This window comes from Neurospora tetrasperma (genome assembly GCF_000213175.1).
Source record: "Neurospora tetrasperma FGSC 2508 unplaced genomic scaffold NEUTE1scaffold_5, whole genome shotgun sequence".
Taxonomy (NCBI): Eukaryota; Fungi; Ascomycota; class Sordariomycetes; order Sordariales; family Sordariaceae; genus Neurospora; species Neurospora tetrasperma.
This window is the reverse complement of record NW_009799103.1, coordinates 2,122,121-2,194,209: the sequence shown is the minus strand read 5'-3', so window position 1 is coordinate 2,194,209 and position 72,089 is coordinate 2,122,121. Positions and strand designations below refer to the sequence as shown.

Sequence of the window (72,089 nt, the reverse complement as noted above, 5' to 3'; positions counted from 1 at the left end):
AGGGATACTTACAAATATAGGGGTTCCAATTCAAAATTTCAAATGTTAGTAGTACTACCGAATATAGAAAGAGATATAATTATTGGGAAGATATGGCTAGCGGAGAACAAAGCCCTACCGGATTGTATAGAGGGTAAATTATTATTTTAAGAAAACGCTACGCTAATACTAGAAACTCCTAATATTAAAGTCGGATATTATAGAAAAAAATCAGCAATCCCTCCTTCGAAGAGGATGTATGCGAAAGAGAAGAGGCTATATAGGAGGAGGATTAGAAAAGGAGAGATAGGCGAATAATTAAAGCGAGAATTTAGGAATTGGAGGCGGCTTTAATAGAATAAGGAATTATATTAGGAAGTAACAAAAATACCGTCGATAAACTTAGCCCCCCCCCGAATCAGCATCCTACGGAGATTGAATAGTCCCGACTAAAGCGATTCTTATTTATATCGACAATAGTTCGATAACTTTATACTATAGAAAGAGTATTATACTTAGATCTAAGAAACTAGCTAGAAAGGATATTTAAAAAGAGAAATAAGGACTCTCCCTTCCTACTACAGGACGAAAAGGGCCCTTATCGACTGGAGAGATAATAGGGATAGACTAAGAGACGGTTTATGGATTTAATAATAGTAAATACAACTACTTTTAACTACTATATCCGAAAAAACAAGGCCTAACCCGAAGTAACTAGTTTATATAAGATTAATGGGATTATTAAATCTATAAAAACTTCAATACTAATTAAAGACGTAGAAGAATATCGAAATTTAGTGTTCAAAATAATTCTAATCGCCTACTACTCTCCCGAGGCACTAGAAGTATTTAGTAAGGTAGAATCCAATACGCTCCCTAAATATACAAGCTAGGATTATAAAATTAAATTGAATAAAGGGGATCGAACGGAGGAATTAAATATTAACCCCCTATACCAGATAACCCTCTTTAAACTCGAAGAATATAGAAAATATATTATTAAGAATGTATAAAAGGGGTTTATGGAATTTAGTTCGGCACTTTGGGCGGTACCCGTCCTCTTTATCCCTAAGGCTAATAGAGGCTTTAAATTTTGTGTAAATTACTAAAAGTTGAATATAATTTCGAAGAAGGACTATTACTTACTATCTTTAATAAAAAAAACCCTAGCCTAAATTAGCTAAATATGAATCTTTACTAAAATCGATATACAATAGGTATTCTACAGAATTCGGATAGCACTAGGGTACGAAGATTTAACAATATTTAAAACGGGATTTAGGGTATATAAATATAACGTCCTACTATTCGGGCTATGTGGCGGTCCCTTATCCTACTAACGTTTAATTAATAAAGTATTTATAGGTTATTAGTATTTTAATAGCGCCTACATTAATAATATTTTGATTTTTTCTAATAATATAGAAGACTATAAAAGATATATGAAGGTAATCCTTAACCAATTAAAGGGAATAGGGTTATAAGTGGATATTCAAAAGTACAAATTCCACATTACAAAGTCTAAATGTTTAGGATTTATTATTAGAATAAAAGGCATTTTAATTAATCTAAAAAAATTGGTAGCGATCGAAGAATAACTATTATTAAAGAATTTAAAAAGAGTCCAAGCTTTTTTAGGATTTTATAATTTCTATAGAAAGTTCGTTCGGAACTTTGGATATATTATTAGACTATCAATAATACTAATACGGAAGGATAAAACCTTTAATTAGTCTCCGGAATATTAGAAGGCGTTTAAATACTTAAAAGATACCTTATTAAAGGCTCCTATTCTAACCTACTACTCCTATGCTCGAGAAATTAAGTTAGAAACGGACGCTTCTAACGGGGTATATACGGGCGTACTATCCCAGAAATAAAATAACGAAGAATGATATTCAGTAGCCTTCTACTCCGAAACTATAGAGGCGGTAGAGTTAAATTACCCCATCTATGATAAGGAATTGTTGGCGGTAATTAAGGCTATGAAAATTTATAGGCCCGAATTAATACGAGGAAGTTAATTTACCGCTATTACTAATTACTAAGTATTAGAATATCTTTTAACTAAGAGGTTATTGAATGCTAGGCAGGCGAACTAGGATGAGTTGCTATCTAATCACAATTTTATTATGTAATATAGGCCGGGAAAGAATAATGTAATTGCTAACATACTATCTAGAAAATTAGAAGATATTAAGACCGTAATAGCGAAAAGGGAAGACTAGCGAACTCTACGAATTTTTAAACTAGAGACTTCCTCGGCGGGCAGTGTCACTTTCCTCTGTGGGCAGTGTTACTGCCTATATAGTTGAATCTTTACCGATATTCCTACGCGGGCAGTATTACGTTAAACCCTAACCCTATGATATTTCTCGTGGTGTTTAACATTCTGGTTAAGATAGTAAGCGTTGTTGAACCTCATGCTCTAGTATAACAAGTAGATATCTTATAAATCGTAGTATTAAGAATAGAAAGTATTTAACTCAATTTCTTCTATTCAATTATAGTATTTCTACCTAAATATATTGCAAGCCACCTCTATTCTTCCCACTTCCTCCTTAATAATTTAATAGTCCGCCCGCTTCTAATTACTACTCAAAGTATTAATAATTATACTATAACACGTTTTTTACGGGTAGGCTGTTCGTTAGAATTTGAATGAGCAAGGGGATCGCTTAATAGTATAATAAATTAAAGATCATTATTTAAAGTAAAAGGATTTAGTAAACTTAGTATTTATACTTCAATAGTAGAATCTATAGCCGAATTACTTTTACCCGTATTAACCTTATTAATTATTTTAAAGTAGAATTATTACCGCTAGAATAATAATTTTAGTATTTAACTACTCTTTGCCCTCTTTTTTACTACCTTCTTTCTTACCTCCCCCTTCCCCTTCCCCTTCGTACTATTAGGGATTTACTAGTTATTCGGTAATTCTACTAAACTATTCTTAGGTCGTCCTTTAATTCTATTAGTAATTTTAGGGTCCTTAATACGGGAATGAGGGTCCCGTTTATTCTAATATAGAATATTAATTGAAGAAAAGAATAAAATAATAATAATATTATATATTAAGGGGGCCCCAATATAATAGTAGTAATAAATATCTTAATAGCTAAATTGATTGCCGATTTTGAATTTTACTAATATTTTATAATAATAAAGTATATTATACTACTTTTGAATTGTATAGTAATACTTCCCTAGATCTCGTACCGGCCTTTTTCTAATATTTAAAAGTATTATAAATTGAGTAATATATAATTAATAATAAATAAAATTAAGATTACAATATGTAATCCGTTAGGGTAGATCTCCTAATACCTCTATTCCTATTCTAGTAAATTTACCCCGTATTTTTATATTTGAATCCGTAACGTTTTTGTATTATTAATTACGCTCTTATTCAACTATAGTATAAATAAATATTATTAGAGTAAAGAAATCCATCTTCCCGTTAATCAAGAATCCCTTTATCCGGTAGTTAATTGATTCGTTAGGGGATATAATTATTAACCTAAAATTGTAGTATTAGTAAATATAATAATAAGCTTATAAGTAGCGGTATAGTATATATATATCTTTTAAATATAGTAATATCTTTTATTTATTATTAAAGCTTATAATTAATTGCTTCTTCCGCTATATAAATATAGTTTCGTTAGGTATAAAGACTACCGTCTTTTAAAGATTAAAAAGATTATAATAAATATAGTCAAATACTTATAATACCCTTAAATTCGTAGCTATTTAGAGGATTACCTTATTACCCTAGCTTAAAGTAATAGGCTCTCTTTTATTAAACTCTAAATTACTACCCCTACTACTAGTCTACTTCTACTTCTTCTTTACTTGTAAAAGGATATTGCAATTAATATAGAATATATAAATTTATTATTAAATATTTAGAAATACCGTTGTAAAAGTTATATTTAACTAATTATTAAAGTCTATAATAATAACTTCGAATTTAGTTGCCCTTACTTTAATACGTAGCTTCTCGAATACGCTAACTAACTAAGTAAAGCCGTTAATCCTCTTATAATTAATTAGACTAAATACGGTAGAGTAGATAGAATTAATATTTATAATATTAGTAACGATAGTAAATAAGTAACTATAGCAATTAATTTTATAAGTATTATATATACCTAAATATTCTAGGTAATTCCGCTATTACTTTAAATAGAATTCCTAAGATTAAGTAATACCTAATAGGTAGTTGGGATTATCTTTAGCCTATTTAATAACGTAAGGGATATTAGAATCGTCGAATAATTTAATAATAGTAGTAATAGCTTTGTAATTATAGTATTATAACTTTTTAATACGCTAGTACTAATTATAAATATTCTTATAGGTATAAATAGTAGTCTTAAACTCGTATTTAATAATAGCTAAAATATTTCGCAATCTAATACCGGGCTAGTAAAATAAGGCAACTACTCTCCTATATACTTTCTTAATCCTTTTATAATATTATAAATGAGTAGAGGCATATAAAGATCCCTTATAATTGTAAATATAGTAATTTAAATTAGTAAATAGCCGATAAATCTATTACTAATTATTTTCTTAAAAGGTAATTACTATTCTAGATTATTAGTAACTATATTTATAGCTTTTCGTCTTTTTAAATTTAGTAATCGAGGGACGAGGTTAATTATAGCGGTTACAATTTAGACGGTAGTACGTTAGTTATTTATTTCGATAGTTCGAAGTTTATATATAATTGAAAATTATATTATAATACCTTCCCTATATATTAAATGCATCCTATATAGCCTTTATAAATAGTAGTAGTTTGGGTGTAATATCTTCCGTTATTAGGTTGGGTATATTATCCCTTTCGGTAAGGGAACTATTATTTAATAATCCCTTATCTTTAAAAGAGTTAGATAAAATGGATTGAATAGAAGTAAAAGTAAATACTACTATAGGGATAGGGGCGGGAATAGAAGAGGTAGGTACGAGTTTATCTCTACTATTTTCGTAGTAGGAGTTGGAAGCGCTACTAAACTCGATAATTACAGATATTCTATAGAAAAAGATTATTGGAATTTGAAAGAGTATATTGTAATGAGTATACTAACGTTAAAATTGTATTAATACAATTAAGTTTAGTAAAGTTATATTAGTAAATATAGTTAGCTTCTCTTAATTTTATATAGTAAAGAAATTGTACAACTTTAAAATCCAGATCTCACGATGGCTGCAAATAACTAAATTCAACGTATTCAAATCTAGATTCATTAGGGTTAGGGATAGCGGTGACACTGCCCGCGTAGGGATTTCAATTAGATTTAACTATATAGGTAGTAACACTGCCCACGGAGGAAAGTGACACTGCCCGCCGAGGGACTCTCTTAAACTAAAGGGTAAAGGCTTTATTTATATAGGGGATAAGGAAAATACCCTATTAATAGTATTAAATATAATATTTATTACGGAACTAAGTAATTTAGAAGAGTGGGAGTCGGGACCCTTCCTAGTAGATCGAGTAATTAAAATTAATTAGGAAAGCGAAACCCTATTTATCTATCGTACAAAAATAAAAGCGTTAAACAACCCCTACTTATTAATACTATAAGGACTATTATTATACAATAAAAAGTTAATAGTAGTAGATAAGGAAAATTTGCGAATGAAAGTAATCTGGGAAAACTATAATATAATATTTACAGCACATTAAGGCTATAATAAAACCCGGAAGTTAATTGCTAGGTAGTATTAGTACTAAGCTAGGGATAACCTTAAACGTCGACTAATATATTAATAACTGTTAGATTTACAAGGCGTCTAAGGCGCCTAGGGATAAAATACTAGTACTATTATATCCATAACCCCTAAAGCCCAATTATTAGGTATAGCAGTCCTTAATAACCGATTTTAAATCGATGCTAGAAAATAAATCTATAGGCTATGATAACTTATTAATTATAATAGATTGCTTTTTAAAATTATTGTAGAATATTCTTTATAAAGATATTGTAACGGTTAAAGATATAGTAAAGATGTACTATAATAGTTCTTATTAGGTCTATAGCTTATTAAGAGACGTGACGAGCGATAGAGGGCCTTAATTCGTATTTGTATTTATATAGGAAATATCGAAATTATTAGATATATAATAGAAATTGAGTTCCTTAGGGCATTTATGGATAGCGGGGTAGGTAGAAGTTATAAATTAATATACCGATTAGCGACTAAGACCTTTCCTTAATTATAATTAAGATAATTAGATAGTTGCGATCCCGGTACTAAATGTAGTATAAGCGACCCTTCTATACAATAGCCTAGACGGACTTACTCTCTAAAAGTAATATTCGGATTCCTAAGAAGCCTCCCTTCGGATCAGAAATATAGAACTTTAGAGGCCTATATTAAGGGGAAGGAGAACTTAATGAGAATTTAAGTAATAGAAATAGTAAGAAAGATTAGGGAGTATTACCAATAGGTAAGGATAACTATTAACTATAATTAATAAAAATAAGCCGAATAAGCTAATAGGTATAGGAGGGCACTTAATTTTAAAGTAGGAGATAGGGTGTTTATTTTTAAAAAAAGGCTAGTTTACCAATAATAATAATAATATTCTTTTACCCTAACTATGTAACTATAGCGCCTTATTGGCATGGGGTCCTTCTCCAGTTCTCTGGAGGGGAAAACCGTACGGCGTTAAGCGCCGCCGGATGAAAACCCCCAGCTCCATCTCGGTCGTGGCTTACCCACGCCGCTCCTACTTTGCTTACAGCTATAACGGTTCTCACCCACCGCCACAGCGAACTGATCTCGTCTCTTCCTTCGCTGCGTCATTCCAACACTAGAACAATAAGAATAATAGGGATGTAGTTAGGGACGTCGCCTTCCTTCGCCGCTTCTCCGTCTCAACCTTCACCGCCCCTTCCTCCGCCTTCCTCCCTAGTTTACCAATAGGAGGAGCGATAAATTCGATTTTTTATTAATAAAAATACTTTACTATATCCTATCTATAAAAGGCGTGTCCTACGAATTGGAACTGCTAGAGTTATAGAAGGGAGCGAGGGTATACTACGCGGACCGCTTGAAGAAGGACCTAAATAACCCGCTACCCGGATCAGCAAATGAAAATCTAGAAGGGGTAATCCTATAAGGAGACGGAGACGAAGTAGAGGAATAGGAGGTAGAGGAAATATTATCGTTTAACATAATTGATACCTAACTATTCTACTAAGTAGAGTAGAAAGACTAAGACCCAAACTTAAAATAGTAGCTAGTAGAAAACTTTAAGAATACCCCTATTAAATTCATAGAATTTTATAATAATAATCTAGAAAAGCCGGGTTTACTAAAAAAATTATAAGTGTGGAAGAGAGTAATGGATAATAGTGCTATTGCGAGGAAGTATCTAGAAGATAATAAGGCGGTCGAAGATTTATTAAATATTAAAATACAACGAGTAAAAAAGAAGGGAAGGATTCAAGTAGAATAAAGGGTAGTAGTAAATAACAGGTATCGGAATAGTATATAGCGTAATAGTGTGGAGTAATAGTTTATAATATTCGTTGTACTAGTTTAAAGTATTTATCCTCTAATTGAAAAGTACCCATTCGAATCCAGTTAGGGGAATTTTTTTTTTTTTTTGAGGATTTACACTTTAAAGGAAGAGTACTAATATTAGATTGAAACTAAAGTTGTAATACTTAGTATAAAGTTCGTTATTGCTTTTAGGGGGCTTTTGTTGTAATACAATAGATTAGACCAATTATTATAAGGAGCCAATCCCTTTTATATGTTTGTCAATAGACTTTTATTTCTTCTTATTCTCTTTTTACTTTTTATTCAATTCTTTTCGGCTCTGGGGCTGAGCCTTATTTCGAAGGGGGGGGGTGATGTTATAGTACGGCTGGATGGGACCCCAGAGTATAGGGCACTGTGGTACATCGGATGGAATGAGGCTTATGTTCTTATCGATAAGATTTCTGGATAAGGAAGGCGGTAACGAGTGGTAGTTTTGATTTATATGTTTAGAACTGCGATGCCCTCGTTTGCTCGCTTCCTTCTCCTCCTTACACTTAATATTACTTTGATTTGTAGCTTCTAGTCTTGTTGTCCTTATCACTCGTAGGATTACGCTTTCACAATAAGTATTAAAGAACCTAGAGGAAGGGGTTATTCTAATTAATATTAGTACTAGACTAATTCCTCCAAAAGATATAAATAGACTTTATTACGGACTTTCTATTAATTAAAGGGAATATTTACCTACTTATTATCAAAGACCGCCTTAGTAAAAACGTTATATTAGAACTAATACTATCAATAAATACCGAAGCTTGTACTAAAAGATTTATCAACTATTTTATACGGTACTGTGGTTAGCTATAGTCTATAATTAGTAACCGGGGCTCTAATTGGACCGGACGGTTTCAAAATAGACTTTATAAACTATTCGGAATTAAATCGCAATTGGACTAGCGAAATACCAGACCAAGTGCTTGAGAGTTGTCGCCGGGGCGTATAAAGCTACGCTGGTACGGAACCTAGAGACGGAAACCTTTTGTTCACCGCTCGACCTCTACCTCAATAAAAGAGTCCGGGCCTTTGAAGAAAGGCTCGCCCGTACGGATCAAGTAAAGTTCGTCCGGGGAACGGTAGTTTGGGTAGCTAGCTGTATTTGGATATAATAGGCTAGAGGTTGGCTATCCGCCAATAAACTAGAGAGTAGTATAATCAAAGCTAGGTAGGTTGAGGTATAGGTACTAACGGAGAAATTGCTAGCGATCGCGGCCGGTCCCCCCTCGGAGTTAGGGACCCCGCTACTACTATTGTAAATCCCGGAACCTATAGTTACTAACCGAGAAGAGTGATTAGAGGATTTAACGAATAGAGAGTAGGTATTATACTATAATTATTACTTAGCGGCGGTAGTAACTAAATTAAATCGATAGTACGAATTTACTATTGCTAACCTTATTCCTAAATTTAGTAGTAAAGTTGTTTAATAATATATAGTCGGTACGAAGAAAGAAAAAAAGAGAAAGAAAATTCGAATGCCGGTGGAAGATAATAATAAATTATACTTATCAATTAATAATATTCTTTTGCCCTTACTATATAACTATAGCGCCTTATTGGCATGGGGTCCTTCCCTAGTTCTTTGGAGGGGAAAACCGTTCAGCGTTAAACGCCGCCGGATGAAAACCCCCAATTTTATCTCAATCGTAGTTTGCCCGTACTACTCCTACTTTATTTATAGTTATAATAGTTCTCACCTACTATTATAGCGAATTAATTTTATTTCTTCCCTTACTATATTATCCCGATACTAGAATAATAAGAATAATAGGAATGTAATTAGGAACGCCGCCCTCCTTCGCCGCCTTTCCGTTTCGACCTCTACTATTTCTTCCTCCGCCTTCCTTCTACTTCTTTATCCTATCTTCCTATCTACATCCCTATTCGTCCGCCTTAGTTCTCCCGTTTATATTTACCTCCGCCCTATCCCTTTACTTCCTACTCTTCGGTTCTACCTCTATTTATAATAGTATAAAGACTTTCTCCTCTATTTATATAATTCTCCTTACGGCGCCCCTTTTTAACTTCCTTCTTCTTTCTTTCTATTATAATATTATTTAAAATAGCTTCATCTAATTATAATTATCCTAGTCCTATTAACTTTATTTCTAACCCGGAGGTTTTTTCCCTCGAATTATTTCCAAGCTCTACGTCTTCCCCTAGTTTTATAGCCCCGGCTTACTTAAAGTTTATAATATTTTCTTATACGCTTTATAGTAATACGGATTTTAATATCCTTCTAAATTAGTATATTTATTTCTTTTATTATTTTTAATCTTTTATTAATCTATTTAGCGCTATCTATAAAATCCCCTACCTCTATTATACTTGTGATTTTATTATAATCCCGAATTCTAATTAGAAATTCGATAGCCCTAAGGCTTTTTATAAAATTATTACTAGTAAAATTTATTTTATCTCGGCTTCCTATAAATTCTGCTTTCCTCTTCTTCTTATTTTCCTTTTCTCATTAATATTTATTCCTAATTACCGACTTTTAAATTATAACCTGTACTTATATTACCGGTAAATATATATTAAACGTCCCTATTAGCCTCTATAATATACGTAACGCTATTGAATCTATAGCCGTTATTATAATAATAAATAATCCGGCCGGATTTCGTTAAAGGCTAGTAAATTCCGCTCGTACCGCCCAATATCTTTCTAAATATATATATATTCGTTCAATATAAAATAACCTCCCATATAATATTGCTAATCTTCTTCGTACTTTATACTATAACGCCGCCACCTTCTAATAGAAGGGATATTATACGTTATACGTAAAGGATATCCTCTATAGTTATACTCCCTCCGGCCCAAGTATTAGTAATATAATAAACCCGGTTTATATTACTTCTAATTCCAATAGTAATATAATTACTCCCGCGCGCATTATATCTAATTTTAATAATAGTAGTACAACTACTCCTACTTGTACGGTCTTTAATTTTAATAATAACAGTACTACCCTTAGTAGCCCTATAATTATTAATACTCCTAGCCGCCGTATTTTAAATAATAATTGGATTCAATAGTATTATAATATTATTGCCAATTAAATTTGTATAATAGAGTTTTTCGAAGAGTTTTTTAAGTGTAATTAGGCGTTAAATAAACGGTACTTTAGGTTTTATTATAACTATAATTTAAGTAGTATTTGTAATTAGTATAATCGTTTCCTCCCTATCCCTTATTCTCTTATTCTAGTATCGTTAATAATTTATTCCCTTTTTAGGAGTATTTTACAATTTCCTTACGCTACTACTCCTCTAATTCGAGTGCTAAATGGTATTCCTTTAATTTATTTAATTTTAACGCTTATAATAGAATCCTTTCGGCTTCAATTCTATTATTTAAGTAATTTTAGAGTTTTTTTTTTGTTAGTAGCTAATTTTTAATATTTAATTAAAAGAAGCCTTCTATATTAAGGTAATTCAAGATAATATAGGCGAAGGTCTCTTTTTTTAGCCTATAAGCGTAGATGGGTATTGTCACGGGGCTGGCGCCCAGAGGTAATACCTGGCTGACTATATAAGACAAGCGTGCCCTCTAATTGGGTGCACGGGCCGGTCGGCTGTCGGCAGCCGTCTTAGCGCCCGATGCACTGCGTACCATTAGGTACATCCCTCGGGGCGCCGCACGGGCCACATTTCTGGCCTTGGCATTTCTAGCACCTTCGATGCCTACGCTTTTCGTGTATTTAGCTGTCGGCTCTGTGCCAGCTATACTGGTATAGAACCTCCTCCTCTTTGTCGATTATTTCAAGCTCTTTTCAAGGCCTACTTGCGTGTATACTTCGTAGATCCCTTATATTATAATCGACCCTCTTTTCAACACTCCAACTCCCCCAGCAGTCTCCAGTATACTCGCCGTACCGGTTCCCTTTAGCGTTCTTACTACTCCGGCCCTCCAGCTGCCCGAAGAATACTCTCTAGCTGTTAACTAACTTTTTTTTCGCTTCTCCGCTATGGCTTCGATTCTTTAGGTTCAAAATACTAGCGAGCGCCAATAGTAGTTCGCTACGGCTATTCAAATTCTTATTAATAAATTGGCTACCTTAAAGGCCTCCGCCGGGAGTTCTAATTCTGCCGAAGGCTCCGGCCAACCCAAGCTAATCCTTCCCTACTTTAATAAATTTATAGGTAATAAGGGTGTGTTCGGCGCACGCGGAAATGGCACCTGGAAATATCTTGGCAGGTGGAAGGTACAAGAGGTCGTCAAAGTGGTCAAAGCGCATTTCCAGAAAGGCATTTCATAAACAAAAAGTTGATGAAATGAGTTTCTGAAATTTGGCCTGCCAAGACCCAGTTTGGACCAACCACAAAGCCCGCATTGAGCCTAGTGGAGTAGGTTGGGTGCCAAGCCATTTCCAGGACCAACGAAGGCCTATAAATCGTGAGAAATCGGTGAGAAATTGTTAGAGGATACAACGATCGAGTGACTTTGGTCAAGAATTAACCCAATTTACTCCCAAGTACCTTACACGGACCACATCCCCCAGATTTCCAGATTTCCATTTCCAAGTCCATTTCCGCGTGCGCCGAACACACACTAAGAAGGAGTTTAATATATAGATCTATATAGCCGAAGCGAAGCTATACGTTGATAGCCGCGCTATTAGCGATTTAGAGGCCTAGTTTTACTACCTATACTCCAGCCTTTCGCCCGCCGTCCGCCGGACTTTATTCGCCTTTGCCTAGTCTTTTCTAGCTAACCGGATACTAGAAAGGTTATTCGAGAAGCTCCGTCTCAATTACGGCGAAGTTAACTAGGATAAGAAAGCCGGCCTCGAATTCTTTATTTTGCAATAGAAATCTCGAGAATTTATTTCCCACTTTCTTATCCGTTTTAAGGAGGTCCTTTATAGAGCCAAAGCTAATACGTAGCTAGATTAAGCTATTATCAATTCGTTGATGTCTTCTTTAAACGATGAATAGTTCGGGCACCTCTGTAAATAGCCGGAAGCTCTAGATTCCTACCTAGAGTTATACGCCTTTTTAAAACGCCTTAATAGTAATATTTTTCTTGGGGGGAGTAGTACGGGGTACTCTAGTACTGTTGTTTATATTGATAAGGGGGAACCGATAGATATTACTACTATTTGGACGTCGGGGAGCTCTAATACTCCAATAGATACTTAGCTGAAGAAGTAGAAGAAGAAGGGTGCTTGTACGGCTTGCGGCTTACCTTCCTATTAGGCTAATATATACCCGAGTAAATAGAAGGTCTAGGTCCGGTATATCCGAGTGTCCGAACCGGTTGGGGGCCCGGAGGAAAACGACGAAATTAATAATAGCAACGAATAGTAGGTATAAATATTAGCCCAGTAAGACCCGAAGGGTAGGCTCCAGAGCTCCGTCAATACTGAGAAAACGTTAGTCCTATTAGTATTAGAGGATGCTAGAGCTACCCGGAAAGGCTGTGCGTACCCTACTTGTGTATTGGTAATAGCGAGTCTTACTAAAAGTATATATATTGAATACCGCTGTAGCCGGTAGTCTAAAGGAGCCTCCTGACTAATAGCGTATAGGTCCTATAATAAAGTCGGTAGGACGGTAATTTTTACGGATAGATAGAACTGAACATTATAGGGCATTGCCGGGGGGGCTCGGGGTGCCCGGCGTAGTAGCTACTACGCAATTCGGGGGTAGTACAGAGCCGGCGCCAATATATACGTAAATAATAGGTATTAAAGTAATAAATAGGACTTTCTTAGGGAGATATACTTAATTACTAGCTCTATCGTTGATTATTTACTTAATTGTTATTCTCTTATATAAACCCGGGTAGCTAGGAGTTCTTAGGAGCGCTCGGGAGTACTAGAGGTTACTAGAGCGCTTGGATTCTTTCTTATATATAGCATTTCTAGCTATTTTTCGAAGGGAGAGGTGGGAAGTAATATCACGGGGCTAGCGCCCAGAGGTAATGCCTAGCTAACTGTATAAACTAGGCGTACCCTCTAATTAGGTGCACGGGCCGGTCGGCTATTGGCAGCCGTCTTAGCGCCCGATGCACTGCGTACCATTGGGTACATCCCTCGGGGCGCCGCACGGGCCACATTTCAGGCCTTGGCATTTCTGGCACCTTCGATGCCTACGCTTTTCGTATATTTAACTGTCGGCTCTGTGCCAGCCATACTGGCACAGAACCTCCTCCTCTTTGTCGGTTATTTCAAGCTCTTTTCAAGGCCTACCTGCGTGTATACCTCGTAGATCCCTTACAACGCCTTAACCTACCTAAATTTAATTGTACTACTCTTTAATTTATCAACGGGTAGCTAATTTCTAATTTATTATATCTAAATATAACTAACTACTTGAATTACCGTTCCCCGGACGAATTTTACTTAGTCCGTACGGGTAAATCTTTCTTTAAAGGCCTAAACTTTTTTATTGAAAAAAAGGTCAAATAGTAAATAAAAGGTTTCTATTTTTAGGTTTTATATTAGTATAATTTTATATGCTCTAATAATAATTTTCAAACATTTAGTCTAATATTTCACTAGCCTAATTACAATCCTTTGTAATTTCCTATAAACTTTAGTTAGTTACTAGAATATTAAGGCTCTATATATCATAGCGCTATAAATATATTTAGTATATTTTTCCCTTACCCGAATAAAGGAATAACCTTAGGTTTTTATTATTAATTTTATTAGTACACATATTTAAAATTTTATTTTTTATTTTACTACTTCCGTATAAGCCCGGTAGTTAAATTTATAGTCTAGTTAAGCCCTTAGGAATTCATTAATTCTATTAGTTAAAGTACTATAACCCTAAATTAGAGAGTTTCTATCCTTAGTACCCTTATCCGCGTAAAATATATTAATTCCGTTTTATTCGCTTCGAACTCTATACTTCACGCCCTAACCTATTCCAAATATATCTCTTATACTACTAATAAGGTCTAAGAGTTCTTTCTAGTAGTATAGGCTACTATAACAATATTAATATTATTTATAAAGCCGATTATAAATATATTCGGGATTATTACTAACTTCTAATATAATAAAGTAATAAAGAGGATAAATAGGACAAGTAAGAGGGGGGAGCCTTAAAGTACGCTTACTATAATAGTATAGGGGTAAAATATTTTATTATTAAAAAAGAGAGCGCCTCTCCTATCTATAACGAAGTTCGCTACCTATTTAATAATCTACGTTAAGAATTATATTTTTTATTAAATTTATAAAAGCTACCTATAATTAACCCTATTAAATACACCCTTTAGATCGAGGAGTATAAGGGATATTACAATCCCGAGTTTCTATACTATATAAACTGTATTATTAATTACCCGGACTATAAATTCCGTTAAACAGCTTACTTAATTACCTATCTAGCCTTCCGGCAGAAAATTGAATTCTTTAATTACCTATATAAATCTCTTAACTACAAAAGCTTTAAGGATCTTTCTAATATTACTAAATAACAATATAGGTTTCTATATACCTATTAATTTTTACTAAATAGCGCTGTTTCCAAGCTTCTTAAGGACAACTACTTTTATATCCTTAAACTACTACGGGAAATACCCGAGCCGGAGGCTAGCGGTTATTGAGTATATTATGGCCTACCGGAATAATTGTCTATACAATTCTAAAAATCTATTTAAATATTAATCGACGCCCAGGACTTTATTAAGCGTTATTTAGGAGAAAATATCCTAAACATCCCCTTTAATAACTAATTCGCTATTAATTATTAAATTAATACTATTTATTAATTTAATCCTGTCCGGTAAATACTCTATTAGAATATTTACTCTAAGGAAGAAACGATTAGTAAAAATTTCAGCCTTACTATTGTAATTTTTAATTTCTATTACCCCTTCGCTAGTTCGGAGGGTTAATAATTTAGGTAAATCTATTAAGTAATAACTTTAGGTCCGGGCCTATTTCTCTAAAGGTTAGAGTTAATTCGGGTTCTTTAAAGCTTCGGCAACGCTTTCGTACTACGTAGCCTACTATACTTTCAAAATAATCCTCTTCCTTTGAATTATTGTTTCAACAAACTCCCTCTAATTTAATAAGAAAAAGCCTACGTGCACCCACCCCAAACCTTCCCATACCCAGTTTTACCCAATATTAGCTATTATATAAATTATCGAGTTTTAGCGGTATTTCTGACCGTTTTACATGTGTCACAACATCTGGATTACCCCCCCCCCCCCATATGAATCACCATAATCTGACCAACTCCCCATAACTCAAATCTCGTAATATCTGTATAGTATTAAACTTATTACATTCTACTATCTAAATACTAACATTTAACAATTTAGAAAGCTCATTACATAAGGTAGTTAATAATAACTCCATAGCCTCCTCCCTACTAACCTCCTCTCACCGCTATACCTCCCGTTCCCTCTCTTCCTAATATCGACCCAACTCTTTATCCTCGTCCTTATTATTATTAACTATAATACAACTACAAACTTCACTCTAAATATTACAATTATCCATCTCTTCAATATTATCCCCTAACTCGTATTATAAATAATTATAACGTACTAAAGCTCGTATAGGAGCTGTATGTTTAAATTTACCTCGGGGGGCTATAGATTTAACCTTCCTACCCTAGGTTATTCGGGCGGCTACTTAAGCGGGTAACCCACCGGGTAGAATAGCTTCGTCGCTAAATAGACCGCCCTACTTAGGAGGTCGACCCTTTAGCATACCCTAGGCAACTAGACGAAATTGTAAATACTTATCTATTACATCCTAGTATAGTAATTAATATAGGGAAGGACCGGGAGGGTTAGTATAGTTACTTATATATCGTTGAGTAAAATACTAAATTGGGTAATAATCGGCTTTAATAACTAAGACCAACTTACCTTCTTCCTTTTTAGCCTCTATTTTATAGGTATAGGGTAATCTATATTAGAATCTAAACTACCTTATATAAGGTTTATAATTAATATTAGGAAGCTTCGTACTCGGTTAATCAGTTTAAAGCTAGTAATATTAATAATTAAATAATTTATATACCTAAGTAATAATATTAAAGGGGGTATTATCTACCTAAGGACGCCCATTCTAATCTATACATACTCGTAAAAACGAAGAGGCAATAATCTCTTCAAAATAGATATAACGGCGGTTAATATATTAAGTATATACCTAGTGCAAATTTATTAAACCGCTACGAACGGATAAACTATATAATTTAAACGAACTATTATTAAATCTATTCGGTAATATAATTCTTTACGTACAATTAAAGTAATTTTTGATATAGTACTCCGCCTACTCTATTTTATAAAGGAGTAAATCGGTTATAATCTCTTTAATAATAATTTCCTATACTTCCTTAAATTAATAATATAGGAACAATAAAGTACCTTTAAACTCCAATATCGATAGGGTATAGATTATATACTACTATATATAAAAGAACCCTACCCTAATATTAATAACCCTCTTAGGAAGTGGACTTAAATTAGCCTATATTCTAGTAATTATCTTAACCTTCTTATACATACGGCGGATTCGATCAATATTATCTTTATTATATTAATCTATAGCCTTTTAGTATAATTATTATACCGCTACTTAATTACTAGTAGAACTAATCAAAAACTTAAAAGAATCTTTATTACTATTTTACTCCTCCTCGAATTACCTAACAAAATTATTACTATTTTGTACTATATATTCCCAATCGTCTTTAAAGTATTTAACAATATAACAATTAATATATTATATATATTATTAATATTAAGTAATTAGGAGTATTCGATTAATAATTCTAATAAATTAGGCGTTACCGTTGGTAATAATTATAATTAGTACGGGGATATTAAACTCGTCGGTAATCTTTTTAATATACTCAATCAACCAGCTAAACCCTTCGTCTCTCTTATTATTAAATACGGCTTAAAAGACTTATATTAACGATTTTATAGAAGTAAGTATAATATCCTATACAATTAGTATATAATACCAATTAATCTTATTTATAGTATTAAATAATAAATCATATAAATATCGCTTCTATAATCTCTATTACTTCCTTATAAATTAGAAGCTATAGCGTAATACACTAGGTTCTTCATCCTCATTATTCTCCCTATCGCTATCTCCCTCATTATAATAATCGAACTCTATATACTTAATTACAATAAGCTCGTAGGTTTCAAATAAACGAATAAATACCTAAGTATTTTAATACCCCCCTCTTTCTTTCCTATATAACCGTTATTAAGTATTATTTAGGTCTTTATATATAAGGTAATAGTATAGAAGTTTAGCTTTAACCATCGTATAAATAGTATATATAATCAACTCCTATTATATAAGAAGACCATTAATATAGCCTACCTCCTCGTCGGTTAACAACCTAGTACAAAATATTAAATAGCCGCCCAAGTAGCGCAATAGAGGATAACCTTTATATATATAGTCCTTCGCTCATATAGTATAATTATAATTATATCTTTTAAAAGATTAAACGATAATACGGAAGGAATAATTAGGCGCGAACTTCTTAGTTATTATACATCGTTTCTTATAAGGATTCGAAGGCGCTTATTTCGATAGCTAAATATAATTACAATAGAATACTATACGCTAGGGAATCCTTATACCTACTTACTATACTTTGAAAATCTTAGGGAAATAATTAATATATTTTATCAAAATACTAAAGCGGTAGCAACGGTATATATTAATAATAGTATAATATATATTATTAAAGGAGTTTTAAGGAAGGAGGGCGAGGATTGGGTCGTTAGCCGGCACAGCACATTCAGTATCGCAATTAAATAAAGCATCGCTTACAAAGGTAACAAACAAAGTAATTAAATCGCAACAGCAAAGTTATACAAATAGAGGAGCATCGGTAGAAGATATATATATCGATTATTATTAAATACAATTAAAGGGGATTACAAACAATTGAAATTAATTAATTTAAACGAAATTACGTACGTTGAAGGTATTATATTATATTATAGCGTAATTACAATATATAATAATTTACGGTATAAAATAAGTGTAAATAACTATATAAAAAAGCGTAAAAGAAATAACCAAGTTAGAGTCGATGTTGTGTGTATTAGAAAGACGAAATTTTACAGGTAAAAACGAGGATTTCAATATCAGGTGTCATCTCGCTATCAGATCCACTTTTTTAGGGAAACTGGGTATAGGAAGGTTTGGGGTGGGTGCACGTAGGCTTTCTCTTTAATAATATCTAATATTTAAATTATATTTAATACTTCTACTATACTTCTCTTATAACTATCTTATATTCTAATATCCACTAATTTACTCTCCTCCCTCGACCTTTCTTCTAATGTAGGACGAATTCTTCCGTAATACTAGTAAATTCTCAATCGAACCTACGAAATCCTTATTCGAAATTTTCTATTATATTAATCCTTTCTGGGACCGAAATCCGTTTTTCTACTACCTCCTTTACTTTTACTATATTTATAAAATTCTAACTATAGCCTCCTTCTTTGTTTATCCTCCTATTCTTTCTTTTTATTTAGATTTAAATTTCTTAAGGGTAATAGTCCAAACCGGTTTATTCGTACCGCTATACTCCCTAATATTCGACCTTAAGCCTAAGTAATAGTTATATATAATCGATTATTTTATTTCTCTCTCCTTATATTATATTACTAAACTTTATTAACTTACTACAATGGGGAAGTAAATTAAACTTCTAGCATTATATTTATATAAAGAAGTATATAACCCCTATACTAATCCTATTCTCTAAATCCCAATTAAGATAATAAAAATTAAAGTCCTTAATAGTAATAATTTAATTGCCTATTAGGGGCCTAATTTTAAAGAATTCGAAGAGTAAAAACCCCTACTAATATTCTAGTATTCTTAATATTAGGATAGGGGAATAAATAGAATAAACGATCGTTAAATCCCTTAAATGTTTAAATATTATTATAAACTAATTCCTTCCGGCTTAAAAATTAGAGTTCCTTAAATTCTACTACTTATTTATGTATATTATTACCCTTCCCTTTTTTTAAATAATCGACCCCGAAATACCTCCCGCCCTTAGGACGGTAAATATCCCTGTTAAAATTTCTACCTAGCTCTTAAATTACTATAATATTATAAATCTCCTCTTACTCGAATAGAAACTTCCGTCTCTTATACAACTTCCCTATATTCTAATAGAGTATTTTTAATTAAACTATTAATTACCCTAAAATGGGGTTCCTACTAGTCCCTTAGCGGAGGATAAAGGTATTATCACAGGGCTAGCCTATGTGCCTTGTGCTTGGTGCCAGCGTATAGTAGCTTCTAAGACTGCTGTCGCTGTTATTGTTGCCGGCGCATTGCCGGCAACTAACTGGCCGGAGCGCTGCCTGCCGCGGGTTCGTAGACCCGCTGGCGGCCGCCCTTATAAGGCTAGTCTTCCGGGTACCCGGCTGCACTTCTCTTCCTTTCTCCTTTGTACAATTACATATAATTATATCTACTATCTACCCTTTGCCCGTAATAGTTAATTGCACTTTTTAATTATTATATTTATAGCGCAAACCTATTTCTTTTATTGCGCGATTGATTATTAGTCTGCGCGCGTGTAGGAATCGCCTCGCTCGCCGAGCCGCCGAGTCCAGTACCCCGAATATTGATAATTATAGTTATAATAATTATAGTTACAATCTCGCTCCCTTTATTTAGTAAATAAGGGCAGGTACTCTTTATTTAGAGGATAAAAGACCGCTTTGCACAATTACTTTTCTTATATTTTATAACGAGAGTAGTAATTATACGTCCTTCTCTTCTATTAGTAGTATTAACAATTTTATTAACTTCGGTGCTCCTCCTAGGAGTATGCTGTTTAATTTAAACAATATTTATAAGGTATTTAACGAAGTTGTTAATATTACCGACGTTGCTATTTATTAAGCCGTGTTCGTTGAACTTCTTCTTTTATTAATAATTAATGATTTTTTTATCGGTATTAGTAATAACGAGGAGAAGAAAGTTGTCCCTCGCATTTATTTTAATGTAATTAATATTCTTGTTTAAGACCTTGCCTTCTATTCGATTATTGTTCCGCTCGGTCGCCTTCGCTATAACGATTTCATTTATTATAAGAATATTGCCATCGACTTTGAGCGTAGCGAGGATGAACTAAAAATTGTTTGCGAAGTAGTTACTAAAGCTTAAGATAATTTCGATTAGAAGAATTTTGACTATTTTAATTTGAAGGTTATAGCGACCTTTAGAAGAAATATGATAATTTTAATATAAATTACACCGCCCTTAAGCTTTATCGTATTGATATTTAGTCCTTATTTGATAGTTTCAATAAAATAACTAGTATTAGTACTAGTAAAATGTTGTTTTTGAGGTAGATTGTAGAGAATCCGCCGATTTTTACCAGTAAAGAGAATTTTAATACTACTCGTAAATATGAAATTTTTAAAGTATAGTATTTCTACATTTTGTCCTAATAGAAGTACGACCCCCTCTTTTATATCAATGAGGATATTAAAATTATTTGTACTACTATATTATTAGGTCCCGAAATTTTAGTCGGTATTTAGAATAATTTAGATATTCTTTAGAATGGAGGAGATATAGATTTTTAGTATTAGAAGATTAGTATTGAATTTATAAAGTATTTGGTTATTTGTTTCTAGAATGTTAATTTGAAAATGGATGCCGGCCGTTGTTTCGAGGAGTTTTTTATAAAGAATATGTTTTTCGTAGAGTTTGAATTGGATTTTATTAATTTAATAAATTTCTACAGCCTTAATTATTCTATAACGGTTTACTATTTGCGTAATGAAATTAATAAATACCTCTATAATGCTTTTACGTATTGCGACCTTCCTGAAGCTAACGATTTTAAGAAGTGGTTTGCAATTTACTATATTATCACTAGTAATTTGGAGGATACCGATTATTGCTATAAGATGAATATTTATTTTTTTGGTAATAGCGCCCCCGCTGCCGGTAGAAATTCTAGTAATATTAATATTAATATAGGTAGTGCCTTTAATTCCTATAATACTAATAATGTCTTAGTTAGTTAGGGTAGTAATAAGATAGACTTTAATACTATTAATTTTATTATTTTTATTTATAAAAATGTTTTTGCTTGGTATACTTGTAATAGTAAGTATTACTAGTGTAATAGTAATAGTAATATTATTTATAATTATTTTACTTCTATTAATTATAATACTTCAGGGTTTTAATATAATAAGGGTAAGAGGAATAAGGGTAAGGGTAGAGGTAAGGGTCATTGTAGGGAGGAAATTTACATTGCTAAAGCTACGCCCGCTATTATTACCGCCGCTCTTATTATAGCCCCCGCCGTTACCGCTACTAATAGCGAATATTATAACGAATTGGAAAATACTTAGCCTTTGTGCTTAATTGTGTATAAAAGCCTTTTCTATTATTATTATAGAAATGAGTTTTGAATGCCCCGGAGTTAAAGGGTTTAGAGGAGGTTAGGATATAATTATTAAATAGTTCTACTTTCCTAAATTTAATACTCTTATCCTCTTATATTGTAATTAGATTGTGTAAAGATTATTGTATTTCTTTTATTAATACTAGCTATTTTATATTTACCTTTATTAATTATTCTTTTATTATTAAATATAATTTTCTTTATTTTTACTTCCGCTAAATAAAGAAAGGATTTTATACTTACTAATAGAATTATTAAAAGTATTATTTCCGAGGCAGTAATAGCGAAGCTCTATATTGGGTACTATGATAAAACGATTACTTTTTTTAGTCTATAATATTTTAAAGAACTATTTAACTATTCTAAGTTTTTTGTAGATATAATATTACAAATACGAAATCGATTACAATTAATACGGAATATATTTTATTAATTCCGTTCATAAGGGCCGCTATTTACTTACTAACTTCTTTAGAAATTAATTAATAGCCCTAAAAGCCCTTATTAACCGAATTTCGGTTGTGGCTATCTATAGTAGGGCTGCCCTAATTCCTTTACTGACCCTAGCTCTTAAATTACTTTTGAGGAATAAAGTTACTGCCTCTGCTAAAGTAGCCCTAGCGCCGCCGGAATTAATATTGGTTAACGAAATTATTAGCCCTATTTAAATAGTACTAGTACTACCGATTCTTGCGCTAGGAATTCTTAAGGCCGGCTATCGACCTATTTTTACTTCCGTTAAAGTATTAATAATTAGTAGGGCCGGGTCTAAGATCGGTATTACGGGTATAGCCGTACTTTTCTTTGGAATTAAGAGCCTAGTACCCTACGACCCCTATATCCGCTTTAATAGTTAATGTATTTCTGTAGGTATAAAGCGCCTTTAAGCCCGCCGTTATTATAATTTCGATAGTACTACTTCTATTAAATCTAATGATATTAGAGAGTTTAATACGGCTATTTTTAATTTTATTTACGAATCCTAATAATTATAGTTGTACGTTATAAATTATATTGAAATTAAGAGGTTAGTTACTATAGCGGAAATCTAGGATATAAATTTGACCGAAGAGATGGTTGCTAATATAATGGAGGGTGACGGATAGTAATTTAAGGAAAGTCTTCCCCTATTCTTCTATAATTTTATTAATAATTTGGCCGGTACTTATTTGTCTAAGGAATTTAGGGAGGCTATAATCCTCGTTAAAGCGATTTACTTTATTGGAAACTTCGATAAAGACGCCCTATTCTATAAGGAAACGATCTAGTGCGTATACTTAATTAAGATTTTTGATGAAGATGCGAAGAAATTTCTTAATAAGGCCGATTATTTAGTTAAAATAAAGGACGACATTATTGCTATTTTAAAGGAATTGGAGGGACGATAATATATTAACGAGGTAGTAGCCTTCTTCCTGTTATTAGTTAAGGAGGTCCTGCCAAATTATTTATATAATTATAAAATCGAGTTCTAATTGGGAGCGACCCCTTTTAATGCGTGATTGCGTTGTCTGTTCCTGATTGAAGCCGTTGTTGTTAAGAAGTGGATCGATAAGAATTTGAAAAAGAATTTTATCTACTTATTATAATTTGCGGCTGCGTTCCCTATCTTTTTAGTAAAGAAGCCCAGCGGCGGTATCCGTATTTATATTAATTATTATAGTATTGATAATATAACGTTAAAAATGCGTTACCTACTCCAATTGAGTAAGGAGACTTTCGATATTATTTACTAAATAAGAATTTTATTAAATTCGATATAATTGCCGCCTTTAATAGAATTCGGGTAAAGGAGAGATATAAATGGTTTACTGCCTTTATTACCCGTTTCCGCCTTTACGAGTCTATTATTTACCTATTTAGTTTATAGGGCGCCCTAGGAACTTTTTAAAACTATATTAATAATATACTATACAATATCTTCGATATATACGCTACTACCTATTTTAATAACGTTTTAGTTTATTCGGATAATAAGGATAACTACGAAGGCTACGTTAGGGAGGTTTTATAGCGGATAATTCGAGTAGGGCTTTAGATCAATATCGATAAGTACGAGTTCTACGTTATACGGACGAAATACTTAGGCCTAATTATTACCTTGACAGGCTTCGAAATAGATCCTAATAAGGTGGCCGCCGTTATAATTTGGGAGGCCCTAAAAATTAAGAGGGTATTGTAGCGTTTCCTGGGTTTTGCTAATTTCTACCAATGATTTATTAAGTACTCTTCGATTATTACTGGCCCGTTGTACGAGTTAACGAAGAAGTCGGCGGAATAGTAGTAGATTAACCGCTATTAAAAATTGTTTGAAGCTTTTAAGAAGGCTTTTAGTAGTAGTCTAATACTCCGGATTTATAATTAGTTAAAATAGACCGTTGTTGAAACGGATGCCTCGAATTAGGTTTAGACGTCGGAGGTTAATATTATATTAAAGTCTATAGCGGAGCCTGCCTAACTAACAATAGCCTCTCCAGCAAATATAGAGGCGCTAAAAGTACCAGTAGTAGTAATATTAGAATCGGTTTTATAGTAGGAATTAGAATTTCTATTGCGCTAATCCTTATCCTCCAAAATCTTCGTAAAATTACAAACGAAGATCAACTACTTATTATACTTATTATTTGCAAATTAAGGGTTTTAATAAGTAATAGCAATACGGATATAGTCCAAAATATTCTAGCGTAAATAATAAATCTTTATACTGTTATTAAAATTATAGTAATTAATTAAGCGGCTAAAATTATCCTCAAACTCCTACTATTTTATACCTTTAATTATCTTCAACTCCTCGAATTCGTAACGAAAATAGACGATATTATCTATATTATCGTACTTCGAAGTAAGTTCTACTAAGGGGGCCTCCGCTATAAACTATTTAGTAAGGAACTCGACTAGGATTTTAATAAATTTAAATTTAATAATTTCGAAGAGGGCGCCTTCGATAGAACGGGCAATAAGCCAGAATTTCTTACGCTCAATATTAAAAAACTAAGGGTCGTCCAACCAAACAAACTAAATACAGAGGCGCCAAATACGAAACTTAGTAGAACGCTCAATAGTAATACCTTTACTATTAAATACTAATATTATAATAATATGTAATACTAACCTATAGCTACTACTATCGTCCGTAAAAACTATAGTATCGGGCTCCAGTTCTTCATTACTAGAATCGTCTCCCAGAAGTATAATATTCAAAATTTAAATAGTAATAAAATACTAACGCAAATCGTTAATTATCTTTTAATATTTTTCTTTCTACTTCTAATAAATAGCTCTAGGATTAGCTCTTAAAATAAAAATTTCTAATTTTAGGGCAGCAATATCTATTCGAAATAAACCGACCTCAACCGAGTAAATATTACAAATAGCCCTAATTATAACTTTATAATTTTGAATAACCTTTTATATTTAAAAGAAAGCTTTTATTCAAATTATAGCAATATTACTATTAAATTATTTAACCTCCTACTAAGCTAATACCAATTAGGACTTAAAAACTTCGAATAATTCCTCCGCCTCGTATACCTCTATTCTAATTCCAACGACGTCTTTGTAAATTAATCGGTTAAAAACTATAAATATAGTACAAAAAATAAAGAAGATAGCGAGGCCAAAGGTATTGTGAATTAAACTATTGCTAATAATAACCATTTAATTATTAAAGGTCTCGAACGCTTATAAAATATTTAAATAGTAATTATAATTAGTTAAATCGGTTATTATAAGAGCGCTAATTACTATAATTGCCAAAAAATTATTAATTACTAGGGGGTTGGATATTGATCGCTAAATTAATACACCGGTAAGTATAAGGGAGAAAAAGAGAGGGCGAACTATCTAATTACAATACTCGGCTTAATAATTACCTAATTCAAATTCTAGAATCGCAATAAAAGTCTTAATTTAATCGTACGGATACAAATCTTAATTAATTAATTAATATAATTATAATGAATCTTCCTCTTTACTAAATAATAAGTATATATAACGTAATAATTTAATATAATAAATTATTATAGGGCGAGAGGGCACCGTTAGGGGTAAGGTAGGATATGCGTTATTATACGAGGAAAGAGAAGGGAAGTGTATATAAAGGACTGGCTATATGGGCGAGAGCCTAGTCTGGGCCAGTCCGTGCGCGTGCACACACGTGGGACTGCACGTGACCAGAGCCGTCAATGGCTCTGTACTGGAGACGTGCAGTGTGACCACATCACAGGCTAACATTATAATATATTCGCAATCTACTATAAGTATAGGCTCCTACGGATAATTTACTATTATTCTAATATAGCCCCCCTATTATTATAATATTCTTATACCGCTATTTCAATATTTCTTCGTAGGGCCAGGCCTAATTTTATTAAATTCTTAGTATAAAAGTCCTAAATATTACTAACATTCTCCTAAAAGTCCTCTACCGGCTTCCAATCGGGTCTATATAGTTTCAACCACTTTATCCTATATTCTAAAACACTATTCTTATTCTACTTCGAATTTAAAATTTATTCGAAATGCTATTCCTTCTCTCTAAAACTAATTAAGAACGCTACAATACCCTAAGCCTGCCTATCCAAACTTTTATTAAACGTAGTTTACCCCAGGAGGCCGTCCTAATATAATTAGACGAAGGAAATATAGAAAATAGGGAAAGCTTTATAAAATACGTTTTTAGTAAAGGCAACGGCCCTCTTATAAACCTCCTCTACTATAAAGGGGCTAGCCTATTTATCCAATAGCTTAATAAATAGGCGACCCTAGTTCTAATAGCGGGTACTAACCTAAACCTTATTCCTTATAATAAAACGCAAAGCATTATGTTGGTGGGTCCCGGGCATTCACTGGGCTGGGCACAGCCCAGTCCCCACTCTGTGCCCTGCCCAGACCGCACTACATCTAGCCTTCTAGACTCCGCTAGTCTCCCTTTCTCTCTCTCTTCTTCTCCATAGCACACACTCAATCAATCGTATTCAACCGCTTAATCTCGTTGGTGATCTTACAGGTTATAAACCCTTTCTAACCTTCCCTATAATCGTATTCAACGAACGTATCTTCAAGCGCATCGTCAACTTCATTAAGGCGTTGCAGTACCGGGTCTACAAACCATCGCGACCTTCGTTTGTTTAACGATTCGCCAATTCGCCCGCAAGCTAGCCTCGCTATATAAAGATTCTCGCTAATACTTATTATTTAGCAACCCCTCTATTAAATTAATTATCGATTCCTCTATCGAATTAATTACTAGTTCTATTAGATATATCATCGAATTAAGCAATTCTATTATTAAATTAATTAAATTAATTAGTAGTTAGTTTAGTAACTCCTACTCCCCTTCCCTTTTAGATACGCAATACTTTTAATAATTCAATTACCACCAATATATCGAACCTTTCTATACTAACTACAACTACTAATTCGTTACTAATTCTCCTTCTTAGTAACTAAAATATCGCTAATTAATATTAGGGACTTATAGCCGAACTTAATTATTTTTAATTCGCCGAATACATCTTTATAATAATCGAGGAACCTAATAAGGCAATAGAATCCGAGAAGTATAATACTTAATAAATTAAATATATTAACGCTAATGAGATTCTACTTCTTACTTTCAAAAACCCTACTATTATTACTACTTTAATTATTAATAATTGGAATAGAATTAATAGAAACCCTAAAGTTACGTATAATTTTATTTAATTTTATATTGCCCGTATTATTAATAAAGTTCGTAGTAAAGTCTTTACCGAGTATTTGGCTATTAAGCACGCTAATTTTAAATACTATAATTTTTTTCTTTACCCGTTATACCTTACTCCGTAAACGTATTAAAGACGCTAAATTTACAATAAATAAATACTTTGAAATTACTTTCTTTTACAATGCTATAAAGGATACTTATCCTATCGATGCCAGACACTAGGCAGCCGCTTTAGAAGACGGCGATCTTAATACCGGTTCCTTCCTAGCCAAACTCAGTAATACTAGTAACGTAGAGTCCCGTACTAGTATTAACATCAATATTTAAAAGTCAGCTAATAATAGTAATAATGCTAATAAGAATAATAATAATAATAGTAACTCGGTTAATAAGAAGAAGGATAATAAGAGAATCGATTATACTAATTGCAATAAGAAGATCTATATTACCTAGAAGTACGTTTCCTATAGCCACTACGTTAATAAGGCAGTAGATATCTATTGGGTCTATTACCCTGAGAAGCCACCCGATATTTGGAGACCTAAGAAGGAGATATTGGCTAAGAAGGTAGCCGCCGTCAACATTTGTGCTAGTGCCCTCGGTAATAATGCTTCTACTAATTTAACTACTCCCGCGACCACTACTAACTTTACTTTATTATATAGAGGTGGAATATTTATAGGCTTAAGCGGTTTGGGCGGTGGTAGTATAGATTTTTACTAGAGCCCCTAGCCGACGCCGTTGAGTGTGTTAATTGTATTTAGAATAGTCAATTAATCGATTCTTCTTAACTATAACTTTAATATACCTATAGTAATCTCGCTAAAGTTTAATAGGCTCAAAGGTAGTTACTAGATAGTATTAGAGATCTAGTTATTTACAATTTTAGTTATACAAGCAATATCTTCAACCACCTTAAATAGTTTACAAATATATAACTACTCCCTCATCCAATAATCTATACAATTAGTAATGGAACTTCGATTTATACCTACTATATTAGTACCGTCGAATTAACTATAGTTATTTTGAATAACATAACCGTTAAGGTTAGAATTAAAGACTATATTTATAGTCCTTCTACCCCAATAAATCTATTAACTACAAAAGGTCTTTTCGATAACGGTATAGCTTAGAATATAAAGTCCAACTAAATCTTAGTATATAGTAAAATTATAATACAATATAAATAGATCAACGGCCTTCCAATCCTTCTAATATATACCCAGCAAAACTTTCCCCAAAACGTTCGCTACGCTATAATAACCTCAATTAATTATTTAACAATATACTATCGCTTATATATATAAGTAAAGACTAAATTCTCAAAACTTACGAAGCGGCCGGTATTAAACTAAATAATACTTAAGACTAATTCTATAAAGCATACATTAAAGTAAAGGCCTATAATATAATCCCTAAAATCGCTAATAAAATTATAATTCAACTATTAGTATATATCTACATTAATATTTTTTCCTATACTCTCCCCAACTACAAAGGGTATAAATATATAATCCATTTCATTAATTAGATTATTAGCTTTCACTAAGCTAAATTTATAATTAATAAGGGTAATGCCTTTATATAAATTAAAGAGTTTAAAAAGTAGGTAGAGCTTCAAAGCGGTAGGCTCAAAATTAGGGTATTTAATTTTAACGGTAGCCCAAAATTTGGTTTTAGCACTAAAGAATTTCAACGTAGTAAAATCGTTGAATGGGTACGTATAGAAGGCGTAGAGCTCTTAAAGTTAATATCCCATACCCTATGAATATAAGGAAAGGTCGAGAGAGATGGTACTATTATTATACAATATACTAGAGTTTCAATAATAGATTTAGATATCCTAGAATATTTATAGCCATTTATAGCTAACTATATTATTAGAGTACTCAACCTTCTCCCCTCTAGAGCCAACGTTGAAGGTAAGAGTCTATAGGAATTACTCACCAATACAGCCAACTTCCTAAACGAAATTAAATAACTATATTTCAAATATTTAAAGTCTTACTTCTATACGGCTTACTACTTCATTAAGCCAGAAAAGCGACCACACGGCGATAAATTTCGTACCAGAGCACAGAAGGATCATTTCATCGGTTTTAATAATATCTACGGCCGTATTGTATTTATTTAAAATCCCTATACTAGTAAAATCGTCAAAGCCAGCGCAATAACCTTTCTTAAAAAGGACTTAATTAATTATAAGGATCTAGTCCGTAACAATTATAGTAACGTCGTTAAATATTACATTATCTTCTCAAATTAGATAGTAGATAAAACTAATAAGGTTGTAGATAGCGGCTACCAGATCTGGGTCAAAATCGATAGTATAGTTCCATAGCTATATTTATAGAAAATAATCGAATCACCCCAGCAGGAAACTAAAAAGATATAGGAAATAACAATTATACTACCACTCTCGCTAGAAGTTACACTAGCACCCTCAACCGTTCCAACCGCTATAACCGCGCCGGTTACTACGACCGCTCTAATTACTTCGACTATTCCAATAACTATAATAGCTCCCCCGAATATTCTAATTAATATAACGCTAATATCCCTGTTACCAACCCCGACTCCAGCACTAGAATCTTCACTAGCGATAGTCGCGGCACTAAACTTTTTGAGGTATTTATCGCTAAATCCACTCTAGTTTCAACCGTCAAATTCCTCAAACGTCAGGGATACTATCGAACATAATGACGACCTTTTTAATTTTAAAGACTTTAATAAAGAAGACCCTATACCCCGCGATTAACGCGACCGATGCGATTCTAATGAATTAATAGTTTATATTATTCTAAATACCCCGTTGCTTAACAGTCTCTAATAACCTGCTTCAGCCGTACAATTACTACTAATGGGTACGCCGAATCCCTCTCGTACGCAATAATATACCCTATCGTTAGGATTGCGGGTTAGTAAGCTACAACTACAACCGAAGATGAATTCGGAGTAATAAGCCTCAAATTCGGACCCTCCGAACCCGAATTCGGGCTCTACAACAAATTCGTTAGACCCTATAGGCTAACAACCTGCCCAGGCACAGCTAGGACAAGGATCAAGCCAACCCCCTAAATCTAATATACAAGCACCACACATAGAGGTAAGTAAAGGTAGACCTCGTTGTTCTACGGCCAAGCTAATAGATTTTAAATATAGTTTTAGTAGGTAAAAGATAGTAATAGTAATATTGTTTAAGACTCGGTAATACTACCTAATAATTTCTATAGTATAGTAGAGGGACGTTTAGTAAAACGAATAATACCTATATACCACCTTACTACCGCTAAAATCAATTATAATATAGTAATTATCACCGCCGGCAAAGCAAAAAAATTTATCTCTAAAAATTACCGAATCGTACGAAAGTAAAATAATTTCGAATTACACTAGTTGCCGGCTATAAAAAAGTAAATCCAAGTACTCGAAGATAGAGGAATCTATACCTTAGTCCCCAAATCCCTAGATATAGAAATCCTACCTAGAAAATAGGTATATAACGAAAAGTATAATATTAATACTAAAGATTAGAAAATTAGAGCTAGATAGGTAATTTATAGTAATTTCAAATAAGGTAATTAAATAGTATAGGAAATTTACGTAGTAGTAGTATACTCTATTAAAATTAGACTATTCTTAGCTATTATAGCTATAAACGACTATAAATATTACTAATTCAATTTCGACACTACTTTCTTAAATACCTCCATCCCCAATAATACCCAATATTATATTAAATAGCCAATAACACTTAAAAAACCTATACCTAATTACAATAAAAAAGATATAATTTATTAATTTACTAAGGCTCTTTATAGTCTTAAACGTTCCCTACTTTATAAATTTAATACCCTTATACTAATACTCAAAAAAGCTAATTTTATCCTAGTCTCTACAAACTCTTACTTACTTACTAATAAAGTACTAGGAGCGCTACTAATCTTCTATATTAACGACCTTCTTATTACTACGCCAACTATAATTATCGTTAATTAAATTAAAGACTAATTGGCTAACTATTTCAAATTCAAAAAATTAGGATAAATACGTACATTTCTAGGTTATAATATTATAAGGGACTATTAGATTCGTATAGTCTTTATATCCCAATAATAGTATACCAAATTAATTATCGCTAAATATAATAATAGTAAGTTTTATAGCGTTAAAATACTATAGCTACCGGACTATAAGATCTATAGGAGTAACAATATATTACTAAAGGAAATTAAATTTTACCCTAAGAAGACTAACTTACTAAATTGGATTTTAATAAATACTTAGCTAAATATCTCCTTTACTATTAATAAACTATCAAAGGGTATTAAGAAACCAACCGACTATTACCTCATTATTATATAATATATATAGCGATATTTATCCGAATATCCTAATTTGGGTATTAAATTAGGTAATATACTCTCGCCGTCAATAGCCCCATCCTTCTACATATATATAAACGCCTCCTTTACTAATAATATTCCTTTAGGAAAGAATATAGTTAATTATATTGCATTCTTTATTTATAACCCTATTCTTTAAAAGTCTAAATAATAGGATCTTATTACAATTAATACTATAGAAATAGAATTTACCAATTTAATACCTACAATTAAGACTTTCGACTGGGTTAGTAGAATATTGGATAATTTAAACGTAAATCTAAGTCTTTATAAGATCAATAGGATTCTTTATATAGATAGTAATAATATTAAAGACCGGATCCTCAACCCCAACTTACCGGCTAAAAATCGATATATTAATATATAGTATAAATAATTAATCTAAAAGGTGGATAGGAAAGTATTTGCAATAAAGTACTTACCGGGTTATAAAATACTAATTAATAGTCTTACAAAGCCGTTGAAGCCGAACAAATACGCGAAATTTATTAAATTGATCGGTATAGTTCAAAAGAAGGTTCCCTAAACTTAATCAATACTATAAAAGATATTACAATATAAATAGTATAGAGGTTTAGACACTATTTTAGCGGTCTTCCAATCTATAGGGGTATATTGGTAGGTCCCGGGCATTCACTAGGCTGGGCACAGCCCAATCCCTACTCTATACCCTGCCTAGACCGCACCACATCTAGCCTTCCAGACTCCGCCAGTCTCCCTCTCTCTCTCTCTTCTTCTCCATAGTATACACTCAATTAATCGTATTCAACCGCTTGATCTCGTTAGTGATCTCACACATTAGATCTCTTTATATTAATATAATAGTAGTATCTCTCCTAAACTGCTTCTATAGATAGTCGGGCTTACATAATAACCCTATTTACTCTTTCTTCAATATATTATACGTTTAAAACTTCCTAGGATTGTATATTCAATATAGGGGCGCTATAGGGTAGTAACGGTTCCATTCCCATCTTAGGATACTATCTATACTTTATAAGGAAAGGGCTCAAGCCAATAATCTTAGAAATATAATTATTAATAGCGAACTCCGCTAATAAAAGCTACTATAGCTAATCGTCCTAATAGTAGGAATGGAACGCCTTAAAGTATTATTCAATAATAATATTAATAATTTCTATTTAACCCTCGGTTTCGAAATATACTAATAATGATAACCGCTACTAAATATCTAACTACTAATAAAACTCCCTCTAAGAAAAGGCAATAAACTAAACGCCCCTAGCGAAGTTAATAGAATTAAATATACTATAAAGGCGGTAAACCTCCTTTAGGAAGGCTTTAATAGTAATTTAAACAATTAAATTATAAACGGGCACGTATTAGCGCATTTTTATAAACTATCGACGATTACTATAATATATAAATAAATATAGCCATTAACCTTCACTTCCGGAAGGGGACTTATAAAATCTATTAAAGTATTGGCCTAGGATCGAAAGGGGATTAATAATAGTTCGAGGAGGACGGGGGGGGACAATTTCGAATTCTTAATTCGCGTATATCAACAACCCCGGATGAAAATACTCATATTATAAAAGAGGTTAAACTATATATATAATCGCTTAATTAGGTTATAGGTTTTAAAATAGCCGGGGTAACCTCCGGGTACTAAACTATATATACAGTAAATAATTTAGAACTTAGTCTCCGAAAGTACGGGAATAAATATCCGCCTATTAATATAAATACGCTCGTAAAGGATGCTACAATTAACTATAGCTATATTAATAATAATTTTAAAATATTGGAAGAACGCTTTATATTTAGGATTTTAGAAGGCCGTAATAACTATTAGCGCTTCTAAGGACGCCCGGTAAGTAATATTAATATAATTATTAATAGGGGATTCTATATTTAAAATAAAGAGTTGTACTAATAGTTTAATCGGCGGTAGACTCTAATTCTTGGGTAGTAGGAGTATTTATATCCTATTCGTAATACAATCGTCGGTTATATCCCGTTTATCTACCGGTATACTACCGGGTAGGCGGAATAATACATTAAGTATAATAATGTAAAACCTAAGATAATAAATAATTTAAAAACGGAAATCGCTGAGGAATTCGGACTACTAAATTTAATATTAGTTAAATAGCTTCGTAGAAATAAAGTACTAGCAGCCCTTATAATCTATAATAATTTCGACTAGATCCTTAATACTTTATAATTCGGAGCGCTATTCTTTAAATACTTTAATAATAATATAAAATTCTTTATTGTAAATTTTATAATTATATTCAATAAGCAAATACTTTAATAATAGAAAAGTAATAGAATACTACTATCCTTCCTCGTCGATCTAAAATAAAATACCCCCTAACGCCCAATCTTATATATCGACCTCAATAATTATCTTCCTCTTAAAGTAATAGTAGGATAATACTAATATTATTATAAATATATTCTTCAATTATTCAAAGGCTATAACAACGTCCTAGGGTATAGGGGAAACCTATTTATCCTAGGACATTACCGCTATTAAAAGTTAGACTATTTTAAAGAACCCTTTAATAAATTATTAATAGAAATTAATAAACCTAATGAAATACTAAAAATCCTTAAATATTTCGGGAACGCTCTAATTAAGGATGGAATCAACCTTTTCAAAGTTTATACAGAAGCTTTCTTTAGAAATAATAAGGCTTAAATATTTTATTTCGTATTCATTAAATTTATACTTCCGGATATTAATAATAAGGCCCGCTTTCTTAAAATACTAAACTATTCTCTCTAAATATTATTTATAAACCGCCTTCCTTTCGCTCAAGATAAGTATATTATTTGAATAGGTAATAATCAATTTATTTAAAATTCTAAAAAGTATATAGTTAATATAATACTAGAAAGAGGCTAACGTTCTAATTATACCGAAATTAATAATAAAGTATTTAAAAAGGCCGAACTTAGTAATAAAAGCTATTTTCCACTTATTACCCCGGGCGATTCGAGGCTAGTTAAACGCCGCTATAATATCGAATTTACTAAATTATTTCGCTTTTCTAAGAATATTAATTATCTCCCGGATTAACAGAATTAAATACTAATTTTTAACTATAATATTATTTAAACCCCAGTAATCGACGTAAATATAGATACCGCCACCCAGTTGTTCAACTAATAAAACCGGGGCCGCTATAGGGGAGGAACTTAGGCGTATAAATTCATTCACTAAGTAATCGTCCAAATATTTCCGAATAATACGCAATTCCTCTTAGGATATAGAGCGTAGGCAATAATATAGAGAGTTCTAGCCGGGAATCAAATCAATCTTACAATGGAAGGGCCGGTAGAAAGGTATTATTATTGTAGTAAATAAATCAAAAGGGCTCCAAAACGGCTGAAGGTAATTAAATAAAGCGTTGAAAATTTCCTAGCAAATCGGCGGCGGTTTTCTAACGAAATACTTTTAAATATCTTTAATAGAAATCCGCCGGAATTATAGCTTCTCAACGACCTAGTCCCTATAACCCGTGTAACGGGTCTGCGAGAGTATTGCACAGCGAGCAGTCGTGTATAGTTGAAATACTATATTTAACAAGGAGAGCAAAAGAAGAAAGACTGCACCAGAAGGGTACAATCGAAAGAAGGTTTTATAATTAGGCGCACAGGCCAGGCAAACATATAAACCCGACCAATTAGGAGGCTCGCATCCTTATCGATACGGCTGACCCGCCTTAGCAGACTTACAAAACCGAGTCTTTAATCCTAGGCGCTAGCCCTATAACATTACCCCCCTACTCCCCCTTAGGGAGTACGCTCCACTATATTAGAAAATACTCTACTAAATATACGAAGAAATAATTAAAATCCCTTACAATTACTCCCTACTAAATTGCCTAGCTAAATAAGTACGAATAATAATACTAAAAAAGAAAAATCTCTCTATTCAAGCTCCTAAACAAATATTATATAATTCCCTACCCTCTACCCAAATTAGTAATTAGCGTACCCGCTATTACCCTTATAAAGCTATACCCTATAACCGTAGGTATTAAGATTTAATTAGAGGATATTTCTAGACCTTGTTTATCCGGGAACTTCTTCTACTATATTACAAATCTATACCCGGTTAATAATTAGAATTAAAACTATTATTCAATATTTTATATTACTCTACTTCTTTTACTAATAGGAATTATTATATTACTATAACTTTTATAATCCCTTCGCTAAAGGGAAATCTTAATAAATCCTTATATTTATAAAATATAACGTCTACTACCCTCTAACGATTGTACTCTTATAATAAATACCGTTAATATAACTAAGTAGTAAAGGGTACTATATAATAAATTTATTACTTATCTAATTAATAGAAGGTATATTTAATAAATTATTAAAAGTTCCTCTTTTTAAATATAGTAGCGTTCCTTTACCCCTAATATTCTTAAATAACTTTTAGTCCGAGTCTTCTCCCCCTTCGGTATTACTACTATAGTTATTTAAACCCCTACCGGATTGTAACCGGACTATATTTATTTTCGAAATCCGAAGGCACTTCCTAAATTAGTACGATTTACTATTATAATTAATATATTTACCCTCCTTCTTCTATTTATTCTTGTACTTCTAAAATATATTATTATTCCCCTTTATCTTTATCGAAATAGTAAAATTAATAAAGGTATCTATAGAATTACTAGCGTTATCCTTAACTAAGTATTTTAATAATAAGGCGAAGAGAAAAAAATTACTATTAAAATAGCGAAGGTAATTTGATAGTAGGGAGTTTTATTTAGGTATATTGGTTCGGTCGAATAAATATTACTTCTAATCGTTATTTAAGGTAATAGTAAATTAATTTACCTTAACGGTATTAAATTAAAAATCTATACGGGTATAGTATAATACTTCTTTAAAGTAGGTAATAAAGGCCGCTATAGATTCCTTAAAATTGGGTTTCTAATATAGTTAGTATAACTCCTAATTAGCCCTTTTTATTACGTTAGGGTCCCCGTATATTAATCTAAACTTTTCAATAAACTTTTAAGGAGATTGTAGTATAGTAGCGAAAGCAACGAGCGGCTTTTTAATAGCGGGCGATAAATAAGCAAATAAATAGTAAAATTATACTTCTAAATCGCCAATAGCGAGGCTATTTATATAGAATTTAACCTATACGCTTAAAATTTATATTTTAAGTCCTTTTTATTCCTTAAAAATTTATTAAAGGTAGGGAAGACCGGCTTCCAAGTAGTTAATAAGGTTTTAAGGGTAGCGAATTTACTAAGTACAGCTTTAAAGGCGGTACTGAATTATTATAGGCGTTCTTAAGGGTCCTAGGACTAAGGGATTATTGGTGCTATTATTGTGGATGGGGGAGATTCTTCGGGTATACCTACGAGAGGTTGGTAATAGTATTAATTTAAAAAGAGGGTTAAATTTAATATAATGGGTCTATTAGAGTATTGTACAGCGAGCAGTCGTATATAGTTGAGATACTATATTTAACAAGGAGAGTAAGAGAAGAAAGACTACACTAGAAGGGTGCAGTCAAAAGAAGGTTTTATAGTTGGGCACACGAGCCAGGCAAACATGTGGACCCGACCAATCAGGAGGCTCGCATCCTTATCGATACGGCTGACCCGCCTTAGCAGACTTGGTAAAGCCGAGTCTTTAATCCTGGGCGCTAGCCCCATAACAACCCGCAATAGCATTAGGGAGGGGTATCTTAATTAATCTCTTTTTAAGGATAGTCCAAAGCGTATATTATTAAAGTCACGTATTGTTTAATCTAAGTCGGTAGCGGGGTTAATAAATATAGGACAATATACAATTCAAATTCTTCTTTAGAATAATATAATTGCACCGGAGTAAAAGAGTAGACCTCTACGCCGGATTTCTTATACGTAAATAAGAAATTAGGGGTAGAAAATAGACGAATAGTATTATCCTTAGGCTATGAACGGCCGCTAATACATAACCTCTTAGTAAAGGAGGGGGTACAATAGTACTATCTTAAGGGTTTTAATATCGGGCTAGAATAATTGTAAGGTATAAGTTTCGAAGGTTGGGTTAGGTAGTTGGGAGGGAATAATAGTACAATAATATTAATGCGAGGGAGGGGTAGTGGAATTTTAATTACTATAATACTTAATAATTTTAACATTCCTTTAATCTAATTAATCGTAGGGTTATACTTCCGTAGCTACAGTAGGCGGAAGATAATATCGGGGCCGCCGAATGGCCAAATATAGAGCGCTAACCCGTCTATAAAAGACCTAATACTTAGGGAGATAATATAGTATTCGAAAATTTTCCTATCCTCCTAACTATTTACAAACCTTAAAATATAGAAGTAAAGTAATAGTATAATAGGAAGGTTATAGTTTTATGTAAAAGTGGAATCGATAAAGCCTATAAGAAAATACCCAGAATCGATTATAGCCGAATAGGGAATAGGCGCTAGAGAGCCGGTCCCTAAAAAGCTAGAGAATAAAAAATGAGTATTAAAGCCTATAGAATATAAATAAAAATTATTAGGTTCCCTTATTTTCCTCCTCCAATAGCGTTTTTTACTAGAGGTTAAGTTTTTCCCACTTCTACTTTAACTATTGTAGAAACGGCGGCAAAGCCGGCCAACTTTTTTCTCTTTATAATATAGGCTATTATATAATAGCCTACACCGCTACAGTATATATAAAAGTTATTCTTTATCTAACGGTCTTTTTCGGCCTAAGTAAGGGGGCTTTTCTTAGCGGGGGGTATTTAAACTTTACCGAAAACTATAGGGTTACTTATATTATTAGAGTACCCGGACTAGGACGAGGACAGAATAGCACCGCTTTAATCGTAGTACAACCTATCGGAGATATTATTTGTAAGCTCGTATAGGAGCATTACTTCCGTATCGAAATCTATAGGGGCCGGGCGTATAATAATAATAACTAAGGCATCCTAAAATTCCCGGCTAACCTTCGCTTTAAAAGCGTTAACCCTCCGCTATCTATCAAACTCGTAAAAATCTACTAACTTAATAAACTTTATAATAAGATCGGCAAAGATAGAACCGCCCTACTTAAGATAGTCTATTTCCTATACCGCCTCAATATAAATATTAAAGGTAATATAGTAGGGGTTAAACTATTTAAAAAGGTCCTAAAAATCGAAGAGGCTTAAAGGCTAAATAGAGGAATCGAAGGGAACCAACGCAATAATATCGACCTTAGACTGTACTTAGGTATAAATATTACTAAATAATTATTAAGAGATATAAAGATTATAATTAGCCGGGGTAGGGTAAATTATATTATTAAAAGTAAACTTAATATAAACACACAATTTCTAATTAGTATACTCTTATTATCGTTTGATAAGGGAAGTCTCGGCGCCCGAAAAAAACAAAGGGCTCGGCGCCTCGTAGCTAGTAGGATACCACTTAAGTAAACATTATAGTAAGATTATAATAGAATTATTAGGCTTAAGTAACAACCTAAACAACCTAATCCCATACCTATACTATAGCCTTAATAATACATCATTATATTTAAACTTTAATTTCCAAAATCTACTACTAGGTTTATAGGGCTTAATTCCTAACCGCTTTAACCTACTATTAAACTTACAAGGCTTAATTACTAACCGCCTCGGCCTATTACTAAAATTCAAAGATACGCGTATAGGTATTCGAGAACTAGGTCTTAATAGCCCTAAAGTAGAGTTAGAATTAGGAGAACAAATTTAAATCCCGTTCTATTACCGAAGTAAGGCCGGATAGGTTACTCTCAATAGAGAGAATAACCGTATAAATATATAGCCATTCTCCTTTAAGAAAGAGGTCGCGGGCTAGAATATTATATAGGGTTCCTATACTAAAATCTAGTGTGAATATATTAAACGAAGCGCTAGAAGTAGAATCTATAATTAGGGTAATATATAAGGTGGCTAGGTAGTATATAGGGTCTCGGATTAAAGAAAATTCGGAGTCGGCACCGATTCTAAAGTTAGTCGAAAGCAAAACAATAGGGCATCATCGGGCTTAGTAACTATAAAAGAAAAAGTGCAATAATCTATCACGATACCGACTAACAAGGACTTTAGAAAAGACGTATTATTATACAAAGGGGGAAAGATCAAAAGAGAGCAACAAAAACTCTACTCTTAAATTATATATATTATAGGGTAGAGACAAGGGCTAAGGACATAACTCGGATCTATGATACTGCAGCAGGGGAACGCCAAAGCTTCGGTGTCGTAGTTTCTAGTGCTGTAACACTTTACAATATTATAATAGATTTACCAATTGGGCGTAGTATAGGATCAGATGGCGGAGAAAGCCTGTATTTCTAATATATTGCTCTAGTGCTTTTAGGTTGTCCGGGAAAACTAGGATTTTAAAAGCTTCGATACGCTCTTTTATAGTTAATAAATTAAAAGTATTAATATAGAAATTTAATAGTTCAATATTAAGGTAGGCATTTACTCCGCGGGCACCCGGGTCGTCTTACACGGGCACCCAACCTTATACGGGCACCCGAATTAACCATTTATTTCACGTAAATTAGCGCTTACATAGTAAACTCCATAGTATTACATCTACCCTAAAAAATAATAGTAATGTCCAGTAATATGGTTTTGCATAGAGATTTCTATGGTATGTAATGTCTTGAATATAAGGCACTAAAGTTTATAACATTCATTTATATACTTTCTAACTACCTCTACCTACTTCGTTTTTTGGGGTATTGGTAAGCCTAGTTGAGCTCTCTCTCTCTTGTATTTAACTACTTACTTAATTAGGGAGCTCATTGCTAGTACGACTACTTCAATAGAGTTGAGTACTAGTACTGGCTCTTTTAAGGGTATTTCTAGAAACGACTACTATCGATCTAGAGATAACTACGGCTCTAGCTCTAGCGTAGGCTCTAGCGCGGGCTCTAGCGTACGCTCTAGAGAGGGAGTTGGCTCTAGAGAGGGCAAGGATTTAAATTGTAATTCCAATTCTAAAGAGTGACTAAAATTGAATATCAGAGAGAATTTAAAAGGTAGGAGTCTTAAAGGTAGGAATTTTAAAAATAGGAGCTGTATCGATTATGATTCTAATTCTAACTCTAACTCTAATTCTATATCTAATATAGCTACTTAAAAATAATCTAATACTAGTTTTAGCTCTAAGTTACTTTTAAATACTATATCCGATTCGCTACTATAGGTAGAAGTATTAAAGTTGACCGGCTCTTATATACACTTACGTTTAGTAGCCTTACTAGTAGTAGAATTGGGAGCTAGCTCGTCAATATTATTACTCTCCTAATAAGATTTGTAGCGGCGTATGCTCGGTTGTAGACGAGGAAGATTATTAAAATTACTTTACTTAATATATTTAACTTTCTTACTTCCTCTATTACTCTTCAGGATTTTTTGCCTTTACTTTACTATAAGATGGGTATGCTCGTCAGGGATAAATTTAGTAGAATTCTTGGGGCGGCCTCTCTTCGTACGAATAACGCGGGGGTCTCGAAGGCGAAGGTAGAAATCGTTGAGATTCTATTAAAAGAGATAAATTAATTATAATACCTTAATAGATAAAATTAAATAGAAGTAGTTATATACAAGAGGCTCTTTGTAATACTAGTAGTAATGTATATAAGTAAGTTTAAGAGTCTTTTTTACTATTATCCTATTGAATATAGTATATTGATAAAGTAGACTATATTAGGTAGGGATATTGTATTTTTTATTATAGGGCTCTAGAGTAGGCGAGTTATTATATATACTCTTATCCGCTTAAAGGTAATTATTATTAATTAATTCGAGGGTAATATAATTAATTTGTAGCTGTAGTTTGCCTAGATATATACGGTTAATATACTCTTATCGTTGGCGGGTTTGCTGCTTTACTATTTGCTCTTTGAAATTTTGGTATTGATTAGCAGTTATCTCTATAATAGTAATAACTAGTTTATAGATATCATTATTACTATTAAGAAGGTAGCTTTTAACGTTGAGGTTATTCGATTCAACGGGTAATGTGACTCTAATCCTAAAATTGCGGTATTTCTTAATATAATAGTATGCCTATTGATCTCTAATGGGTAGCCAGTTCTTCTAAATATATTGAAGAACTAGTATTTGACCTTCGAATTGCTTCTTTAATTTTTTTTAAGCTGCTTAGAACTCTAGCTCGATATTAGTATATATTATAAGCTTGAATATAGCCACAATACTATAGGGAGTATTTATAATCTTGGTATTTTAACCATAGAAGTAATCGATTTACTAAAAGTACCGCTGGTTTGTATTAATGAGTAGACTATTTAATCGGTTAGATTAAAAGAAACCGGATTCTCCTAATTATCTTTACCCTCCTTATCCTTAGAGTTATTATCTCTATTATCTTTCTACTTCTTCTATTTCTTTTTGGCATTAAATAGAACGTTTTTAATAATATAGAATAAATAGAGTTATTGTTGGGTATTAGGGAATACTCTACCTAATACGTACTTTATTTCTTTATACTTATTTGTAATAATAGTACAGGGAGTTAGTGAATTATATTGCAATTTCAATTTATAGGTAGCCTCGACTAAAAAATTAGAGGCTTCCTTTTTCTCGTCGTTAATAATACTAAAGATATAATTAAATATTGTACTAATAGAAGAGACGCTTGAAACTTAGTAGAAGGGGTAATTAAACCGATTAGTATTATATATATTGTCTATAATTATGACCTTTAGAAATATTTTGGCTATTTCTATATGAGTTTGGAAAATTAAGATAAGACCTAATAAACGTTCTAAATCTTTTAGATCCATCTTTTTGATGTATTCAATATTATTATTATTAAATAACTTTATTAGGGTACTAGTAGGGGTATAGCCATCGAGATTACAACGTCGAATCTTTGCGCGTACATTGTATATATTAGCTCGTATATATATAAATCTAGGAAACTCCTTTCGTACTATAATCATAATCTTTCGAATTTATATAGTATTAAATTTCGAAGTATCATTAATCTTCTTGAAAATATCTAGCTTTATTTTATAGTATTGGGGGTGCGTAGATAGGTACTAGGACTAGCTATAGTTGTAAATTTAGAAGTTTGGATTAAAATGTAAGCGAAAGTACTAAAGACTATCGCCTTTGATATCCTTATTTATAAGTATTTTCTATTTATATTTATACTTACGTAAGGCTATCTTTCGAGTAGTTACTATAGATTCCCGGGGTTTACTCTAACGGTTATAAATCATATAATATTGTATATAGTCTTTAATAGTAGCTCTAGGCTTACCGCAGCCTTATATATAGTTAATTGCAAATCCGTAAGCCTTTACCTATTCGTTAATAGCTTTATAAAGAACTTTTAATTGTAACCGTAGAAAGTATAGTACTAGAGGGTAGATTAATAATCCTATCTCTATAATTAACGAGCTTATTTTCGGGTTTGTTATCGTTGTCAAAGAAGCCTTCCCACTCCTCCTCTTTATTACTGGCTGGATTAGTAATAGTATTATTAGAGGTATCGCCGTCTTCAATGTAGGTGAGGTCGATGGGTGTAGTTGTGGTTGGTTCTCGGATTAACGCTATTTTAGTCTTTGAATAGTTCTAAATCTTTAGGAAGGTCAATAAATACTTCTAGTAATTAATACGATTAAAATCCACGTACGTACGGTCGATTCTAGCCTATTCTGGTGTTTACAGCTAGTCTAGTTATAAAGAGGGAGCAAAAAGAAGGTTCAAAGATCTAGGTATCAAGTATAAGTACAAGTGAATGGGGGTTCTACTAGTTAATTAGGCTGGGCACCGTTTGTATGGAAATGTAGTTGTATGGTTACTGTTTGATGGTATTAAAGGGTTGAAAGAAAAAAATCTACACGTTAAACCCTAACCCGCAGGGTGCTCGTATAAGGTTGGGTGCCCGTGTAAGACGACCCGGGTGCCCGCGGAGTAAACGCCTTAAGGTATTCTAAATATAATATTTTGGGGAATAAGACGATGTTTTTTCAAACGAATAGGGAAAATATAGCGTCTAAATATTTGTAATAATTATCTACCAAATCGGACGCAATCACAATATCGTCAATATAAATATAATAATATTCCCTATAGTCTTATAATAATATATTTATCAAGTATTATATATATATTAAGGTATTTTTAAAGCCTTTTTATATTACTATAAATTATTCGAGGCCTCTATAGGTAATTAATATAAATTAGTCCTGATATTTCTACTATACTCTAAATTAGTAGAAAAAGGACACGGTATTAATAATTATAATAATCACCTTACCCCTTATAAAGGCGATAATCTCTCCCTATAGTAGTAGGGGGTAATTATTCAGGATTATTATACTATTTAGGATTCGTAGATCGATTACTAGACAGCCTTTACGGCTGTTCTTTATTTCGCGCTATATAATAAAGATAGGGTGTGTAAAGGGTATAGCGTATTCTACCCAATCCATTTTACCTTGGTTATATAAAGTATCGAAGATTTTGTCGAATATTACCTGATCCTTTTTATTTACTAGGTATATTTTAGCGGTTACTTTATAGTTCTACTAACTATATACTAATAGCACTTTTATTATATCCTCGTTGAATGAATCCTGCCCTCTTTCTATAGCTTAGAAAATTGAATAGTAAAATATTTCAATACCCCTACCATTTATTCATTACCGACGTAAATATGTACACACTCTTCTATTATAATTTTAGGTACCTTTTTATCCATTGGGATGCTTAGAGTTAACTATTTTTTTAGTATTTTGGGTAGGGGGAATTGGGTTTCGGTAGATACGGGGTCGGGCATTATATCGGTTCGGTTTAGCGTTACGGGTAGTATAGTTATTACGTTAGTAAGAGTAGTAATATCAAAGTTGAGGTCGACGTTTGTTGGGATGTAGTATGCTTGATAGACAGTATTAATTATTTAATCGACTATTAGTCCATTGTTCTCTATAATATTTAAAACCTAGGTAGTTATAGCGGTATAGTAAACGTCGGTTTATATTGTAGCGATAAAGACGTTTACATTATATTCCGTTATCTTGCCGATCTTTTACTTCCGGGGAATAGTAACTATTTTACTAATTATGTTTTTTATTAAAGCGATTATAAGGGAGTAGGTATTGATAATAGCGCTTACAGTAGCAGGGTAAGAAGAATCGAAGAAGCTTCTATCCTTCGGGAGGGTAATATAGTATAGGTAAACCTCCGCACACCCACCCCAAACCTACATACACTCAAAAAGGGGGGATATTAGCTATTATGTAAAATACGTCGTTTTAGCCGTAAAAACCGTGATTTGTGATGTCTTACAACATTCTAACCCAGCAAATCCCATATAGTAAATGTAACAGCGCCAATCTGGTAATACTTTTATAGTATTGAGGGAACTCTACTCTACTCTACTCTAAATACTAATATTTAACAACTCAGATAGCTCGTTAGAGGAGGCTATTGATAATATTTTAATAACCTCCTCTCTCGCCCTCGCTTCCTAATATCTACCTAATTCGTTATCCTCATCCTTATTTTCGTCAGGTACCTTAATATAGCTATATATTTCGTTTTGGGCATTTAGTTACTCAATACTAGGCCCCACCTCGTACTAGGAGTAATTTCGCCGTATTAAAGCCCGTATAGGCTGGGTATTCCTCGATCTACTACGGGGCGCTACCGTACTAGCTTTCTTGCCCTGGGTTACCCGGCTAGATAACCTACTTAGTAGAATAGCTTCATCGCTAAATAGGCTACCCTATTTAGGAGGGCGACCTTTAGGTATACCCTTAGCGGCCAAGCGAAGATATAAATATTTATCTACCATATCCCAACGTAGTAGTTAGTATAGGGATAACCGGGAAGGGGATAGTAGTAATCTTACCCATCGTTGAACCAAATACTAAAATAAATAACAATTATCCTTTGTAACTAAGACCGTCTTACTAGCTTCCCTCTTTACTTCCATCTTATAGACATAAGGGAAGCTATACTAGGCTCTAAACTATTAAATATATAACTTAAGGGGTGTACTAGGGTGATTAGTAGTAGGGAGAATAATTTTCAATTAGTTATACTAGCGAGTGAGTAACTTTATACCTACGCTATTATATTAAGAGAAGTATTGCCTACCTATAGGCGTCCGATCTAGTCTATACGTATGCGTAAGGCTGCCTTTGTAACCTCCTCCTTCAAATAGATATAATAGTGGGTAATATATTTATTATTAGTATAGTATAGATCTCTTAGACTGCTACGAGTAAATAACCTATATAATTTAAAGGAGTTATTATTAGATTTATTTAGCGATATAGTCCGTTACCTACAATTTAAATAGTTCTTCGTGTAATAACTAGCCTACTCCTTCTTATAAAGGAGTAAGTTGGCTGTAATTTATTTAATAATAGTTTCCTGTACTTCCTTAACTTGGCGATATAGAAGTGATAAGGCGGCTTTAAACTCCGGTACTAATAGGGTATAGATTATATATTACTATACGTAAAAGAAGCCTGCCTATAAATTGGTAACCTTCGTAGGGAGCGGGCCTAGTTTAGCCTACGTCCTTATAATTATTTTAATCTTTTTATATATATAGTATAATCGATTAAGATTATTTTAACTATATTAATCTATTACCTCTCGTTATATTTTCCGAGCCGCCGCTTGAGTACTATTGGAATTATTACTACCATCCTCCTCCTTACTAGATTCTTCGCCATCCTTACCCTAATTACTAAACTGCTGCTTATTACTATCTAGCTCTATACGCTCCCAATTATCTTTGAAATATTCAATAATGTTGTAGTTAATTGAGACGCCCATGCTTTCAGAGCTTGCCCGGCCGTTGTCGTGGGCCCGAAAGGTGACATGGAAGATCTATACTAAAGGTCGTGGTCTATAGGCCCACTCCAACGCCGCAAGCGAGGAAGGCGCGGCGTATCTGTCTATAATAGGCCAGAATGCAGAAAATTACCCGTTTTGGCACGTGCTTGGCAGGCCCAAATAGGAAAACTTAGCGCCAAGCAAGACACTGTTTGAATAGCAGAGCGAAAAAGCCACTTTTTCCTTTACAACGGAGATTCCTCTTCTATTATCGCGTACATCAAATTGCATATGGTGTAAAAATAACCAGAAAAGAAAGGCGGTCATTTTGGTACCGGTCGCATTGTAGTGCACGCCCTGGTTGTCGAGAAAAATGCAAAAGAAGTTAAAAATAAGAATTTTGGTTGCGACCGTAGCTTGGAAATGACCAAGTTCCAAAAATGACCAAGTCCCAAAAATAACCAAATCCCAGACTAGACCTTTGACCCTGAAGATTCGGAGGAGGGGTTAGGGTTAGGGTTAAAAATTGGAAATTCTGGAAAAGAGAAAAAAAAGTAAAAAAAAATTTAAAATTTTGCCTTCGAGTTTTTATTTTAATTTTTTTTTTTAATTTTATTTTTTTAAAGGAGTAATATGGGGGAGGAAATCCAACTACTTATTTAAGAAACTCTTTACGCTTCATAGCTCAATGGTTATTATTAGGGTTACCTTTTGTAAAGGTTATCTGTTCAGTTCAGCTTTGACCTTTTTTTTTTTTTTTTCTTTTTGAGAAAAAGCAAGTTCCAGGGCGTCTCTCTGTCTCCCCTGGACTTTGGCTCTGCCCAGAGGAACTGTATTTTATACTATATACAATGCTAATGTTGAATATTTGTGAAGATTTGGTTAATAGCTTTAATAAGCTAGTTATTACCATTAGTAATAATAACCGTTGGTTTAAAACCGATAAATTATCTATAGTCTTCTTAATATACTTAATTAGCTAGTTAAACCCCTTATCCTTCTCGTTGTTAATAGCTACTTGTAAGACTAGTATTAATAACCATTTAGGGGTAATTATAATACTGTATATTATTAGTATATAGTACTGATTTATTTTATACGTAGCGTCGAGGAGTAGAGTATATAGATATTGCCTCTATATTTTTCTTTACTTAATTGTATACTAAAGATTATAGCGGAGTATAGTAGGCTCCTCTTCCTATTAATTTTTATTATTACAATAGTAATTAAATTAATGGTATTTAAGCGCAATAACCTTCTCGTTCTCGACGGTACGTATAAATACTTGTGTATTAGTGTAACCCCTATTATCTTACCAGCGTAACCTTTAGCATATATTATCAAAGTCTTTATACATAAGAAGTAGTTTAGGGTATTACTTCTTAATTATTATATATATATTACGTACGGTTAACTCCTATTAACGAAGGAAACCCGTAATATAATTATAGCTTTCTATATCGAGGGACTATTGTTGGAAAATTAAATAATAAGATAAATCTCGGGATAGGAGGTAGCCTTAGTATATATAATCGATCGCTTATATCGAATACTTATAACCGTTCTTCTTTAAGCACTAGACTACAATACAGAAGGAATACTTATTAGCGATCTTTTTAGTACTTGTACGACGTTTCTTATAGGGATTCGCATCTACGTTAGCCGTAGCTTCGGCATAGTTATAGCGATAGATTGTACAATAAAGTTCGCCCTTATATAGTCCTATTATAAAGTAGTCAGTATGAAGTATAAATACCCTGAGTCTATAGCGGCGGCATATTTCGATAACCTTTCGTATAGCAGTATTTAAATCGGTAGGCGGGAGAATAAAAGTACTATTGTCGGGTAGGATAGCCTATTTAGTATTGCTATCGAAGGAGGTATAATTATTTGCAAATATAAATAACGAGGTAGTTGAATTGCAACAACGGCGAGGCTGCTGTGCAGAAGAAGGTGATATCTATTAACTGTTAGTGATTATACGCAATTAAGAGCATTTATAGACGATTAAAGTCAATTAATTTGAGTAAGATTACGTACGTTGAGAGTATAAACAATATATATAAAGTACTAGTGTGGATACGTATAAAGTGCTGGTAGAAATACGTGCAAAGTGCTGGTGTAAATGCGTGCAACTGGCCGTGTGAAAAAGAGCGAAAGAAATAACCAAGTTAGAGGGGATGTTGCGTACATTTGAAGGACGAAATTTTGCGGGTAAAAACGGGATTTACAATGTCAGGTGTCATCAGCTGCACGGTCCCACATTTCCCTAGTTTTTGGGTGTATGTAGGTTTGGGGTGGGTGTGCGGAGGTTTACCCTATAGTATACTAGCACTATACGCTCCTCTCTAGGCCGTAGTACTATCTTCTTTATTGTAATAACCTTCCTCATATAGTAATTCGGTAATTTTAGTACTTTATATACCGTTCTAAAGTTATTTTGTAGAAAACGAACTTCGAGTATATAGTAATTAATGTCTACCTATTGCGGGTCGAGAAAAGAATTGGCTAGTAATGGATTGGGTTCGAGATTATTAATTACTTAGCCCGTTGTTGTAGTTTTTAAAAGGGTTAGGTACCCCTTAGCGTTCGTATTGGGTAGATAGAATATAAATATAGCCTATTCTGTTAATTTTATAGGCTTGCCTCCTACTCCCTTTACCTTAGTTGATTATTCGGTAGATACTTTGTACTCGAGGGTATTAAGAAAGGTACGGCTAATAATCGTCTTACTTATACCCGGATCTATATATACTTTTACTAAATTCGTTTCGGGGGTAGTTTATATAAATACGCGAAGGTAGGTAAATTTAGATAGTAGTCCTCGTCGAGAGTGCTCGTTTATTTAAGGGATAGCGTTCTAAATGGGGAGGATAGTAATAAAGTATACTGTATCTTCGTCCTTGGGAGCTATAGCTTCGTATAAGTTAATATAATTGAATAGCTAATTTTGGGAGGGAAAGTCTTACTTATACTTTCGATACTTATAGAAGTTTAAGTTAAGGATAGCGGCAAGATTCCTATCGATATTAGTGCTAGTAGTAATACAGTATTAATTTATATATTATTATTTCAAAATTACTAAATGGAACTCTTTCAAGTACTTGGAATAAATTAATTGGCTATTGTATACGTAGTAAACCCAATTATCCGAGCTATATCCTTCTGAGTCGTCTGCGAAATTGGCGAGGTCCGAGTCCGAATTGTTATAAATATAGTTAGTACAAATTCTACTAGTGTTGTAGCTACGGTTACGGCTTCTATTGCGCTCGGGGGTACAGTCCCTAGTAGTATAATTAGTATTACTACGGCCGGGCTAATTGCAATTACGGCTATTGGCCCGATTGTAATTATAATTATTAGTATATTTATAGTTATAGTTATAGTTATTGCCGTAGTTGCGGCTACGGTTGCGGTTATAACTATATTTGTAATTGCAATAGTGTTCGCAGTTCCGCTTATAATTAGTCGTTTATTTAAAAATTTTATTGAAACGGTTTTATTAGTTACTATAAGTAGTATACTTATTCCTTACAATAATAAGTAGTATAGATTTAGTCTTTTCAATATCTTCGAGGTAGTCCTTAATTTGGCTGAACAATAGGGGGGTACGTAGTACCGTCTTAATGTTGACGCTTATACTATTCTAGATTTAAATTATTATGCTATGCTAGTTGTTACCGCTCTTAGAGAGGATGCCTATAGTTCGGCCGAGGCGGAGCTGTTTTAAGATACATATTAATATAGCGTTTTCGTTTTTGTAGATATTATATAGCGATAGCCTCCCTTCGTTGAACTTCCTAGTTACAATTGCCGAATCGGGGGTGAACCATTTAACTAAGGCTATAGTCAGATCCCCTAGGGATTTACGAAAGTACTACCGTCTAGCGGGGTCGAACTAATTATACTATTATATATGGGCGGCTCCCTACAGATAGGTCGGCTATATACGGATAAACTATTTCTCTGTGGAACTAGTAAAATTATCCTCTAAGAGGGTATTAAAACGATCGGTAAATATAATATAAAGAAACAGAAATAGAATGATCGATTATATATAGGGATTATCCGGGGTTAAGGTAGAGTATTAGGGAGTATAGCGGTATAAGTAAATAGGTTCGGACTATTACCCTTAGGAAATTTGGGTCTAAGTAGGAAGGAAAAATAGGAAGGTAGAAAAGTAAGGAGGTTATAGTTGGCGTTTTATAAATATAATAAAGGTGAAAGAGGCAGCAGAAAAATGGATTCCGGTCCCGGAGAGGATTAATATAATAGAAGATTTCGAGTAAGGTTTTCGTAGGTTCGATAGAGAATTTATTAGTATTATAAAGGAATTCGTCCTATATTGGAAGAAAAGTCGAGGGAGGAAAGTGGATTAGTAGATATTAGAATGTAAAACGGTTATAAAAGAAGCGTAGTGGAAGTATTGGACGTAATTTAAATGCCGAATGCTATTGAATTAGAAGGAATTCGTTGAAATAATAATGAGAAAGAAGATGATTATTTTAGAAGTATAGCGGGCTATATAGTGCGAAGGCGTTGTTAAAGTTTTGGAAAATCTAAATTAATTTTAGCTTCTAGAGAGATAGGCCCGGACTTAAAGTTATTGCCCGGTAGATTTACCCAAATTATTAGCCTTCCGAACTAACGAGGGGGTAGTAGAAATTGAAGACTATAGTAGTAAGGTTGAAATTTTTACCAACCGCTTTTTCCTAAGAGTAGATATTCTGATAGAATATCAACCGGATTAAATTGAATCAATAGGTAGTATTAACCCAATAGTTATTAGCGAACTAGTTACTAAAGAGGATGTTCAGGACGTTCTTTCCCGAATAGCGCTTAGTAAGGCCCCGGGCGTTGATTAGTATTTGAATAGATTTTTAAAGTTATGCAGGTAACCGTTCTAAGAAGTGATAATATATTTAATAACCGCTAGCCTCCGGCTCGGATATTTCCTATAACGGTTTAAGGATGCGAAAATAGTTATCCTTAAGAAGCCTAGGAAAAGCGCTATTTAATCAAAGTTGGTAGGCGTATAGAGGCTTATATTACTACTCAATAATATTAGAAAAATCTTCGAAGCCTTTATAGTTAAGAGATTTATATAAGTAGTTAATAAGTTTAATTTCTTGCCGGAGGGTTAGATAGGTAATTAGGTAAATTATTTAATAGAATTTATAGTCCGGGTAGTTACCGATATAGTCTATTCAGCTTAGAAATTTGGAGTTGTAATATCCCTTATATTCTTCAATTTGAGGAGCGCATTCAATGAGGTTGATTATAAATAGTTTCTATATACCTTATAGGAAATATAGCTCCCGATGTAGATTATTAAATAGGTAGCGAACTTTGTTATAAATGGAAGAGGCTCTTTCTTTTTTAATAATAAAACGTTTTACCCCTATACTATTATAGTAAGTATACTTTAGGGTTCCCCCTTTTCCTCTATCCTTTTTATTCTCTTTATGACTCTTATATCGGAAGCTAGTAATAATCTTAAACATAATTATAATCGGTTTTGCGGATAATACTAATATTATTACAGTAGCCCGTACTACTAAAAAGAATTGCTGGACCTTGTAGGTAATAATAATAATCTTATTCCCTTACTATATAACTATAGTGCCTTTTTGGCATAGGGTCCTTCTCTAGTTCTCTGGAGGAGAAAACCGTACAGCGTTAAGCGCCGCCGGATGAAAACCTCCAGCTTTATTTCGGTCGTAGTCTACTTATACTACTCCTACTTTACTTATAACTATAATAGTTCTTACCTACTACTATAGTACAGTAATCCTGTCTTTTCCTTTATTATGTTATTTTAATATTAGAATAATAAAAATAATAAGAATAGGGCTAGGAATGCTGCCCTTCTTCACCGCCTCTCTATTTTATCCCCTATTATTCCTTCCTCCTCTTTCCTCTAGTCTCATTCACTCAGCCTGCCCACTTCTGCCGAAGGCAGTCTGAGCCTAACTTGGAGAAAAGTGGGGATTGTGCGTAATTACTGCAACTACCTTTTGTTTCCTTACCTTTTTATTAAAAGAACCTTTCAACTTATTGTAAAATATTGATTATAGGTACCATTAGAATGGCCTCAACGAGACGATCCTCATGGTACTTTTAGTTTTTTCATACGATCGTGAATGGCTGAGATGCAACCAAAAACGTCCTACTTTTTTTCCTTTTCTATAGAAATTATTACCTTTCTAATTGCATCTCAGCCATCTTCCATCATATAAAAGAAACTAAGAGTACCATAAGGATCGTCTCGTCGAGACCATTCTGCTGATGTGTTTTTTTGGTCTGTAACGTTATATATAAGGGTTGATATCAAAGGAAAGGAATAGGAAAAAAGCTAATGCACACTTCCAATTCACCCCTTCAAGGTTATTTTTCTATAAAAGAATCATCCGATAAAAATAAGAAGAGTACCTTTAGAATCGTCTCTTTCAGGCCATCTTCATCGTTATCTTCGTTTTTTTATATCTTTATCATTGAGCGTATAAAAATCGAGTGAATTTGAGAATTTTGGGAAATTCTGCGCACATTGGGCACTTTCGTTCAAGCTGGGTACAGACGTGATCCTAATATTACACCATTTGGGCCTGTGGGTCCAAAACGACTGCGCTACGGCGTGGCGGGGAAGTGGATGGAGGTTAACTAAGGTTGAACGTCTATTGTAAGAGATTACTTTCCTCCTACTTCTCTATCCTATCTTCCTATTTATATTCCTACTCTACTGCCCTATTACTCCGATTTATATTTACCTCCGCCTCGTCCCTTTACTTCCTATTCCTCGGCTCTACTTCTATTTATAGTAATATAAGGGCCTTCTCCTTTATTTATATAATCCTCCCTATAACCCCACTTCCCAATTTCCTTCTTTCTTCTTCCCTATTATAACGTTATTTAAAATTATTTCCTCTAGTTATAACTATCCCAACCCAATCGATTCTACCTCCGACCTTAAAGTCTCCTCCCTTAAACTATTATTAGGCCTTACGTCCTCCCCGGGTTTCGCGGCCCTAATATATTTAGAGCCCGCAAAAGTTTCCCACATTCTTTATAGTAATTCGGATTTTAAGATCCTTCTAAACTAATATATTTATCCCTTCTATAATTCTTAATCCTTATATTAATTAATTTAGTACTATCCGTAAAATCCCTTACCTCTATTATACTTTGAATTTTATTGTAGTCCCGAAATTCGATTTGAAGCCCGCTAACTCCAATACTTTTCATAAGATTATTATTAGTAAAACTTTTAATATTTCGGCTTCCTATAAATTTTATACCCTTTTTATCCCTTTTTTCTAATTAATATTCGTTTTCAATTACCGACTTCGAAACTACAATCTATATCTATACTACCGGTAAATATATATTGGACGTTCCTATTAGCCTTTGTAATACCCGCAACGCTATTTAATCTATAGTTATTATTATAATATTAAGTAGTTAGGCCGGATATTATTAGAAATTAGAAGCCTTCGTTTGTATTGTTTAGTAGTTTATAAAGTATATATACGGTAATGTAGCGTATAAACATCTCCCGAATAATATTATTAATCTTCTTTATACTTTACATCATAACGCTATAACCTTTTAATAGAAGGGATACTCAATATTGTACGTAAAGGATATCTTTTATAGTCGTACTCCTTTTAGTTTTAATATTAGTAGTATAATAAATCCAATTCATATTACTTTTAATTCTAGTAACTATATAATTATTCCTATAGATATTATATCTAATATTAATAATAGTAGTACTACTACTCCTATTTGTACGGTTTCCAGTTCTAATAGTAGTAGTATTACCCCTGATAGCTTTATAGCTATTAATACCCCTGGTTGCCGTATTTTAAATAATAATCAAGTTTAGTAGTATTATAATATTACTATAAATTAAATTCGTATAATAGAGCTTCTCGAAGAAATTTTTAGGCGTAATTAAACGTTAGATAGACAGTACTTCAGTTTTTATTATAGTTATAGTTTAAATAATACCTGTAGTTAATATAATCGCCCCTTCCCTATCTTTCATTCTCCTAATTTTAATATTATTAATAGTTTGTTCCCTTTTTGAAAGTACTTTGCAATTTTTTTAGATTATTCCTCCTCTAATTCGATTATTAAATAGTATTCTTTTAATTTACCCAACCTTAATACTCATAATAGAATTCTTTTGATTTTAATTCTATTATTTAGGTAGTTCCGGAATTCTTGTTTTATTAGTAGCCAATTATACGGATTTTTTTAAGAAAAGCCTTCCGTATTAAAATAGTCCAGAACGATATAAACGAAAGTCTTTTTTTCTAACTTATAAGCGTAAATAAGTATCTAGACGCTCGGTACCTTCTCCGGAAAAGAAAGGCCCGGAGTCCTATAACTTTTATTCTAGTTGAAACTAGGAGGGAGTTCTTTATTTTAGTTAGCAGGTATAGTCCATTATTATTTTCTTCTTCTAGTATTCGAACTTTCTTTCTTTTCTTTTCCTTCTTTGTACCAACAATATATTATTAGATCGCTTCGCTACTAAACTTAGGGGTAAGGTCGGTAATAGTAAATTTTTACCGTCGATTTAATTTAATTAATACTACTATTGAATAATAATTATAGTGCAATACCTATTCTCTATTTGTTATATCCTTTAAGTACTCCTCTCGGTTAATAGTTGTAAGTTTTGGGATTTGCAATAGTAATAGTAGGGTCCCTAATTCCAAGGGGGGACTAGGTGCAATGATTAGTAATTTCTCCGTTAATACCTACACTTTAACCCACTTAATTTTCAAAATATTACTTTTTAACTTATTAGTAGGTAGTTAACTTCTGGCCTATTGTGTTTAAATATAATTAACTACTTAAGTTATTATTCCCTAAATAAACCTTACTCAATTTATACGGGCGAGCCTTTCTTTAAAAGCCTAGACTTTTTTATTAAAGTAAAAGTTAAATAGTAGATAAAGGGTTTCTATCTTTAGGTTCTATATTAGCCTAGCTTTATATACTCTAGTAATAACTTTCAAATATTTAGTTCAATATTTTACTAACTTAATTACAATCCTATATAGTTTCCTATAGATTTTAGTTAATTAATGGAATATTAAGGCTCTATATATAATAGTACTACAAATATATTTAATATATATCTCTTTTACCTAAGTACAGGAGCAACGCTAAACTTTTATTACTAATTCTATAAGTATATTCGTCTAAATCCTTATTTTCTATTTTGCAATTTCCGTATAAATTCGGTAACCAAATTTATAGTTTAATTGAGGCGCCCATACCTTCCAGAGAGCTCAAGCGTTGTCGTGGGCCCCGGTAACACGGAAGATCCGCACTAAAGGTCGTAGTCCATAGGCCCACTTTCAACGCAAGCGAGGAAGGCGCGGCGTATCTGTCTATAATAGGCCAGAATGCAGAAAATTACCCGTCTTGGCACGTGCTTGGCAGACCCAAATAGGCAATCTTGGCGCCAAGCAAGACACGGTTTAAATAGCAGCTTGAAAAGGTCACTTTTTCCTTTGCAATAGCGATTGCTCCGCGACCGTCGCGTACATCAAAATGCACTTGGTGCTGGAATGACGAGAAGAAAAAGGCGGTCATTTTGGTACTGGTTGTACCTTGGTGTATACGTTGGTTGAAGAGATAAAAGCGAAAGAAGTTGAAAATGACGATTTTGGTAGCAAATGCGACCGTCAGGTCTCAGAAATGACCAAGTCCCAGAAATGACCAAGTCCTGGAAATGACCAAGTCCCAGACTAGACCTTTAACCCTGAAGATCTGAGAAAAGGGTTAGGGTTAGGGTTAAAAATTGAAATTTCTAGAAAAGAGAAAAAATGAAAAAAGAAAATTTTAAAATTTTGCGTTCGTTTTTTTTTTTTCTTTTTTTTTTTCTCTTTTCTCTAGAATTAGTAATATCAAAGAGCAAATCCAACTATATATTTAAGAAACTATTTGAGCTTTATAGCTCAATGGTTATTATTAGTATTACCTTTTAACAAGGTCATCTGTTTAGTTCATCTTTGAGTTTTTTTTTTTTTTTTTTTTTTTTTATCTAAAAAAAAAAGGGACTAAGTAATTTCCAAGGCGCCTGTCTGTCTCCCCTGGACTTTAGCTCCGCCCAGGGGAACTGTATTTTTGAACCCCTAGGAATTTTATTACTTTTATTAATTAAAATATTATATCCTTAAATTAGCAAGTTTCCGTCCTTAGTGCTTTTATTTATATAAAATATATTAATTCAATTTTCTTTACTTCGAATTCTATACCTCTCGCTCCGACCTAGTAATTCTCTTCGGTAGTACGGATTATTATAATAGTATTATTATTATCCGCGAAATTGACTATGATTATATTCGGGATTATTATCAACTTCCAATATAATAGGGTAATAAAAAAGATGAAAAGAATAAGGGAGAGGGGTGAGTTTTAAAGTACATTTATTATAATAGCGTAGGGGTAAAATATCTCGTCGTTGAAGAAGAGAGAGCCTTTTCTATCTATAACGAAGTTCGCTACCTATTTAATAATTTATATTAGGAATTATATTTCTTATAGGATATATGAAAGCTACCTATAATTAACCCTATCGAATGCGCCCTTTAAATCGAAGAGTATAAGAAATGTTACAATTCTAAATTTCTAAACTATATAGACCGTATTAATAATTACGTAGACTATAAATTCCATTAAATAGCCTACTTAATTACCTATTTAGCCCTCCGGTAGAAGGTTAAACTTTTTGATTACCTACCTAAATCTCAAAATCAAAATAGTTTTCAGACACCGATGCGATGCTGGATCCCTAGTTCAAGCAACGCCCGCTGTATTACTGAAGCGTGGATTTCTGCATCTCTTGCCTCCTCATTCGGACGGCTACAGCCGTCCTCACCCCTTCGCGCATAGTGCTTCATTGCTTCATTGGAATTGCTTCATTGGAATTGCTTGATAGAGGTACTCGTCAGGTCTTCAAAACCGACCATCTAACTAGGGGGCGAGCCACTAGTTAGGGATAGCGACTTATATATGAACAGCGATTCGTACCGAGCGGGGTATTTACTCTACACGCATTTTAACTAGTATACGGAAGTTACCCATCCGGAGCTAATAATTTTATTTAGTAATATATCCATATTTTTTAGTCGTATCCATTATCGCTGATAAGACTAGTATATGCACTAACACGTAAAATTATCGTTATTTTGCATGCGTATGAATCTGGTGATGTAGATTATTTATACTATAAGTTATATTCAACCTCCTCGCAATTAGAATCCCCATATCCCTCCTCCTCTTTATTATTGTCGTCGTCGTCGTTGTAAATAGTTTTATTATTATACTCCTTATACTCTTCGTCTTTTTGATTTATTTGTGCCCACCGTTTGTTCTTGGAATGCTACTAGTCGGGATCTTTTTATATATTTATTAGTTTGTTATCTTTAATAACTTTAGTTTCTTCCTCCTTTGTAAATAGGATATTACCCTTACTAGTTAATTATACGTTAATAGTATTATCTGCTACTTTCTTTCTTACTTTATTAAATATTTATAGATTATGTAGTTTAGGAAGATCACCGGGCGATTGCTAATATAAGGGTAGAGTAACGTTATATATAGTATAGGTACGGTTAGATTTTAATTACTTAACCTCCTTATTTATAGCCTTCTATTTCTTTGAGAGGTAGTAATTCTAGCGGTTGACTCTCTTTTTACGGTATTTGTTGATTAGCTAGTTAAGGTTAGAGAGCTGTGTAGTGTATCGTTTAGTATACTTTTGAATCTCCCTTCTGTGAGTTTTGAGTATGTGTAACCGTGAATATTCGCTGACTATCTATACCTTTTGTATAGTAACGAAACTACTAATCCATCCCTTTAATATATTTTACTCTTATTAAAGTTTACGGTTATATATATACTCGTCTTCTTTCTTAGTAAGAGTAATACGCTGGTATTCATCCGTTGTATCGCGTAACCGGCCGTTTCTAATAATAATAGTACTGCTACGTCCTAGTAAGCGGTTAGTATTACGAGAATTATATAGTACTTCTTTAATTACTTCCTCTTTGCGTTTGCGCTTAAGTTTAACCTCTCTTACGGCTATTAGATTAAGAGTATTATTGGCCTTATTTCGCTTAGTAAGTATGTGTGAAACCGTTGGTGATATAGTGCAATTATTCTTAATTGTAGATAAAATCCGTTGATCGATATAGTTACTATACTCTTTAATAGAAGGGAGGTTGAGTATTAGTATAATTGCACTACTCTAATCTATTTAAGAGTAACCCTTTTACTTTAGTATAGAAGGCTTTAATATTGTAGGGAGCTTATTTACTATAGTAGTACTATCTGTAATGGGGGGACTGCTTAGTATAATAGCTCCGTTGGATACCTCTCTTAGTATACGAAATTATAGTCTTTCTATTTCTATACTAAAATTAACAATCCCCTGCTCAGCGAGACGAGTAATATACCCTCGTCTTTACTTAATATATTCTTTATTTATTAACGAGGTTAATGGATCGCAAAGGTTTGAAAGTATAAAATTAGGATTAAAGGGATTTAATTTAAGCCAGTACGCTTCTAAGTAGAGTAGGCGTTCTTTGTCTTTATAACCTTCTTGCGTACTACTTTTAGACTATTAAGAAAGTCTAGCTTCTTATATATATTAACTTAATAAAAGTATTTATAGATTTAAAAGATCCCAACGTCGAGAGGTTGAAGGAAGTGCATTGAATAAGGGGGTAAGAGAAAGAGTATAGTATTATTCCTCCTACATTACTCATGGAATTCAATAGTATAGTGACTACTATAGTTATTTAGTACTAAGATTCGCCTCTCCTCTTTATTAAGGGGGCGAGAGTACTCTTCCTAGTGCTTGAACTAATTAAGTATATATTAATTATTTATATAACTTCGTAGGGAGGTAGCGATAATTGTCCCATCATTAAGGGAATTATTAATATATTTGTATATAATATTAACGCTGGGAAGTAAGACGAAGGGAGGGATGGTCCAATTAGATGTAGAAATAGCCTTAAGGATAGTAATAAGAATCCTCTAATTAGGGTTGACGGATTATACTTCGGTTATCTTACTATAAATCTATATATAATAGACCTTATCTAATACGCCGACCCTAAAACTAGATTTGTCCCTATTCTATATATTGTTTAGCTTAACGTTGTACTTGGTAATAGTATTATAGAAGAGATAAAAGACCTCTTCTATATCTACCTTAGTCTGTGAAGCCTTACGTACCTATACTATAGACTTTGTACGTATATTGTAGAAGTCTCCCTCTTATAAATATCATTGTACTTAGTGAACTGCGGCTCTTAGTATACGCTCGCCGCTACCATTATTATAGTTAAGTTTAATAATGGTAGTTACTATAGATGTTAGCCTTGCTAGCGTAATTTCAATGCCTAGTATTACTAATTAGCTTACTTCTTAAAGTATTTGAGTAATAATAATACTAACCAATTAATATTTGTATATTAACCTAAGTTTATAATGCTAAATCCTCCTCTCTAGTTAATAGTTTATTAAAACCCCTATTCCTATCTACGGAGTATGCTCCCTTGCAGCGGCTGATAATTTGTTTATATAGAGCTTAAAATACCTTAACTATATTTACTATAGTCTTGAATCTATTGTTCTAAAATGCTTTTACGGCAGTTTGGACTCTCCCTTCTACTAGCAACGTCTTCTAAGCATCGCCAACAACATCTTCAATATTAGAAGTCAAGTCAATAGGCATTAGTACAAGGCGTTTAGAACCGCCGGCGGATTTGCGAGGTCGATAAGGTATAGCGCGATAGATAGGGGATATAGCGGTGGGAGGGTAGTCTAATAGTAAGATAGAGGGAGGCAATACAGTAGAGAGATAGAGGGATTGAATAAGGGGGGTTGAATATAATCAAGACCGATTATACGTAAATATGGGTATAATAATTAGTATTATCAACTCAAGTAGGCATTTTAGAGTGTAAGCGGTTTGAGTACAAAAGAGTGCAAATGGGCGGTGTATATCCAGAGTGTTGGGCAGTGCGGGGAATTTGGTTGTATGCAACTAAAAAAATATGCTGTTGACTAGATCTACTTTCATTTGCTAGTAAAATAGCGGTGTAGAGAGGTACCCCCAGTTTCCGGTACGAATTGCTATTTATGTACGAGTCGCTGTCCCTGACTAGTGGCTCGCCCCCTAGTCAGATGGTCGGTTTTGAAGACCTGACGAGTAGCAAAGATGACGACGAAAACCTTATCGATAGGCGATATCGTGAAGGATTTCAGAAACGGAAGGACCCAGTGTATTCTAACGCAGACTGCTGTCGACACTGTTGGCGAGTTGACCAATGAGAAAGTGGCTTGGCAAGACGCCCTGACCAGTTGTAGGGCCGTGCCACGCTTTGAGCCAATGAGAGCGCAAGAAACTTTAATAAAGAAAGTTGGCTATAGACGAACCGTCCTTCAACAGGCCGCTCCGGTGGATGTGGGTTCAGGAACCCCCAGACTGTGAAAGTCATCCACCTTCTCTGCATAGTTAAAGCACGCTTCAATAAGAATTTCGAAGGATTTTTCAATGTTATTAAGTAGCAATATGAGCCTCTATACGCCCATTAGCTTTTATTAGGTAGCGCTTTTTCCGGGCTTCTTAAGGATAATTACATTTATATCCTTAAATTATTATAGGAACTATTCGAGCCGAAGGCTAGCGGTTATTAAATATATTATTGCCTTTCGGAATAATTACTTATATAACTTTGAAAATCTATTTAAATACTAATCGACACTCGGAATTCTATTAAATACTATCCGGGAGAGAACGTCCTAAACGTTTTCTTTAGTAATTAATTTATTAATAGCTATTAGGTTAATAGTATTTATTAATTTAGAGGTGGTCTACTTGTACTGTTAGAAACGTCTTGTCGGACTGTACCCCACATTTTTCCCCATGTCTAACCCTAACCCTGCACGCCCACCACCGACCCGCACCAGTCCCGCTCGTACCTCGCCCGCCAAGCTCCTAGATTTCAACCCATTACACCCATCTGGGGGCTGTACTAGCCACCCTCGTACTGCACTAGCCACCCAACCAATCTAACTTAGCAATTATTCTAGTATATACTTTATTATATTACTTCCTCTACTAAATTACCTATTATTACCCTCGTTACCCTTATTAATCTACTATATCGCGCATCGCTAGTTATCGCTAAGTCAATAAAGCGCTCTCATTTAGTCGACGGTACGGATTGGTGCATTACTTTTTAGTGTATTTCCCTAACTAACCGTAATGTAGATAGCCGATGCAACGACCCAACCCGTATACGACCGTAGCGCGGGCGATCCCAGTTAACTAACGAATATTACCCTAATCGAGCCTACTTCTACCCAAATTGAAATCGAATTGTATAAGATTCCTTTAAGTAGCGATTCTAGCGATTCTAGCGATTCTAACCACTCTAGCGACTCTAGCGATAGCGAGTCTAATAATAATAATAAAGACGGTAATAAAGTTATTAATCCCTAGCCCATTGTAATTCCTATACTTACAACCTAGTACGATACTTTCAAGAGTTTCCAAATATTACTATATTAATAGGGTTCGTTTCAAGGCTATAGTTATATTAAAACGCACTCTTCCAATTATACTGCTGATAGCTCTAGTCCGACTAAAATTAAATTTCAATATTTATTTAGCCTTATTCGCTATAGTAAAGAATATGCTCGATTAATTTTAATTAGTAAAAGAAACTACCCTTAGAAGGGGTATACTAAATCGCTAGTAGTATACGGTCGCAAATAGATATTCATATTCAAAGAGGATTATTATAATTGCCCCCCCGGTATTATCCCTTAAATCCGTAGTAACTTTAAAGATGAGTATAAGGCTTTCGTACGTATATACTTTACTAGACCTATTATTATAAATTGCAAGATCACTAAAGATGTATATACTAAATTCTTCGGCCTTATCTTTATTAAAAAACAGTTTAAGAACTTTCGTTATACGCTAAAAAGGGAGGCAATTACTAATTATAACCTGTTTTAAACAACCCTTAAAGAGTTTAATAAATAGAGTATTTAGTATACCGTTAAATAGGTTAACAATGAATATAAAATTAAATTGTTTTTCTTAGATTTATTTATAGTATAAGGAGTAATAAAAGTTCAACCCCTAAGTATAGATGTGTAATAATATATATAAGACTAAAAATAAGGGATTCTTCTTCTTCTAAGTTATTAGTAAGAATAGCCTTAATTATACATTTAATTGCGCTTTTAGCTTTATTAATACTAAAATACAAGAGGGATTCGATTAGTTAATAGTATAAATTAATATTTATTATTAATACATTAGCGCTACCCCCCCTTTTATTACTATTATTAACTTTAATACTATAATACGAATTTCTATTAAGAAGGTTTATCCCTAGGTAAAGTCCTAATTTTATATTTTTTATATTAATAAGAATTTTATTAAGAAGGTTAAGGAGAAATAGAGCAAGATAGTTGCCGCTACTATCACCCGAGCAATTGCCGCTAATCAATGAGTATAAGAGGCCGGGCGGAACCGGCCTTCCCAGAATAATAATATTGATATCGATGAAGATGAGGTTAATACTCTAAGCTATATGATTATTAGACGCTTAAATCGAATTGCTAGCGGTAATAATTGTATTGGTTCTGCTCCGCCTCTCGTAGAGTATTTAAGGTAGGGATTGTATAATCTTTAGGTATATATTATTTATACTACTACGGTTAAAGACTTTTATATTGTATACGAGAGATTTACGAGCTTCTTTGTACAATAAGACGAAATCCTTTATTATATTAAAAATATTCTAATATTAGTAAAGGAGGAGTGGTTAGCGTATTATACTAATAAGTAATTCAATTTTAGTATTAGGATTATATCGCCAATTGAATTAGTTAGCCGCTACCTAAAGGGATTTATTATTATAGGTAAGTAGTAGTCCCTAAATGTGTATATTATGCTGATTCCTATACTAAACCCTATATATTAATTATCCTTCCAATATAGGTAATAGCCTTATCAATTATATTATTACCTAGTCTTTTAAAATAATTAAATCTATAGAAATTTCGATTATAGAGTTACTATAAGATTAGAGAGCCCGCCTTAAATATAGATTTATAAATAAATATTAAATAGATATAGTACCTTATAACGTTTGTTAGAGAGTTTTGGGTATGGTTTTGAATTAATATCGTATTGCTCTGGGATAAGTACCGACCAACCGCAACCCCCACCCCGATAATTTACCGCCCTATATATACTTTTTTATTCGGTAATACAGTATACCCTATTCTTATATGCTTTTGGAGCGACTTCTTAACTATATTAGCCCTTTGACTCTAAGTAAGAAAGATTTTTACTTATATTAGTAGCTGGAGAGGAGCTTCCTTAAGGATGATTAGTATTTACGATACTACGATTTCGATTGTATTAAATACTAAAGAGCCCGCCCTTGTATTAATACGCTATTTGCACTTAATCCTCGAATTCCCCGGTCTAGCGTACCTATTTCTATATAACCTCCTCTATTAACAGCGCTAGCGTATATATAATATATATAAATATTACAACCCCTTCGTACTTATAGCCAACGCCTAATATTAGAGCTATCCTACGGTCGTAATCCTATAGTATCGATACAAGTACGGCCAAATATATAGCGAATAGCGTTTGGCTAAGAAGAAATTAATTTAGAGGTAGAGGATAAGGCTAACCGCCGCTAATCTTAAGCTAGTATATAGGGTAGAGGACGAAGCCGCCTTTATAGTAGTATATAAAAAGGAGAGAGAGGAGGTAATTCTATACAAGGTAGAGGAGGCTGTATTATTAGCGCTGCAAAGGGAGGAGATACGCAAGACTAGTAAGGGAGATTCGCTGGTAGTTAGAGTGTTCGATTATACATTAAAAATCAGGTAGATTATAGATGTATAGATTTATGTAGATTGATTAATCGTTCAATTGAATCGCTCAATTGAGTACAATGTGCGACCGTACCGCTAAATGCCCTGTAAAGTGCGCTGTAAAATGCCTTGTAAATAATTGTGAGTCTGGGCCGTCGTATGTCAGGTTACGAAAGAATGTTATGCCCAGATTTTGCGGGGAATCTTGGCGAAATTTTCGAAAGAATACTTTTGCTGGTCGGAGGTGGGGTGGGGTACAGTCCGAGAAGACCTTTTAGACAGTACGAGTAGACCACCTCTATTTATATTTTAGGGTTAAAAAGGTCCTATATGGACAATAAATTTTGATTACTATATAAATAAGCATCCCTCTATCCTTTCTTTTTATAGCGCTTATTATAGTATTCCGGTTAATAATTTTATTATTTATAAGGGCGGTGAAGTTGTAGTAACTGTTGGGCGAATAGAGGATATTATTACCTAAGTAATTAGAACTACGCTAGTGGGAATTAGAAGGGAGGTCCGGGTTAGCGCTGCTACTGGGCCAACTAGCTTAGGAGTATAGGTATTTATTATAGTATTTAAGTATTAGGAAGAGTTATAGTATTAAAATTACTAAATATATTAGGCGGGTCGATAGGTATAATTGGGCGTAGAAGTATTAGATTACCGGTATTATATTAGGGTAGCTAATTGTAACAATGGTTTAATATTATATTATTAATATGCGGGCTTTAACGATTGACTACCTTTTGGGTGTCCTTTTGAAGGGGATTTATTAATATTGTTATAGTAGAGGATATATATAGTATAAGTTTTTTTTTAATTACTGTACGAGGTTCTTAGGGGTAGAAATATAGCGTTATTAAGATAGATATTAGTTAATTGTTTATATAGTGAAAATAAGTAAGGTTTAATTAGATGAGATATTAGTTTATTAAATAAGTTTGGAGTAGGACTTATAAATAACTAGTAATTGTACATTAGAGTTGGGCGGGGGTAGTAAAATTAGTAGGCCTTTGCGTAGGCTGCAGCGATTATTGCAGTTAACAATTATTATTATTATTATTATTATTATTATTATCCAAATCCTCTTCTTCTTCTTCCTTATCGGAAGTCCTTTCGTGTTCGTTGGTATTATTATTGTTGTTACGGTTGAAAAACTCTTTGAGGTTGGACTTCGAAGCTTTTTTACTAGTATTACTATAGTTATAATTACGAGTGCCCTATCCCTTGTGACCTATAACCTATTTAATATTAGTAATTTAAATCCGTTATTTAAGGAAGGGAGACCTACGATAATTGCAATTTGAAATATTACGAATTTAAAGTATTAGATTATTTATATAATAGATTATTATTTTAGTAATATTATAGATAGTTAAACGTTCTATTAGTAAATATTTACGATGACGAGTTGTTTATTTGATTAAGCGGTTGTAAGAGGAAGAGAGGAGGAGAGGAAGGGAAGAAAATAAAGAAAAACTTAGTAGTTTGATAGGATTTGTAGTGTGCGGGCCAAGATGGTAAGCTTCTACTATTTTCTATATTATTGGGCGGCCTCTTAGAGGTAAATAGAATTTATTTTGTAAATTCAAAATTAAATAAAATAGTAGGGTATAGTTAATAATATAGGTTATTACGGTAAGTAGTAATAATGATTTTAGTAGTAAATGTGTATTTGGTTAGCTATAGCGTTATTGAAATCCTTTGTAGGGTAAGAGTCCTTCTAAACGTAGTGTGGGAATATTATTTTAGTAGGGGAATAGTATATTATAGTTAATAATATTAGAGCTACCCCTAAATGTAAATAAACGTTAAATACTATATATCTTTAATACTATATATAGTATAGAAGAGAATCATTATATAATCAAATAAAAGGAAGGAATTTCTAGAATACTAAAGACTAATTCGACATTTTTCTATTTTAATTTAATAGAAAGTATTGTAATTAATTAAATACTTCTATATAAAGGGTAAATTATATACCCCTACCCCCTATAATTTTTGCTTCTACTATATAGTATCTCTAAATAGGATGATAGATAGGATAATATTGTTTATTAGAGAAACTATATATAAATAACGTATAATTTAGTAGATATTTTCCTTTCTATTATTAAAGTGCGGTATTGCTATTGTTTTTGAAGAAGAAGATAGGAAGGATAGTAATAGAACGAATAGTTTAGTTTTAGAGATGGGTTTATATAACGTATAACCTAATTTACTCTTATAAATAGGATGTAAATGGAGTAGAATATTTATTTAGAGTGGTATAGGCTCGATTTACTACGTAAAAATTATATATTTTCTCTCCCTCTTGTATTTAAATCTCCGTCTTATATTTACTTCTCCTTTTTATAATTAATAACTTTTTTAATATATTTCCTTTAATATCTCCTTTACTAAGCGGGTAAATATAAAATACTAACCGTTTGCGTACCTAAAATTATACCCCGGTAGGTACCTCTAGTCCTCGATAAAATATATTCTAATGTCGGTTATAGTAGCTGCGGAGTACCATTATCGAGGCCGGAATCCGTATGTGTTCGTAATTATTAATTATTATAATAGTATTATTAGAGATTATAAAATATTAGTTTTGCCCTACTTTTCGATGGCGATAATAATACTTTTATATTAGTTCTAATTAGTAACAATAATACTAGTTAAGATAACGAAGATAATAAGGGCGAGGATAAAACGGGTAAATTTACTACGATCTTCTGAATTGGGTTTAATTAGTAATTTAAATATAGGTACTATTAATTAAAGTACCTTCTTCCGAACAAAGTTTGAGGGCTTAATAATAAATAATATCGATTACAATATTAATCATAACAAAGTGCTTCTTGCGGGGTTCGACGAAGAATAATTTTGGTTGGACTTGGAATACGGTGAATGCAACGATTAGGAACCCAAAACCGTTGGATTTAATAAGGAGTTTATAGATAAGGATAATATTATCGAAAGGTAAATAGACGATTGAGAAGTACTATTATATTAAATAATTGAATTTATCCTAGGAGTTGCCTCTATACTAGAAATATTACTGATACGTTAGAGCTAATCTATTACTATTATACTAAATTATTCGAATTATTTGATTTCCATACTCGTCAGGTCTACAAAATCGACCGTCAGACTAGCGGGCGAGCCACTAGTCAGGGACATTGATTCGTACATGGACATTGATTCGTACCGCGCGAGTGACTTTCACTAGCTAGCAAAAGCCCTTGGCGCCAAGGTCCTCCACACTAAACCAATTAGGTAGTCTTCCTGCATGTATATATAGTTTAGCTGCATTTTATCCCTCCTAAATAAGTGCTCAATGTATGCACACCACATACCGTCTCGATATAAGGTTCCGGTATGAATTAATGTCTATGTACAAATCAATGTCCCTAACTAGTGGCTCGCCCGCTAGTCTGACGGTCGATTTTGTAGACCTGACGAGTATAGGGTTTAGCCTATATGTGTATATTAGTTATATAGAAGGCGTAGATTATACGATATTATATTAATTGTTGAGTTTATTATGCGGTTAAGACGGTAAATTTATATTAGTACTTTAGTAAATCTCTAAGATAGTTATATACCTTTAAAGGCTATATTGAGATTAAATTACCGTTGCTCGATATACGAGTCGCTAATATCCCTTTATAAATCAAGAAACTTAAGATTAACTCGGCCGCTTAAAAGAAATAATAGTAGGAATAGGCTAAATAAAATGAATAAGGGTTAGATATAAATTCGAATATCGACCTATCGACAATGATAGCCCTACTATTTTTTATAGACCTATATTCCTTTTTTTTAGGCTTTCCTTAATTCCGATACTATTATAGGTATATATAAAGGTATAGCGTATTTAGTAGATAATCCAACCGAATTATATTATGCCCTGTATTGGTCTAGCTTTGTACGAATTACTTTTGGGGAGTATGTGTATTTTATTATTGGTACCGACGTTAGGAAGCCTATCTTTCCGTTAGATTTTATTTACTTTTAATATCTCGATAGTAATTGTAATAATTATTTGTATTTTCTATAAGAGGGTAACAACGAGTATATATTGTATATTGGTTGTGTTAAAGCTGTAGGTAAGAATCATATTAGGGATTATATTAATTACGAAGGCGATATTACTATTATTATTTAGGAGTGTTGAACTATCGATAAAGTCGATAACGAGTTCCTTGGCCTAAGTATTAAAATATAAGCTAATAAGGGTATAAAGTTTAAATCCAACGAATTAGTACTTTATATAGATGAAGAGTAATAGCTATTATAATATTTGGCTGATTTTTTTATACTAGTTTATATTAACTACTTTGATAGGGATGTATTGAATAATCCAAGTCCCCTAATCGATTTACTATTAATATCGAAGAAGTTAAAGAAGTTTCGAAAGTTGTCCTATAAATATAGTACTATTCCTAATAATCTAATAGTAAAAAGATCCTTCTTAATTAAACGTACCTTACAAAAGGTTTTTAAATGGCTATTGTATAATAAATAAATTATACTATTTGTATATACTATACTACTTCGAGCCTATTTCGAATTTAAGATTTACGGCCGGGAAGTTTTTGAGTAATATTGGGATAGAATTAATAATTTAGGAGTTAATGTTTTAAACTGTCCGGTGCTAATATTTATTAATAGATTTGGTATTTATTGTAATATACGCCGTTTAGTTATAGGTATATATCGATTGCCGGCAGGTTTATTGTATAATAGTAGTAAACGAGCCCGAAATGCTAATATTTTTCCTATGGTTCTTAGGCCCTATGCAATTAACTTCGATACTGTTATTAATACTATTAGATGTTTAATACCTTTAGAAAAGGGTATAATAATGGAAACTTATAGTAAGCCAATAATCGTATTAGTATTTACTATATATTATACTAGGGATATACCTCAATAAAATAAGAATTTAGGCACTATTGGCCCTATTAGGTTAAAATTCTATTATTTTTACTTCATTGGACCGGACTATATAATCAATAAATAGGAGGTTGTAAATGAATATAGTTTATATATAAACTGATTCTATTACTAATATTTATAAATAAGGTACGAGGTTAAAGTTAATATTTGAAAAAAGGGGGATAAAAGGGCCTACCGTACTTAATAGGGAATTAGTGAAAATCGCCTAGTACTATTCGATTTAACCCTATTCCTCAATGTGATTATAATTAGGGTACCCGATCTAGTATATTCAGAATTTAAGGGTAAATTATCTTTTGGTTTTTTTTTCTGTTTTTTTAAAAAAAAAATTAAAAAAAAAAAAAATTAGCTTATCTCTACTATATCTACCACTTTTTTTTCTTTTTGGCTAACCAAATTCTTTATTTACCTCTAGGTATAGTTGCTTATATCTACGATATGCTTCTTAATATATTTTTAATACTATAAGTAATACTTGAATATAGTTAAGTACTATAAGTATAGTTATTTCCCCTAGGTTAGCTAGTATTGCTATTATTAATTTTATACTTTAAAGGTTATGAATTGATATATTATAGTCGATAGTCTATTATAGTACCCGTCCTTTTTGAGGCTTAGTTTGAAAAGGACTATATTAATCTATATATTTAGAATGCCGGGAAAAATGTATTAGTATAGTATAGTAATTACGAAAATCTATTTGATAGATTATTGGTTAGCTTAATACTTAGAGTATTGGTAGTTATAGCTATTAGTAATTCGGTGTTAATAAATATTAGAAATATAGTTTTAGTATATAATAATATAAACTAGTATATTATTTATAGTCGATAAGAGTATAAAATGATATATTATACTATAGTAGAGGGTATAACTAAGAATCCTCGGACAAATACGTTCAAAAACCGGGCTCGAGCAATTGAATTGCCTTCCTAGGTGTTATCCAGACGGTTATTTATATCAATATCCCAGTCTCAACGGTCTATAGTACTAAATATTATTACAATTAATAATATAGTTGATGATTTAGAAATATAAGACGAGGTTGCTCTAGTTGCTAAAGTAGCCGCCGAAGCCACCCAACTGCCTAGGCGTATATAGGAATATATAAAGAAGGTACTCCGACCTAATATATATTTGGGTATTTACTATATAGATATTTTCGAGGAGTATAGTCTATTAGGGTTATTAAATGTATTAGTAGAGGAGAAATATTATAAGTAAATTATTACTCATAATTACCCTTAAAATTAAATATTATTTTATATTATAGTTTTAGTATTATTTATACAAAATTTCGGCCTAGCGTAGGGCCGCCCCATATAATTTATACTGTAAATTTGGGTATATAAAAGGCGGGCCTACGATAGTAGAGTACAATGTTCTTAAATTGAATTAATAATTCTATTTACTAGACGATCTAAGAAGATAGTAGAGACTATTAATGGTTGAGATATTGAAAAATGGATTCTATAATACGAGTGTATTGTTTATACTATTCGATTCGTGCTCTTAAACGCCTATATCCTATTCAATCCCGAGTTAATAAGATAAATATATACTATTGCCCGCTAGACGCTTAGTTTGTTTAAGAAGTTACTATACTGAGAAGATTAAATTCGCTTTAGTTTTATAGAAGAAGATAAAGTATTCGATATTGATTTGTTTGTAAATAATACTTATTTGAAACTTTCAATTATTGGTAAATTTAAAGAAATGGCTATACGATAAATTCGCCACCTAATTTCTAGTATTAATATAGTTATTAGCCTGCCTTATATATTACTAGTAACGTCGAGATTAATATTAGATGTATATCGTTGAGTACTTTCCGAGGCTTATAGTCTAGATTATATAATGTTATATATCGTAGTCTTTCCACTTAGTATTATTAATTATAGTAAGAAGGTCTCCTTTTTAGACGAGTAAGTCCTACATTTATATTAACCCTTTTTATATTAATATTGATTTTTCGGATCTACCCGTACTTTACCCCTTTCCCGGCTGTATACTTTTAGGGAGAATGCTAGGTAAAATACAGTAGATTTGTTATATACCCGTCGATCTAATATATTATCGCCTCCTACTTGTATTATAGTACGTAATACTATATTATTATTATAAAGATAATGTAATACTTTTATACTACATATATATATAAGAAATCTACAATCTACTCTATAATAAGTTCCGAAACTATATCCGAACTTTAATTTAGGCGTCTATAGTATAGTTTTATTAACTGCGTGTGTATTCTATATAGCCTACAAGCGCTATACTTTTAATATCGGTAATTATATT

General features: G+C 32.7%; 4 protein-coding genes across 4 annotated transcripts; all 4 read right to left on the bottom strand.

The window, feature by feature from the left end:
- Positions 1–15,216: 15,216 nt before the first annotated feature.
- NEUTE1DRAFT_47595 (uncharacterized protein) lies at positions 15,217–15,417 on the bottom strand (the record flags this gene model as incomplete). The annotated part of the gene is made up of 1 exon (XM_009854491.1): positions 15,217–15,417. A coding segment is annotated over one exon (201 nt), but the record flags the coding sequence as incomplete, so codon positions are not given.
- Positions 15,418–35,145: 19,728 nt separating this feature from the next.
- NEUTE1DRAFT_46785 (uncharacterized protein) lies at positions 35,146–35,316 on the bottom strand (the record flags this gene model as incomplete). Its single annotated transcript, XM_009854445.1, has 1 exon — positions 35,146–35,316. A coding segment is annotated over one exon (171 nt), but the record flags the coding sequence as incomplete, so codon positions are not given.
- An 11,708-nt stretch (positions 35,317–47,024) lies between these two features.
- NEUTE1DRAFT_48113 (uncharacterized protein) lies at positions 47,025–47,204 on the bottom strand (the record flags this gene model as incomplete). The annotated part of the gene is made up of 1 exon (XM_009854529.1): positions 47,025–47,204. The coding sequence occupies one exon, from the start codon at positions 47,202–47,204 to the stop codon at positions 47,025–47,027; it is 180 nt and encodes a 59-aa protein (XP_009852831.1).
- A 12,576-nt stretch (positions 47,205–59,780) lies between these two features.
- On the bottom strand, positions 59,781–59,930 carry NEUTE1DRAFT_47370 (uncharacterized protein; the record flags this gene model as incomplete). The annotated part of the gene is made up of 1 exon (XM_009854477.1): positions 59,781–59,930. A coding segment is annotated over one exon (150 nt), but the record flags the coding sequence as incomplete, so codon positions are not given.
- Positions 59,931–72,089: the final 12,159 nt, after the last annotated feature.